Source organism: Diceros bicornis, chromosome 9, assembly GCF_020826845.1.
Source record: "Diceros bicornis minor isolate mBicDic1 chromosome 9, mDicBic1.mat.cur, whole genome shotgun sequence".
In the NCBI taxonomy this organism is placed as follows: Eukaryota; Metazoa; Chordata; class Mammalia; order Perissodactyla; family Rhinocerotidae; genus Diceros; species Diceros bicornis.
The window spans coordinates 29,277,503-29,349,591 of NC_080748.1; positions in this window are offsets into that span (position 1 = coordinate 29,277,503).

The window sequence follows — 72,089 nt, forward strand, 5'->3', positions numbered from 1 at the left end:
CATTTTTTTGCGTGTGGCTATCCAGTTTTCCCAACACCATTTGTTGAAGAGACTTTCTTTTCTCCATTGTATGTTCTTGGCTCCTTTGTCAAAGATTAGCTTCTGACACTATTCTGAAAACAAATTGGGCTCTTTTCCTTTTTCTAAAAAGTAGTCAATTTAGTCAATACAAGATCAATATTTCCTTCATGAAATAATCAGTTTGAATGCAAAGTAAGTTTAAAAGTGTTTGTCTTAAAATGCTAGCATAACACCGTTAAAAGGCAATAGCATAAATTTAAGTAGAAAGAGAATACCTAATTTCTTTTGAAATCTTTTTGATGATTATCATCAACATTTTCACAATTTAAACCTAGATTGAGTTGTCTTCCAATGTTCTCAGTAGGGGGGAGGTGGAAAGAAGCAATATTTCATTGGATAGCAGCTACATGACCCTGGCACTTTTCATTAAATCAGTGAAGAATCAGCCAACCAGTTTGGTGTCTTGAAGGCACAACGACTTCTTAATTAACTAAATTTCTCACTTTTTAAATTGGTGGCTTTCTTGTTGCACTGATACAGCATTAGATAAAACTAAAAATTAGCGATTTTCTGCAAACCATAGGAGGCATTTACAACATCTGTCAAGGCAGCTCTTGCATGGCCAAGTTGGAAGCAACTGAATATCATGGAGAAGGCAAAATTCACTTTGGGTCGTCTCAGCTTTACTTAAAGCTCCTCCTGCTCTACTCCTGGTGACCCAGCTCCAGGTCCAGGCCCAGGCCCAGCTGGTCTGGGGGCACCTATCAGTGTTGCATTCCCAGGGGGCTATCTGTCCTGTAATCCTAGCTGAGATGCTAACTCATAATGACTGCCAACTCTCAGCTTCCAGGGGATATTTGAGTTCTAATGAGAGCTTAGGAGGAATAGAAACTCTAATGATTATATTTCAAGTAGAGGGTGGGTGAAATTTTGGGCGTCAGGGAATTCTCAAATCCTATCCCATGGGTATCTATATGTCTGTGGAGGCTGGTCCCTACAAGGAACACAGCTGATACAAAAACAGAGCCAAGGTCAGACATTGAAGATTTTAGTCAATTTTTTCATGCAGATTCCCATTGTGATTCCTATCTGATTTGGGGGCATTGAGGATGAGTTTTGAGAATTTGCTACCTGTAAATGATGTGGTAGGGAAAGGTGAGGACATACAACCACAAATATTAATCGAGAACTAACATATACCAAACACTGAACTAAGTACACAGATGAGCAAAACAGGTAGTGACCTTGTCTTCGTGGCACTTGATAGCATAGTGGTGGAAAGTAGAAAGTAATCAAATATGTAAATATATACTATGAATTATAATAAATACTGTGAAGGTAAATACAAGAATACTAAGGGCGTTACTGAGGGAGTCTTTTAATTTTACCTTGGAGAAGATTAACTCAATGGTTAAGTTCACAGATTCTGGAGCCAAAATGTCTGGATTCAAATCCCAGCTCAGCTGTGTGATCTTGGGCACATTACTTAAGCTTCTGTGCCTGACTTTCTTCATCTGGAAAATGGGGATAATAACAATATCTACTTTATGGAGTTGGTGCGAGGCTTAAATGAATTAATATATGTAAAGTGATTAGAACAGAGACTGGTACAGAGTAAACTTTAGCTGTTATTATTATTATTGCTGGGGCTTGGGGAGAGAGCCTCACTGAGGAAATGCCAGCTGAGGGTGATTAGGAGGAAGCCTCATGAAGAGGGTTGGGATGTGGGCTCTAGGCGGAGGGAAAAGCTTCTGAGATAAGAAGGGGCTCAGCACATTTGAGAAACAGAAAGAAGAGAGAGCCCATCTGGATACGCCAAGTGGCCAGAGGGGTGAGGTGAGCCTCCAGAGGAGGATGGAGATCAGATTATGTTGAGATTTGAAGAGCATTTTAAGGATTTTGGATTTTATTCTAAGTGCAATGGGAAGCCACAGATGTGTTTTGATCTAGAAAATGACATGTTATAATATAACATATGCTTTAAAAAAGAATATTCTGCCTGCCCCATGGAGAATGGACAGGAAAGCTGAGGTGGAGAAACCACTTCGGGAGCTGTGTTAGTCTAGTTAGAGTTCTCTAGAGAAACAGAATCAATAGGATGTGAGTATGTATGTGTGTCTCTCTCTCTATAGGTATGTATATATATGTCTGTCTATCTATGTTTTTATCTATCTGGACACATATATACATACACACACACACATTTATTTTCAGGAATGGCTCATGTGGTTGTGTGGGCTAGCAAGTCTGAAACTTGCAGGGTAGGTCGGCAGGCTGGAAATTCCAACAAGTGATGACATTGCAGTCTTGAGTCTTAAGGCAGTCTGGAGGCCAGATTCTTTCCTCTTTGGGGGACCTCAGTCTTTTCTCTGAAGGCCTTCAATGTATTGGAGAGGCCCACTCACATTAAGAGGGTAATCTGCTTTATGAAAAGTCTACTGATCTAAATGTTAATTACATATAAAAAGCATCTTCACAGGAACATTGGGACTGGTGTCTGACCGAACAACTGGGCACCATAGCCTACCACGCTGACACATAATATTAACCATCACAGGGCCTATTTCCATGGTCCAGGTGAGAGATGATGGTGGACTAGGGTGATGTCTATGGAGATCAAGAGGAGTGGTTGAAGTCAAGATTTAGTATGAAAAAAGAATGAGCAGAACTTGGTGTTGATTGATTGTGGGATGGGATAAAAAACACGAGGAATCAACAACATTCCCTTGATTTCTGGCTTTAGCAAAAAGCATAGCACTATCTCATCTATCTAGTCAAATGCAAGGGGTAGGGGAGAGAGAAAGTATCAGGGATGAGAGGAGACAGGAGGGAAGAAGAAAGAGAGAGAAAGAACCAGGAGTGGGCATCTTTCGTGTGGAGAGGCCCTGCCTGGGGCAGAGGGTAGGGGGAACTTAGCACATGGACATTGGCAGTCAGAAGCACTGTTTCACTTGGGAACTCCCATAGCTAGCAGGGGACTGTAGCAGTGACCTTTCACAGCAGTGCCCCTACCTTCTACCAAGTGTGGCCCAATGGAAGTCAGGTACTTGCAGGAGGGACTGGCTCATTCCACTGTGACCCAAAGCAGGAATATGGAGAGAGGATAAAGCTTCCTTTCTACAAAGTTTGGAGAAAGTTGTTTCAAAAAGGAGACAGTATTGGGGCCGGCCTGGTGGTATAGTGGTTAAGTTTGTGTGCTCTGCTTCAGTGGCCTGTTGTTTGCGGGTTTGGATCCCAGGTGCGGACCTACACACTGCTTATCAAGCCATGCCGTGGCGGCATCCCATGTAAAGTAGAGGAAGATGGGCATGGATGTTAGCCCAGGGCCAGTCTTCCTCAGAAAAAGAGGAGGATTGGCAACAGATGTTAGCTCAGCGCTGACCTTCCTCACCAAAAAAAAAAAAAAAAAAGAAGGAGACAATATTAGCTGTGTCAAATGAAGCTGAGTGGTCTAGGACTGAAAAGTACCTATCCAACTTGGTAGCATGAACATCCCTGGTACCCTTAGAAGAGTAGTTTTACTGGCAGTCCCATTTTGCAGATGAACAAATTGAGGTTATAAGGGTAAATAAACTAGTCCTAGTTCAAGCTGGCAGCTCGGTTTGTCTCAAAAGACCATGCTCTTAATTTCTGTATGTTTTTGCCCCCTGAGAATGTGCACAGGGTAAAGTCTTGCTGCCTCTGCCCTGATTTTATGGCCTTTACTTTTTTGGTGAGGAAGATTAGCCCTGAGCTAACATCTGTTGCCAATCCTCCTCTTTTTGCTGAGGAAGATTGGCCCTGGGCTAACACCCGTGCCCATCTTCCTCTACTTGATATGGGACGCTGCCACAGCATGGCTTCACAAGTGGTGCGTTGGTCTGTGCCCGGGATCCGAACCCATGAACCCTGGGCCACCGATGTGGAAGTGCGCGAACTTAATGGCTATACCACTGGGCCGGCCCCTTTATGCCCTTTTCTTGATGTGGCTGGTGGAGAGTTGTGCTCTGATTCTGGACGTTAGCCCAGACCTAAACTGGGTCTTCTGAAAACATCTCGAAGTTCTAATACTTAGGACTCTTTCCCAAACCCACGACATTTGATAACATTTTTTTAAAGTCTTAGTGGAGGTAAATTATCAGTTTGTAGAACCAATTCTTTAAAATCCTTCTTTGTTAAGAGACCCATGCAATTAAAGCAAATTTACTGAAACAGATTTTATACCTACTCAGTCGTCGTCTAACAAAATTTCACCCTAACCAAGAACAACCACTTAACCATATTGAAGAGCTAATTTAGTTTCAGCCCAGTCATTTTGAAATAAACACTGTACAATAAAATTTAAATTATAGTAGTTCTTCTCTAGAAGTTACTGTGTATGTATTTATAACTTCATAGCACATGCCATTATGATGGATTTGATATTCTGTTATTTCCAACTCACATTAAATTCCTTGTTTATTTGACTTCTGGATTCACAAGTGTCAATGACTCTTTGCTCATGTTTCCTGTTCCTTCCTCTACACGTTGGGTGAAGGGGGTGGCCTTGAGTCTAATTTGTAGCTGTGGCTATGATTTCTTTTCAACCCGTCAGAAGATTTTTAGGAAGATGCACATGTAAATCATAGTCGTATCTAAGGAATAAAAACAACAAAAAGAACAAAGTAGTTGGTGGTTGAAATGCAAAAGGCAGACTAACCCTTCCCCACCACCCCCACAAAGCAGATCAGATGGACTTGGCCATGCTTAGGCAGATCCACAGTGAGATAGCTGGCCAGCCAGAGAGAGAGAGACCGGAAAGTTCTTTATTGGATCACAACCAGATGGTTTGGGTCATCTTTAGTTTAACCTTGAAACCAGTCTGTTTTATGTTACCCTCTGTGCCCTACTTTTTTGTGCTTTTCCCTACTGAGAGTGGCATTTTTTTTTTTCTGGATTCAGATAACTGTTTCCTTCTAAACCAGACTTCTGAACTTATTTTTTTCCTTTAATCCATACCTTTTCATTTGAGACAGTATTACCTTAGCTTGATGAAAATCTTTGCTGTTGCTTGAGGATGCAGTTAATATTTTTGCCATATGCAGCAAGGTGACACAGGGTTACTTTTCATCTGTCTGTCATACCTGGGGTGGCTGAGCACAAGGGTTTCACTTTTGATCGCTGGATGGAAAATTCCTAATTTGCACATTAGAGTAAAGCCTCAGCAGGGTTTGTATATGGCTAAAGTGTTGTGAGTACCAGGACAGCCTGTTCTGCAGTCTTTCCCCTCTACTATCTTTGTAAAGATGACCCCTCATCTCCCTTTTTCCCTCTCTGGGGAGTTCTGGCATTTCATGTTTCCCTGTATATCTGATTTGATTTTTAAAAACCCATAAAACCTTATCAGTAATAAGCTCATCTTTTCATGTTTAAAGCATTGGGCTTATAATATTTTCCTATTTCATGACTGATAATTTTGCCATATGACCTTAAATGATACCAAGGATTAGGGAGGGCATGCTAATATTCCCCTGTGACTTTACCTAATTTCCACCTTCCAAACAACAGTGTCTCTCCTGGTTCTTTTGGGCAATTACATGATAAGCATCTCAGTCAGGAGGCAGAAAACACAGGACTTGATTTCTTTTCACAGAGAAAATTTAAGATAAAGAGTAGTTAACTAGGTAAATGAAGGCAAAATAAATTAAGTTATCATGGAGATATCATAGGGCAAAGAGAAGAAGTTGGAATTATTAAAACTTAGAACCATGGAAGAGATGTCCCATCGAGCTAAAACTCAGAATTCTGAGGAGAAGCCACTACTCAGCTGGGACTGGTGTCTCTGAGCTCAGAGGAGGTGCCCTGACCTGTCTAAGGCAAGGACACTGGCCAGCAAGTGCTAGTGTCTCTGAGGGCGTGGGATGTGGCTGGATCTGCAGGTGCTGGAAAAAACACATACTGATTCAATTTTTGCACTGGGAGGGAGCTGCTGTGCTGGGGCGGAGAAGCAAAAAGGAGTGACACAGGAAGTAGGCAGAAAATGCAACAAGCAAACAGGAAGGAGCAAATCCCCTCTGCCTCCTCTAGCTTTGCAATCTCCCTGCCGTCCCCCTAAGCAGCACGTGACAAGGAGGAGCAGGGAAGGTAGGATGTGGTCGCAGAATCCCAGCCCAGCATCACACAGCCAGGTGTGGAACAGTACGTTTGGAGTTGAGAGGCACAGCCTGGTATCTGGCACATTGAGCTATCGTTGTGCAAATCCTTTCATTTGTACAGGACTTTTATTCAAGTTCTGTATTTTGAAAGTAATAAGCATGCCACACATAAAGAATGACTGTGACCAAGGTATTTTATCACTTTCAAGGCACGCCTGTAAAATGCTCAACAGATGTGCATTTTTTAATGCACGTTTTACTGAACACAAGAAGTTCCATTTGGGGGCTATTTATGTCAGGACTATACAACCCAATGTGGTGTTTTTTAAATATGTGCACAAATTCTTCAACATTCCTCCCTTCAAAAGATGCTGCCTAATTCCTCTCCCATCTTAATTCCCCCTTCTCTTGTATGTGGGTGAACTTAGTTACTGGCTTCTAACATATGGAATGTGCCAGAAACCATGGTGTGTGACTTCCAAGCTAGGTCATAACAGGCATTGCCACGTCTGTCTTGCGCCCTTGGATGGCTCTCCTCAGGGGGTAGCTTGTCACCGTGACATGAGGACAGTCATGGTGCCTGAGGAGAGGCTCATGTACAGAGAACCTGAGGCTTCCTGCCACCATCAGCACTGCTGCCAAGTGTGTGAATGAGCCAACTTGGCAGCAGATCCTATAGCTCCATTGAAGCCTTTAGAGGATGGCAGCTTTGGCCATGGTGTTGACTGCAACTCACAAGAGACCCTGAGCCAGAATCACCCAGCTAAGCTGCTTCTAAATTCCTGAAGCTGAGAAAATAAATTTTATTGTTTAAAGCCACTAAGTTATTGGGTAATTTGTTATGCAGCAATAGATCACTAATACACCGTGGCTTTTGGAAAACAATGGGAATGATCAATGTTTTAAAAAGATTCACTGTCCTCATTTGTGAAGTCACTATCATTCTTTTTCAGGGGGTCTACCTCTCATGACTATACCTTTTCCAGGGAATTTGTTATAAATACAGCACTATCATGTGTATTTAGAAGCAAGCTTGTAGATTCCACACCAGACTTGCAGTATGATGTATGGCACCTAGCAATGAGCATAAGAGAAGAAGTATTTTCCAAGTAAAACCATCACGTCATTGCTATAGTCATCATCATTACCATCACCATCATTGTCATTAAACATTCAGCTGCAGATAATATTATGATAATGTGTCCATTTAAATGGGAGAAGTCAACCACAGGCCCCAAAAGGCAATTGCACAGATTCTTAATTATTTATTTTTAAAATAATTATTTTCCTCTTGTCTTAAGGTCCTTAGTATTTATAAATGTGTTGATGTTTCCATTTGTTTGATGCAGCCAGCAGTCCATGGGAACAGACAGTGTGAATCAAGGCAATAGCGCTTTCTATGTCAGCATTCCTTTGAACATGCTGCTGTCAACTCAGCCATTAGCTTCATTTTGCAAATTGATTCTCTTTATTGGTACCCATATTGGATGACAGAGGAAAGGGAAGAAATCGAGGAAAGAAGTATGCCTGCTGAGATGATTGCACTCATCCCTCTCTGCAGGAAATAAAAAATCTTCTCTATCCTTTCATTCCTCTAAGCATGCCACTTCAAAATGCAGTACAGCAAAGATCTCCAATGTTAAAAAGCTCAGATGACATCTCCAGAGCAATGCAATATCCAACTTTTGAACGAGGGGCAGACAAGGTGACTAATGGCTGGGAGGCTGGTCATATGCCCCAGAGAAGTGCAGTAGGAGGGCTTGAAAGTGATTCCTCTTGGTGAGTCAGCATGGAGATTTTGAAACTATAATTTGTTTACTACAGAACAAGCCAATCATGGTTCCTTCACGCAACGCTTGTGTTCCATGCAACTAGAGGCGGAGCCATGATGCGTTTTCTTCTTTCCCATCTTCCAGTTTCCGTTTGTTACTTGAGCTAGGACTATTAGCTTCCCTTACATACGTGGGTGTCAGGAGATAAGACACTGTGCTTTCCCCAACTCTTCATGACAGAGGAATCTTGATGCTACTTGACGTGATGCAGCTCCTCCTTTTGATTATGGGGCTTTTGTTTGCAGGTCACATGGACAGTCATTTTCAGTTTAGTACAATATAAGGATAGGAACAAGGAGGGAGGGGACAGTGCTCATGGGAGAGGAAAAAGAGGCAAGGAGAGAAACATGGAAGTGAGAGATTTGGAATTGCAAATCTGGGGTTAAAAGAACAGCTACAGAGGGCCTGGCCCCATGATGTAGTGGTTGAATTTGGCACGCTCTGCTTTGGCAGCCCAGGTTCGCGGGTTCTGATCCTGGGTGCAGACCTACACCTCCTCAGCCATGCTGAGGTGGCAACCCACATACAAAATAGAGGAAGATTGGTACAGATGTTAGCTCAGGGCTAATCTTCCTCAAGCAAAAAAAGAGGAAGATTGGCAACAGATGTTAGCTCAGGATGAATCTTCCTCACACACACACACAAAAGGAACAGCTATGGAGGGACCAATTTCTGTGTAAGTGTTTTCAAGGCCTGAGCAGTGAGCAGAGGTGTGTGGAGCCCTCCCCCCACCACTCCGCACACCAACATCCCTGAATCTTCTCCTGAGTGTGACCCTGCACAGCCCCATCCCAACTCCAGGCTTCCTCCTTGTGCTCCATGCTGGAAATACCAGTGAGAAGGAGTCTGATCAGGCATCCAGGTTAGCATGAAAATAAGGCAAATTTTTTTTTAAAGAAAATAAATAAAAAAAAGAAAACAGCCTTTGATTGCTGGTCTGGAGTACCCCCTCAGGGCAGGGCCAAACTCTCTCTGTTTTGATAGTATCTCAGCAGCTTCTGTTTCAAGAGACCTCACAAACCTGACCTCATGGGAAGGGGCTAGGGATACCAGGGATGGCTAGAAAAATGAGGGGTATCAAGTAGTTTAAATCTCTGCTGTAAATATTATTAGTGTTGTGCTTAAAAACTCTTTGCTCCAAAAGAGACATTGGACTTTTGAGAGACAATTTCTGTGGAGTTTGGGTAGGCAGGAGAGATGTCCAAGCCAGAGTGCTGGGGGCTGCTAGGGAAGCATTTAATGAAATTTGTGATAGCAAATTGAACACAAGCTTCAATTTCAATAGGAAGAGAGGTAAGTTAGAAGGAAGAGGGCTTGTCGTTCCTTATCACTATGGGGTGTAAGGAGCTGAGTGTTTCATATGCCTAAAGGTATTTATCTAATTAAAAATTAAAAAAAATCATTTTCGAAATCAAGACTTTATATTTCAGAGAGTTGGTCCTATATCCAGGCCAATAAGATTTAGTCTCTAATGATGGGTCTTATATAAGTTCTGGCAATATTTTGAAATATGGACTTGTATTAATTTGCAAGGTATTGCTAGGTAATTGTTTCAGCTGGCATCCTGCTTCCCTGAGGTATTTCCAAGTTTAAGGTCATTCTTTCCTCTTTTCACTAACTAGACATGTTTGGTTCTGCAGGGGTATTATAATTGCTGAAACACTAGCTTTCTTTCCAACTCTTCAGGTGGGTGGTAACTTATAGAATCCCTTCTGTCTATTCTATTTTTATTGGGATTGAGGCATTATAATAAGTTCTGGAATTTCCTCATATGGACTATGGTTAATAATTTTAGAAATACTTTAATTTTTCGTTAAAATGGAACATACATTGTCATAGCCATTGAAAAACTTTCAATAAGCCCTAGTAAATAGATGTATATGTTGCTGAATTTATTCTCTGGGTTTTCAGTATCTTGTGGAAAATGTCTACTCTGAGAGAGACTTCTAACACTCTCCTCTCTTTCCAGGCACGTGGGAAGACGATACTTTCCTGCTGCCTTGCAACTGGATAACCAGTTATTGCCACTGAGTTGTGAGTAGAAGAAACATGTGTCACTTCTGGGCTAAAGCATTTAATTGCTGGTGTGTGACCTTCTAGCTCTGTCCTTTCCTTGCCATGGTGAGCCCTGAAGCATGGAGAAATGGTGGCATCTCAAGATGCAGTGACCACATGGAGTAACACCGACCTGTCAGTCTATCCTGGGCATGTAGTATGAGTGAAAAATAAGCTTTTGTGGTTTTAAGCCACTGAAATTTCTGGATTTTTTGCTACTGCAGCATAACCTAACCTGTTCTAACCATCATATGCTTCCTCTTCACAAATATACACAAACTATGGCCTGTGGACAAATCTGTCCTGTTGTCTGTTTTTTTTAATTTTTAAATTTTTTCTACTTCTTTTATTCTTTTTGCCTATTCATGAAGATGAAACAGAGAGATAAAAAAGTTGTGACAAAGACCTTTCGTGGTGAGGGTCTGGTTGTCCCAGTAGATAAAAATGATGTTGGGTACAGAGAGCTCTCTGAAACAGATCATTTCAGAGAAATTTCAAGAAAATTTGCAAGACAATTATTGAGGCACAAAGTGATGGGGAGAGACTGAAAGCTTTTGCTTTCATTCAGGAAATAATGACTTTTGTGCAGTTTGCTAATGATGAATGTGATTACTGCATGAGGCTTGAGTTGGGAATGGAACTCTTTTACTATAGCTCACACTATTTTTATAGAATTGCTGGCCATCTTTTAACTCTTGCTTATAATCTGTTGAAGAGGACTCTTCTTGAAGAAATTATTGAAGATCATCTAGGAAATAAGTAAAAGTAAAGACAACATAGACGAACTTATAGCATGAGTGAGAATTGGCTTTGTTTGGTGTGCAATATTTTAAAGCATTAGTATTAAACTTGTGGGTTTTTTGTTTCTTTTTTTGTGAGGAAGATTAGCCCTGAGCTAACATCTGATGCCAATCCTCCCTTTTTTGCTGAGGAAGATAGGCCCTGGGCTAACATCCGTGTCCCATCTTCCTCTATTTCATATGAGACACCGCCACAGCATGGCCTGACAAGCGGTGCATTGGTGCGTGCCTGGGATCCGAACCTGCAAACCCCGGGCCGCCAAAGCAGAGTATGTGCAGTTAACTGCTACACCACTGGGCTGGCCCCTTAAACTTGTGGTTTTTGTTTTGTTTTTAAGGAATACAGAAAATAAATTGATGGAAACATTTACTAAAAACTTAAAAGTAGACACATAATATAAAATTTACCATTTTAACCACTTTTAAGCGTACATTTCAGTGGCATTAGGTACATCCACGAAGTTGTGCAATCATTATCATTATCCATTTCCATAACTCTTTCTTCTTTCCCACCAGAACTTGGTTTCCAGTAAGAATAACTCCCCATTCCTCCTCCACCTGGCCCCTGGTAGCCACTATTCTGTTTTCTGTCTTTATAAATTTGCCTATTCTAGATACCCCATATAAGTGGATAATGCAATATTTGTCCTTTCGTATCTGACTTAATTCACTTAGCATAATGTTTTTAAGGTTCATCTATGTTGTAGCATATCAGAATTTCTTTACTTTTTAAGACTGAGTGGTATTCCATTGGATGTATATGCTACATTTTTTTATCCATTCATCTGTCATTGGACACTTGGGTTATTTCCACCTTTTGGCTATTGTGAATAGTACAGCTATGAACATTGACATACAAATACCTGTTCAAGTCACTGCTTTCATTTCTTTTGGGTATATGCCCAGAAGTGGAATTGCTCATATGGTAATTCTATGTTTAATATTTTAGGAATCATTAAACTGTTTTCCACAGTGGCTGCACCATTTTATGTTCCCACCAGCAATGTATGAAGGTTCCAGTTTCTGCATATCCTTGCCAACATTTGTTATTTTCTTCTTCTTTAAAATTAATTTTAATTAATTATTTTATAATAGCCTAATGGGTGTGAAGTGGTATTTCATTGTAGTTTTGATTTACGTTTCCCTAGTGATTAGTGATTTTGAGCATCTTGTCACGTGTTTACTGGCCATTTGTATATCCTGTTTGGAGAAATGTCTATCCAAGTCTTTGTTCATCTTTGAATAGGGTTGTTTATTTTGTTGTTGTTGAGTTGTTGCTGCCTGTTTTTATAAATAAAGTTTTATTGGAACACAGCCAGGCCTGTTCAGTTACATATTTTTACTGCTGCTGTCCTGCTCCTACAGCAGAGTTGAATAGTTGTGATAGATGCTGAGTGGCCCGCAAAGCCTAAAACATTTCCTATCTGGCCTTTTACAGACAAAGTTTGCCAACCTCTGCTCTAGAACATTAGAGCTTCTACTTTCGCTTTCACTAGGAAACCTGGTAAGTTTTTCTTTCCCTGTCACTCCTCCCAACCCTTGTCCTCAAGATGTGAGAGTTAGTCCATTAGTCCAGGCTGTGAAGAAAGGTAAAATTTGAGAGTTGAGAAGGAAGAGAATAGATATTATAGGAAGGACAATATTTCAAGACTGTGCAGTGGAAATATGAAAATGAGACCTCACAATGTTTATTTTTTTAAACTAATATTTATTCATTACTTTTAACATACTAGATACTGCTAGGTACTTTCCATGCATAATAACATTTAATTATCAGAATACATTTCTGAGATAGATGTTCTTATTAATCCCATTTTAAAAAATGAGGGCATTGAGGTTATTTACCCAAAGTTACATAGTAAATAACTGAATCAGGATTTGAACCCAGGTCAATCTAACTCCAAGGTCTACACTTAACCACTCAATCACTATGCTGAGCAGAAAAAAGTTATGCTTGGAAACAGGAAGTCAACTAACTAGGTTGGAGAAGAGTCTGTGTTTTGGGAGGTAGAAGTAGATAAGGTAAATGTTGTACATTGGAACAAAATTTCAAGTGGACTTGAATGCCATGCTGTGGATTTGGGCTTTATCCTGAGAACTGTGGGGAGCTTTGATGATAGAAATCAATCTGGAGCTGTGAAGAATTGGAGGGCGTGAGAAGAGGCAAGGCAGAGAGAGCATTTGGCAGGCTGTTGTATTCATCTAGCGCAATGATAAAGGCTTGAACTAGATGCTATAAATTTTAAAGTGGATAATAAAAAATGAATCTGTTTTCTCAGAGTAATGACCTCTTAAAGATATTTCTAGGTTAATTTTAGAGGAGAATGGAGGTCGCCCTTCTCCTTTCTAACTGTGTCTGAATTTTTCATCTCCTGTGGAGAATGCTGGGGGATGTGCCATAATAAAAGTGGGAAACGAGAGACATCATTCCCTGAAGCTCGTTGCCTATGGCAGTGGTTATTTGTGCCTTTCTTAGGGCTTGTTGGGACTTTCCTAATGTACACAGGGACTGAGAACTTTAATTCAATCTCCTGCCAGTTACTAATAAATTACAACCTTACTTCGTTGTGTACGACAGATAGGACTCTCTTTATAATACTTTTATTAGTTTTATTAGTTTTGCCAGATAAGCAGAAAAGAAGAGGTCTTAATTTATTTAGAAGGAGTCTAGAGCAGGAATAAAGTCAAATTATTGACAAGTGTTCAGAGGCCCTCCACGGTTGAGAGTTGGAGGCCTGTCTATGTCCAGAAAGGCTCCTGGTGTTACGAAAGGTCCAGGAGTGAGGTGGACATTAGGGTAAGTTTAATGAGGAATATAACCATTGTATCTCGCTGTTTGTATTTATCAGAATTTGATATAAAGTGTAACATATTCACATGCTCTCAATTGTCGTGATTCACAGTAGTTAACGTTCCATAAAGTCTCCGTGACACTGAATTAGCAAATACTGATCCGTTGCTCCTGGGGAGATACAGGGCAGGTTCCTGCGAGGCTCTAATCACAACGCTTCCGTTAACAGATCAATCCGTAACATTGTTTCGTATATGTTTCTGTTTAAAGACACCTTAATTAATATATGTAGTTGAGTCATTAACATTGAACTATGGCCAACAGCACTGTAACTCATGCCTGAAGGAACCTCATCTAACACACACGTTTTCTCCATAAGGCACATCACAGCCTTCTTGTGCTTAGGAACACTAAACAGCACTTCAGCACTGTGATTGGGGGCCATTTTAAACAGTGAAATTACCAAAGAAAAAAAAAACTGTGAAAGTGCAGCACTAAATAGACAATAGAAAGGACACCTGATTACAGTATGAGAGCTGGAATAAAAAGATGAAGTGCCAGCAACCTCAGCTAGGACAGTGTGCTCAAAGTTTTTACCACTCTGCACATTTCCACAAATGACCACAAAATCTCCATGCATATTGGTTTTGGGGTTGCAAATAAACGTTAGCAAGTAGGCACATTTGCAAATATGGAATCTGTGAATAATGAGGATTGACTGCACATGATTAATGGATGGCATTATTTTTGTAAAGGAAGTTTAATTTGGTTAACTGTGTGCTAACCTGTGCTTAGCTAACCCCTGTCTGAGGCAACCCTTGATCCCACCTAGTTCTGCTCTGCCTCGTAGGGAGAGAGCATAGGCAGATGGCAACAGCTGGGCCAGGTGCTTGCCTTGCAAATCTAAAACGCTGCACAACAGCAAAGGCCCTCTTACTAGTCCAGGTGTGAAAAACACCAGTCTGAGCGATGATTGTGCCATATGCCCACCACTGTGCTAGTGAGAACTCACGACGGACTTAATCTCCTTTTGCCTTCCCCACATCACTTACAACGGTTAGGGCATATGAAGTACGGAACGGTTTTCATTTTGAAACGGAACTTCCACCCTAGGAAAGTCAAGAACACAAGCAACTTGCCAAAGCTAACCTTTCATGTATCCCTGGAGAGGACGATCAAACAACCTGCAAAGGCGGATGCTGTTTAATGCAGCCCAGGAAATTAAACCCAAGCACAGAAAGGCCAGGAAGTCTAACCTGGGTCCTGCCTAAACTGTCTTGCTCATAAGCCTCAGCAAATTAAATTTGCATAGGTGAAAACCAGAGAGGTAGGAAGAATGATTCAGCTGGTTAATTGTAAAGTTTGATTCAACTCTGAAAGGTATCAAATCTGTACCATAATATATTACTGTGTTACTTCAATAGTGAGAACGTTTGGGAAGAAATTGCAAAACATGGAACTGAGCCCTGAAGCCCCTAGGTCCACGATGTCCCAGTGCTAGTTTATTGTCCTGTCCAGCACTGCAGAGATAGCTCAAGGTCCTACCTCGGGCACCACCTCTTGCACTCCTCCAGCACCCGAGGCCTCACAGAAGTGGTGACCCCCACCCCCAGACCTGCCCTCTGTTGCAGGGTCCCACACTTCTAGACCACCCATTCCTCCTCCTCCTATCAGAATGTCTGTTTTTCTGGTCAGGATATGGTCCATCTTAGCCCCACGTCAGCTTTCTGGAGTAATAAATCAGCTGTCTCCAAGGTGCTCCAACCCTCTCCAGAAGCAACGAAGGGCTGGCCGAGCGTGTCACCTGGGCTCCTTGATTCAGAGCTGCCTCTGTGTAAGCAGCTCCTTACCGCTGTGTCCCTGCGGGGAAGCCCCAGACTCCTCCGGCTTTCTCCTGATCTTTTTCTGCGCTGACCTGAGTTATGATTATAGTACAAACTGACATTAGAAGTTCTGGGCAGATAGAAGTGATGGCAGAAAACAAGGATGACCCCAAGGGAGGAGGTGCTTCCACAGGGAGCCGCAGATATTTTGAGGTACAGTGTAGACTACCTGGAGCAGGTTGAGGAGGACAGGGGCATTGGGTGCTGGAGCAAACAGAGCCCCCGAGGGCACTGAAGGGTTTATGTACAGCACAACAACGGATGCCTGTAACGGCAGCCCTGCTATTCAGTAAGTGTTAAATTACATTCAGACACACTACCCAGGAAGACACGGAAGTAAAGCATTTCAGTAAAGATTGTCATAAGAATGGCTAAAATAATGGTTAACAGTAAAACGGTTAAAACAGTAAGTTTTAGCACTTTTGGAGAAAACTTAACTGCAAAATTCAGTCCTGTGCAACATTTATTTCTGGATGATGCCAGGTAAACAAGAATTAATCGATTTTAGATGAATTGCTTGGCTCACAGCCTTCCTGGTTCATGCATATTTCTATTCTAGGTAGAAAGAATGACAGCAAAGTTTTTCAAGTGAGAGAACCTGCAGGAGGGGGTGTGACGGAGTCTCTTGGTTAGCCCTCTAACAGCCACTCCCCTCTGAGTTCTTCCATGATGCTCTGCCAGGGCCACCATCTCAGAAACTAGCAGATACTTTCCCTGCCTCCCTTGCAGCTAGGGGTGAGCATGTGGCTGACATGTCTAATGAGATGCAAAGGGAAGTCAGCTGGAGAGCTTCTGGGAAAAGCTTTCCTCCTGGATGAAAAAAAATTGAACAAAACAGAGACACATCAGGAAAGTTCTCTAACCACCCATATCTCCCCCCACCCCTCCTGCCTTTGCACTGAGTTGTGATTAAATCTGCTGTGGATTTGCCATCATGAAGGGACACATCACTCATGTACCAAGAATGGCAGGTGGGAAAGGTGGAGAAGTCCTGAGTCCTTGATGACACAGTTGAGCCCCTGAACCAGCCTTGGCACTGCCTTTGTTCAGACTTATTGTTACGTGAGAGAATTAAAACTTCTAAAGGGTTATTCTGGATATTCTGATATTTTTACCTGTAAACTTCTCAACTAATCAGGGAGGGAGGGACTTCTTTTTCAGGTTTGTATGCTGGCTTTGCTTCTTGGTAAACACCCTTTTGAAAAGCAGAGAAACTGAGGGGCAAGTTGCAGAGAAAATCATATATGTGGACTGTTCAGTTAGAGCAAGCTATTGATGAGGTCACAGCTGGGCCTGAAGTTCTGGGCAATTTGGCTGGTTTTCTGTTTCATGGCTACCAACTGAGCCCTTAATACTCTCAACAACAACAACAACAACAACAACACAGCAACACCACCACCACCACCACAACAATCATGATAGCTAATATTTTACTGAGTGCTTATGGTGTGCTGGATACTGTTCTAAGATTTTTACACATATTAATTTACTAATTCTGCCCGATAACCTTATCAGGTCTCCAAGGTGGTCCCCAATGGTCCCCATCTCCTGGTGTTCACATCCTTGTGTTGTCACTCCCTACATTGTACCACGTTGGTTTGTATGACCAACAGCATAAGGTGTGTCACTTCCAAGGTTAGACTATAAAAGACGGAGCTTCCTTCTTGGTAAGGAACTGAGGACTCTACTCAGATTGCCTCTCGATATTTTTCTAGATGTGTATTGTCTGATCACCTAGGGGCTTCCGAGTGTGGAAGAAGAGGTATAAATACATCCACTGTGTGAAGTACTAACATTAGAAGTTCTGGGGTGATACAAATTTGAAAAGAATATGAACTCTAAGTTAACCCACTGCTTGGAGCAGGAGCAAATCTGTGACAAAATACATCCCTCCCAAAAGTGTGGGTTGGCAGAATCACGTTTCTCCATCAAGGACACTGTGTACATGGGACTCGCAGCCGACTCAGGATCACTCTCTTATGAATCGGTGACTTCAAGGACTAGTGTGGATCCAAACCTGAGCTCAGAGGTCTCTCACTTCAATCTTTGGTGCCTGTCAAGTATTTGGACTTGTGCAGAGGGTAAAGAGAATTTGTTAAAAATAGGGGTTATACCTTTGGGAGGGATGTATTTTGTCACAGATTTGTTCCTGCTCCAAGCAGTGAGTTAACTTAGAGTTCATATTCTTTTCAAATTTGTATAAATTAATTCCTCCTCCCAATGACCTCTGGATGTGTCAGAATGAAAACTCTTGGCAGGTCGAGGTCCTGGAGGAGATGTCAGACATGTAGAGAAATCATAAAATATTCAGTTCTGAGACAACGTACACGGAAGCTCCTGTGTACCAAACCGAAGTGGGGCACAAAATAAAAATTCCCTTCGTAATAATAAAAATTGTATCATTTCACAATTAATCAAGCTCTTTTAACTTTTCAGAATACCTCCACATACATTGTTTCTTTTCGCTCCTAGAATGTACTTACTCTGTCACAGTTGAGGAAAAGAAACTCAGAGAGATCAATTGATTTGTTAAGGTCATGCAACAATAACAGCTTGTTTTTTGGGTGCTTACTGTGTCTACTTACTATTCTGAGCACTTTTCACGTATGAACTCATTTAATCTTAACAACAACCTATGAGGTAGATTCTATTATTAGCCTCATTTTTACCGATTAGAGAACTAAGGTCCAGAAAGGTTAATTAACTTTTTCAAGATCACACAGCTAGAAAGCAATTGAGCCAGGATTTGAACTCCTGTAGTCTGACTCATGAAGCCTGCCTGCCTCCGAAGCCTTGCACACTACCCAGCCAACGCTGTTAATCGTTAGGTTTTACTGTAATTAACTAGCAATATAGGCTGGAAGCTGAACCCAATTTCACATTTTCAACTCTAATATTGATTTCTTTGCTCAAGCTGGTAGCCATTTTGTTGCAGTACCAAACATATAATTTCGTATCAGATGTCCATTTATTTGTAGGTGGCACCTTTTGTTCTAGAAAACTGTTAACCAGTTTACCTGTGAATATGGCCTCTTTTCTGCTAGGTTGCCTGTCATGTTTGATGGAAAGACCTTCACTTGATAGCATTTGGAACCATCCCATAAACCTTGAGAAATCCATTCATCTGACTGTCACTGCTGCTTCCTGAGGGTCCCACACAGACCACAGGGCAACCCTGAAGGTGCCAAGTCAGATCTCATTGCTAGCTGTGGTGTTGGCTTCAGACTGCACGTGGGTGCCCATCCTCCTTCCTCTCTACCTAAGACCTAGAAGGAAATGAGGCAGAGGTGCTCCTGGGTTGCTTTCTCCAGGCCCCAACCTGAATTTTGCTCTCAAGGTCTTATCCTTCTGAGAGTGAGACCTGAGATCTGGGGCCACCTCCTCACTGCCTTCAGTATTTGTTACCATTGTGCATGAGCTGACTTTTTCAGTATGACTTACAAGAGGTTGCATAGTGCAGGGGTTAATGTGTGGGCTTAGGGTCAGCCAGCCTGGGTTTTTATCTCTGTTACCCTGGCCCCTGGCCCCAAAAGACATTAACCACAACCCTGTTCAGAACAAGCCTAATGTGTTATCTTTAGCTTGCAGGAAACCAGAAAGAAAGGAAGGAGAAGATGGCTGAACATAACCAGTCAAAACTGGTTGAAGGCAACACGGCAGTCTGACTTGACCTGACATAGACCCCGCAGCTCATTACACGCTCATTGTAATACATTACCATGCTACATAACACACCCACAGGCACCATGACTGTTTACAACTGCCATGGCAATGGCAGGATGTAACCAAACAAGGAAAGGAAAGAGGTGGCACCCTATTCCCCTGAAAAGCTTTCCCAGTTCCCTGAACAATTGTGAATATTCCTCCCTTTAATTACCCTGACTCCTCATAATAGCTGCTTAATCACCCCAGGAGCTGAGAAGTTGATTTGTGAACTTTGTTCCCACTTCTGCATTCTTTGGCCATTGAACACTCAGCTTCGGTCTTGTTTCAAAGTTGCGACACTGAACAGAGAAAGAACCCCACGAGGAAGGTCAAGAGACCCTTCCTCGGGTCTCTCCCCGGTTGGGGAGAGAGTTCAATTGGTAACATCTCTGCTCTACAATTTCCTCTCCTAAAGGCTCTCCTTCTTCTCTTCTGTGACCTTATGCAAACGGAGTAGAAGCAGCATTCAAAATGGCTTGAACACATTTCTCCCACCAGAGGGCAAAGGTTGGGCCTCATGACCCTTCATACCTCTGATATAAATGACACCAGCAGTTCTGACACTCTGGGGGGAGGTTGGTGAGGAGAGAGTGGCTGGAAAACGTTTACACCTATACAGAAAGAATCATACCACCTTCTACCTTGCACGCACTTTACTCAAGGGCTTACTTTGTAGAACTTTCCCGTGTATTGTTGCATTGGACTCTCACAGCAGTTCCATCAACTGGTTCTGTTATTATCCTAAAAGATCTTACAGAGGTTAGTTCCATTATTATCCTAAAAGATCTTACAGAGTTTTCAAGACTTGCCCAAAAGGTAACACCAGGATTCAAATCCAGATCTTTTTACCTTAACTCTAATGCTTTTTTCATTATGCCACACTGCACTGCCCATTACCATGCTCTTTCAAGAACTTTTCAGGACATTATAAAGAAGATCTTATAGAATATCCAACCGCTGACTTTGAGCCACACAATAAATTTAGAGTTGACAATATTAATAATAATAAGATCAACTAATAGTTATTGAATGCTTACTAAGTACCAGGTATTGTGCTGAGAACTTTATGTGTATTATCTCATTTTTAGTCTTAAAACAAAAACCCAGTAAAGCTTTGCTCCTCAAAACGCAGTCCACAGACCAGCAACATGGGCATCACTGGGAGCTTGTGAGGAGTGCAGCCTCTTAGTTCCTGCCCCAGGCCCCCTGACTCAGGCACTGCATTTTACTAAGATGCCAGGGGATTTGTCTGCACATGGAAGTTTGAGATGCTCACTGTGAGGAACTGTTGTAGCCCATTTTACACAGGAGAAGAATGAGGCTTAGACAGATTTAAGGAACTTACACGTCCATTTACCCAGGGCAGTCAAACCAGGCCACCTGCCTCCAAAGCCTTGCACATCACAACTGGCTGCTTTCCATATTTGAGCCTCAGCCTGCACGCCTGTCACATGGGAATAATGGTGCCTGAGGGTTTTAGTGTCATTGCATGAAATGCAAGATAGTCACACAAAGCAGCAGGCTCAGTGCCTCGCCCACAGCTAGAGGACAGCTCAGGTTGTTTCCTGTAACACGGTGCTAATCCCAGCTGGCAGCGTCCTGAGCCTCTCCACCATAATGGCTGCAGTGGGCTTGGCCAGGCTTCACCAAATGGTGGTTACATTTTATGAGTATAATGACGAAAACTTGTGGTTGAAGACTAGATTCTGAGCAAGCGTTTCTGCGTAAATTTCCAGGCAAAGTGTGATTTCTGATTATTTGGAAGGACAAGAGCCCTTTCTGGGCAAAACACACACACACACACACACACACACACACACACCCATACCCACATTCCCGTAGCAAGAAACCTGAAAGTGAGATAAGCAGGAACAGAAACGTTTTATCTACCCTTCTCATGAAATTATTTGCCTAATAGAGAGCAAGCTGGACCATGAGCAAATGTCAATTCCTCTATTTTCTAGCAATATCTCCCTGCTATGGATGTGATTCTAAAGCGTTTCAGCTCAAGTGAGTAAATGCCACTTTATCGTTTAGGAGCAAGAAATAACCAGCCTGAAATATGTAATACACATACCCTTAATTCCCCTTGTTTTCTTCCCTGTGTATTCCTATGTCACGGGGCCCTTTTTCTTTCTCACGAGAGAGGACATCCTGGGTCTCTCTGGGGTAGCTCATACTGGGAGGTCACACACAGGCTTAGCATCCAGGGATCCGGCCATTTGGAACCCTGCTGGTGTCACAGATGTGTGTCCGACCTCTAGCTGATGGGCTGCCGTCTCTCATCCTGCTGTGGGTGCCCTTCTGTACCCTGCTCTTGGGTTGCAGCGGGAGCACCTTTCTCTGGGAGGTACCAGCGCTCTTCTCCTTTTGTTGAATGCTTTGCATTGTGTAGCTTCTAGGTCAAGGGCTTGCATTTTCCTTTTCTCCCTTTGCATGAGACAATGGAGGACAGCGGCTGAAGCACGCCAGTCTCTGGGGACAGACTGCCTACAGATCCCGGCTCTGCAGGTCACATAATCTTTTTGTGCCTTGTTTCCTGTGTTAAAAAAGAATAGTAAAAGTACCTACCTGTTTCCTAGCGTTGTGAGAATTTAGACAAACTTAGAACAGTGCTTGATGTACAGGAAGTATTCAGGAATGGGTCTTGTTATCTTTTTTTTCTTCCCAGGAAGTCTGTGACTCAGTTTAGTTTCCTGTTTAACAGATGAACACATGGGGGTCACCCGATGACAGGTTCATGATCTCTTGTACTGAAAAGCATTGAAACAAAAGAGTTTGTTTTGTTTTTTTCAGTAATTCATTTGGTAGTAAAATCCGACCAGAAATGACATGATGGTATTTATGATCTTTATTTATCCCACTTAGTGTAAACATTCACGTTTCGCTGAAATAGTAATGTGTTTGATTGGGGGTGCAGCTGTGTGCCCCACTGGGGAGTCGATGAAGCTTTCTGAGCTTCAGATTGCTTGCCTGAAAAACAGAGTTAGTGATACCCGCCTCATGGGGTTGTTGGGGGATTAAATGAAGGAATGTATATGTAATGAGAAGACTGGGCCATCCTGTTCCTTTTCTTCCAGATTGAGACTAACTAGTGCCAAGACTTATGAGAAGAATTTAACAGGGCCCCCAGAATGGGCCATTTAATGAATCTTTTGAGAAAACTATTGAAATGTACTATTAAGGTGCACTAAGGCCTAGTTTTTGATTCTGTAGGCTCCAGGGCAAGCAGGAAAAATGCTGAATTCTGCCCTGCACATCAATACTTTACTGGGTCCAAGAGTCAGAGGGGCTGTATTGCTAATTATGAGGCAGTAAGAACAGATGTCCGCTCTGAGCCAGGTTGGGACAGTATAGCCCATCTACTCCACCCCTGACCCCACCTGCGCTGACTGCATGCGTCTGATCTCACACACCCCACAGGCTCTGGTGTCACCTCCTTCTCCTACCTCCCCTCCTGCCAGGCTCCAGGCACACAGGTTTTCCTTCCAGTTCATGAGCCCTCCGAGTTCACTCTTGGCTCTGAGATCAACATATGGTCCCCTCTGCCTGGAACATTCCTCTCCCAGATCTTCCCAAGTCTGACACCTTCTCATCATCTAAATCCTAGGTCTAGTGTCACCTCCTCAGAGAGAAGACCTGATCCCCTCACCTAGCCAAATCACCCCTTTTCTGTCTCACCATTCTCTATCCTACAATCCTGGTTTTCTCCCCCTTTTCTACCGAGCACGTACCCATTATCTGATGTTATCTGATCTATTTGCTTATATTTTTACTGTCTTTCTCCTCTCATTGGAATGCAAACTCTCAAGAGTGGAGCTTTGCCAGTCTCGTTCATTACTGTGTTCCCGGACTCTAGAACTGTGCCTGGCATTATGCTTATTGATAAAGAAATGAATTAGTAAATGGGTGACCATAAGGAAAACCCAACCTGGAAGATCCTGCGTCCGTTTTATACAATGGCGTCTGGAGAGCCGGGTTCTGCCCTCTCCTCCAGCCTGTTTTGAGGAGCATGGAAATCCTGCCGGTATCATGGAAAAGCAAGTCCCTGGCTACTCCAGCCTGAATGACTTAGGCTTAAGGAAAAACATGTGAGGAAAAACATAATATCCTGCAGAGCAGTTTCCCCTAGTGAGGGCTGGGGGTGGGATATGGGGAGGGGCTAGAGTTTGGGGTGGTGGGATTATGGGATTCAACCATATTTGTAAAATGGTGTTCCTTTTTTAGAAAAAGAATCTCAAGCAAATATAGCCAAGTGTTAAGATTTGATAACTCTGGATAGAGGGTGCATGGATGTTCAGTGTATGATTCTTCATAGTTTTCTCATTGTTTGAAATATTTTATAAGAAAACTTACTAAACAAATATATTTATTAGGTAAGATCCAGGAAGTTAGACTCCTCCCTGTGGATAGCGGTGGTTTTACTGAGAGGTGGATGGAATTCACAGATGGAAACTTACAAAAAAGAAGTGACTGGGAGAGAGAGAAGCAGGAACTTCAGGACAGGGCAGCTGGGTTAGGATCCAGGGGCATGCAGGAATGATCCTCTTGTGATGAACTGATTTCCTTGGGGACTTTCTCTCTAGACACTGGGAATAGTTAGTGAAAACTTAACTTTTCCCTCTCTCCATATTGCAATTCCCTTTAAAAATTTGTCCTAACCCTTTAGTGAAGAAATTCCTGTATACACAGCCTGTTGTCGTAGTCTGGGGAGATGGAAGGCAGGGTGGTAAAGAAGAAGGGGAATCTTGTCCCCCTTCTCCCTTGCATGTTGGAGAGGAAGCTTCATCCTACTGGGTAGACACAGTTGGGATTTCCATGTGGCCATTAGGACTGTGAGCAGTTGCCCAGGGGGGAGCTGGGGGGAGTGAGGGATGAATCCTTGATGCTGAAGACTGCTCCTGAGTGGCCACTCAGAGCTGTATAAAGCATTATGCTTGTCCCCATATGTTAGTGGGAGCTGGAATGTGAGCAAGAAAGGAAAGTGGACATCTTGGTTGTATATGTGTAATAGAATGTCAAATTCTTGGAATTTGGTTGAAACCTAGATGTTAGAATAGAGGATGAGTACACTTACATTCTAAAGACAAGTAAAAGGCACATCCAAGCCAGTCTTGACAAGAGATGAAAAATATGATCCAGTAAGTAACAATCCCCATTGTCCATCTTTAACTTATAAAAAAAGAAAAGAAAAGAAAAGAAATTTGAAAGGGTTTTATTGGAAGAAATCCATACAAATGCAGAACTCTGGCTTTTTTCCAGGATATTCCTAACACCTCTCCCCCTCCTCCAGCAAGTGAGGGCCCCCAAGAGGACACTGTAGGGACAGATTGTCCCTACAGATTGTTCCTGTCTACAAAAGGGGAGACTGGTGTGTTAGTCCTGGACCTATGGGTAGTAGTAACATTGGGAGGGGCATGGAGAGTGAGGTCTCTGGAAACCCCATGTCTCTCTGGGAGTGAACATTAAGCCCAATGCCTGCATCCTGCCTGGAGAGTTCTGAAGGTGAGAGACTGTCTGGAGCAGCACACAATGGCAGAGAAGGGGGAGAACTGCAGCTGGACCAATCTATAATGATACTTGGGTTCCCACAGGCCGTGTGGACCCAGTAGATGGCAACAGGGCTGCAGCCACCTTGAAGGGATCCTGAAGCCCACCTGCAAGGGAAGGGAGACACCGGCAATTAGAGGCCGAAGGTTAGAGCACTGAGGACAGGAGGTGGAGGAGATTGAAAAAGGCTATGCAGACAGCCTAGTGCCTATGTCAGAGAATTGAGCAGCATAGAGTTCAACAAAGCTGGGAGGCGTTTCTGATGGATGGGCACTGATATTAGCTGAGGGCTTGATGTGTAGCTTGGATCTCAGGGGGAATTTCTGTAGTTTTCTCCTCTTCCTCCCTGCCTTGCTGAGGCTGTGAGAGGGGGAAGATGGAGGGTGAAAGGAGGAAAAGTTGTGAAAGACCGGATCATAGGCTCTCACACCTATAGTAGGTGTTTGACTCATGGGCTAGACCTGAATTAGGGATAAGGAAGAAATTGTAAATCAGTTCTGATATTGATGCTTTCATACGAGTCTACTGGACTTTTTAATATCTGAGAGTGAGTCTTAAAGTGAATGAAAGAGGTAGGCAATGCCTGAGATGCTGTCCAGGGGTGGGACAGGAACCTTTGATGTAGCATGCCAGTAATGGAAGAAAAATAGAGCTGTTTCCTGGTTGTACCTTATTGGGATCAGCTCATATAATAAACCACAAAGAACTTGGCACAGTGCCTTGTAAGTGGTAAATTCTTGGTAAATGCTAAAAGGCAGTTATTATGACCGTCATTTTTAGCTTCCCCTACATAGCAAGTGAGTCAGGTCCAAATCAACACTCTGCAGATTCAGAGGACACAGGGTAACAGTGAAGCAATGCCTGACAACAAATGTAAAACTCAGTAATCAAATCACACTTTAAAGTTTACCCTTAGATCCACTTGCCTGGAAAATGTCAAAGAGAGAAATAGGAAAGATGAAATCTCTTACATTTGTGTTGAATAAATGTGCTGTCCTTCTGATGGCAGGGGGCATGTTGACGCACCTTGAGTGACATTTTCCAGGCACTGTCCCTGGAAATGTCTTTTGATGATGCCAGTCTTCAGAGCACTTTGGTAGATTGGGATGGGGTACATTTTGGGTGTGCTTTTCATAGAACCTGTGGGTCATGGGGCTTGGATGGCATGAATCCATTCTTGCTCCTCTTGCTTTGGTGTGGAATTAGCATAACTCTGTCTTTTTGCAAACCCAAGTCATTCCATTTTACCACAACTGCACCTTAGAAGTGGAGAAGAGCCTTCTGCACAAGCTCTCACTTTACGAAGAATCTGGAAGGCGTGACTAGGCTAGTGAACTCAGATGAACACAGGGAAGGCATGGATAGTTGAAATTCATGCATAATCCAAAAAATGTCCTCTCAATCAATTGCTGCAATCCTTACCAACCATCTTCTCTGAGAGGCTAAGTTCTTAGACTAGTTTGAGTTTTACTTTTTACTTGTTGCTAACCTAATATTTGGGAATGATACCAAGCACTGAAATGAAAAGAAAGTAGGTAACGTAATGGGACAGGATAGTCTAATTCATAAACTGAATTGAATACTTTGGCGTTAGCAATAAATACTGTTTTGTAATTGTGTGTCGGCATCTGGGAGATTTATACCGACAATCTGTGAAGTGTGACAGGAGAGATGTTCCCTGCACCTGTTTTGCTTCCTCTTTGGATTTGGCTCTGATAGTAATAAAGCTTATAAAACTCAAGAAAATTACCACTGACACAGACTCACAGAAGGCACAAATGCATTGGGTAGGTGTAAATTTCAGGCGCTTTAGATTGCATCTGAAACAAACCTTTGTTAGATCAGAGCGTTTCCTGGAATAGCACACTACTGAGGTTTGCCATGACTGATTCTGAGAATCTTGGGGTCACTTTCTCTACTATTGTTAGGAAAAAAAACACCACACTGGAAGTCATTATGGTCAAGCAGAACATCCATAGAACGGTTTAACATATCCATCTCTTCTTGAAAGATAGCTTATTTTTAAATCATAGGAATACTTTGCTCTTTTGAGTGCTGACCCTACCTTTATTGAAGCTGACCTGAGACGATAATTTAACAAAAAAATTTCTTCAAATACATGATGGAAGTTGACCCACTAATGTCAAGACAAACATTTAAGGAAACAGAACCCCTATTCTGCCACAGCCTATGTACCTGCCTCAGCCTGTGTACAGCTGTCTGCCCTCCCTGAGACCTCTAAACACTTTCCCCTCCCTGCTTATTTCTCTCTTTTGTTATACACCACCCTGCTCATTTCATTCATTCATTATATACCTTCCCGTTCACTTAATTCATTTGTTATACATCTCCTTGTTCATTTCGTTGGTTTGCTATACACTACCATACTCATTTCACTCATTCGTTACATACCTCCCTGTTCACTTAATTCATTTGTTATACATCTCCTTGTTCATTTCATTTTTTTGTTATATACCTCTCTGTTCATTTCATTCATTCATTTTACACATCTCTGTTCATTTTATTCGTTTGTATACACAACCCTGTTTATTCTATTCATTTGCTATATATCTCTTTGTTCATCTCATTCACTTACACACTTCCGTCCAGTCCCACTAGGCCGCTTGCTAGGAGAGGGCTGGATCAATGGGAATAGGGAAAGCCTCAGGATGGAAGAAGTGTCAGGCATCCCGCCCGTTACAACAAATTCTGAACAAATGTGGAAAACCTCAATCAAATCCAGGCTGGTGTCACCACCCAAGGAACTGGCCTAAACTACAAAAGGGCTAAGGCACCCCAATCTTGACTGACATATGGGTCTGGCTTCCACGTGAGAAAAACCAGTAGCTGGTTACAACTCCCAAGGGGACTGAGAACAACTAGGTAAGTATGTGAGGTTGGCTAGCACACTGGTAGGAATTGAGGACCACTGCTCGAGTCCCTCTCTCTGGATTGGTGGTATGTGGTTGTAGGGGAGGTGGAGTTAGCAGAAAGACTGGGTAGCAGGTTCTGGTCAAGGTTGGAAGATTCTATGGAATGGGAACAACGCATAAAAGCTGTGGCCCTATGCTTTATTAGGACCCTTTACTCCTAGATATTCAGATTTGAGGTAGGAGATAACAAGGAGGTTCCTAATCTGATGCTAGGCTGGACTCCTACTGCCCATGGCGAAGCCTCCAGACGACTGAGCTTAGTGTATTTCAGTTGCTTCTTGAGGACAAGATCGTACATTTCTTGCCCTCTTACATGTCTCAGGATCTCTCACTATGCATTGAACATAGTCAACATGTACAGATAATATTTGAATGAGTATTTCAGACAGTGAGCTTTAATCCATCAGCTTTATCATTGATTTTTCCTTTTTTCCCAAGCTCTCACATTTAGTTCTTTATTTGCATTAGACAACAACCAGTTTTAGATACTGATTTAGATTTTCAAGTACTTGCACTGCTTTAAACGCCCTTGTGCCTTTCCTTTCCCTTCTCCCCCGCCCAAATGAAAACTATATTCTACCCATAACCTGGGCATGCAACTCCCATTGACTGCACACAATAGCACATTTACAATTCTTTTTATCCCTCAGCTTCATTGAGATATAATTGACATATAACATTGTGTAAGTTTAAGGTGTGCAATGTAATGATTTGATATATTGTGAAATGATTGCCACAGTAAGGTTAGTTGGTACATCCTTATCATTTATTTTTCTCATTTCAATAGACCTTGTGGTGAGAAAGATCCGCATTTGGATTCAAGCTGTGTTAGTTAATAGCTGTGAGAGTTTGGGCAAGTTACGCACCTTCTCTGAGCCTCTTTTGCTCACCTATATATTATGGGTAACATAGTTATATATTAGCATTCTTATGAGGATGCAATAAAGTAGTAAGTATGGCATGCCTAAGAGTGCTAGTGAGGAGGTGCTGAATCTGTGAAATCCTCTTCCTCCTGTGGACCATCGTTAGGCTCTGCTTCAGTGGTTAGGTTGCCCTTCCATGCATCTCTCCAAACTATTGTTATAAACACAAGATTTATTACCTTTATTTAATAGTAAACAAAAATAAGCGACTGAAGTTAACTTACGCACGGTGACTTACTCCAGTCATGGGACTGGAGTTCAGTATAGCCAGGATTTAAACCCAGTTCTTTCTGACTCATAAGCCCACGTGCTCTTTCTGCCCTTCCTTTTCCCTCTGTTGCATTAGCAGGGTCCTGACATTAAGTGTACTTTATTCTATTCTAGCGTTTTGAAAAAAGGACCAAATTTTTACAGTTCTGTGTTCACAGAGAATCACACATGATGAGCACAAAGCAGACATCAACAAATGCTAAGTTGCTGTGGTTGTACTTTACTGACCCAATATCCTCTTCCTCAACCAGCACCAGAAACAGGTTTCCCATGTGTGTATGTCTGCACCTTTATCCATAGCTCCTGTGTGGGCAGCTGAAAAACGATCCCCCAAAATATATTCATGTCAAATTCTTGGAATCTGCGGGTATTATCTTAATTGGGAAAAGGGCCTTTGCAAATGTAATTAAGTTAAGGATCTTGAGATGAGGAGATCATCCAGGATTACTCAGATGGGCCCTAAATCCAATGACAACTGTCTTTATAAGAGAAAGGCAGAGGGAGTTTTGAGACACAGGGAAGAGGAGGAGTAAATATGACCACGGAGGCAGATATTGGAGTGATGTGGCCACCAGCCAAGGAATATTTGGAGCCACCAAAAGCAGAAACAGGCAAGGAAGAATGCTCCTGTACAACCTTCCAAGAGAGTGGAAAACCTTGATTTCAGACTTCTGAACTCCAGAACAGTGAAAGAATAAATTTCTGTTGTTTGAAGTCACCAAGTGTGTGGTGATTTGTTACCACTACCTCAGATAACTAATACACCATGCGTTTATATGCAAAAGCTAAATATAATGAAAAGAAATTACATTTCTTGAGTGCCTTCCCTCTCCTGTGATTTCTATCTCAGACATTGCTCCAAACAGCGAAGTAATGTTCTTAGCTTAGTTTCTTGTCTTAACGATTAATGCAGTGGCTGCCTCAGCTGGCAGTATAGCTGTAGGGCATCTACTAGCCAGCCTTGAACCCAGCAAGGTCAATGACATTGAGTGAAGCTTGGTGAGTTTAGAAAACTGGAGACCCAAGGTCAGTGTTGTGTCTTTAATCAGTTGCTTAGAGGAAGACAGAAAGGTGGGGTCAGAATTTCCATTAAATATGGAAAATACTAATTAGGGAAATGGGCAAAGAAGATTGCCTCATTACCTGGCAAATTGATTTTAGCTCACCAGCAACTCGGTGCCATGAGATCTGAAAATCCTGCCAATGGGTAGTTTAATACATTCTTTCCAGGAATGTGACAACTGCCAACGTGAAGAATGTGCATCATTTTAAAATAAGTAAATTCCTGTAGGATATTATTGAGGTAAAAATTAGAGTGATCTCTTGACATCTAAAAGTGAATACAGTGACCAAGGCTTATTTGCAAGTGATTTGTAGTGAATAATTGCAGACCTAAGATAGAAAATGAAAGAGATTAAATCTTAAAGACATGAGATAAGAACTCTAGTTCTGGAACTAATGTGGTACAAGATCTGTATCTTACTAAATAGGGGAGAAAGGAGAATAGCTTTCTGATAAAAGAAACTTGTCCACAGTGACGATTTCTCCAAGGGCCTATTTTCTTTGTTAGAAAATCAAAGAGGAAAATTATATTGCAAGATCACGGAATTAATCTTTCTCTGAACAACAACGACAAAAAGGGGATTAAAAAGACATAGATTTATACCTGGAAATACATCTATTGAAAGAGATTGTGGTTCCTGTTTGAGTGCCAGCTAACTGGGAACTGACACATGAATAAAGAAGTTTCCTGAATAAAAGAGCTGTGGAAGTTGAGTTTGATTTCAGGTCAGAGTCCATTGGTCACTCAGAGGTGGCCGAGATCTGTTCCGCAGGAAAGGCAAATCAATCAAGGTGAGCAAAAAATAGAAGCCGCGATGTTCCTGTTCATCCCCATTTTGTCACAATTTTACAAATTCTCAATTTCAGCTGTAATATCCATCATAAATTTCTTTCACAGCTACATCACCCAGCTGTTCCTCTGGCTCTGATCCTCCTTTCTCTCTTTTATTTCTGTAAGTTCCTATCATCATGATAGTGCTGTGAGTGACAGGTGAAAGGGACAAAGCATAGAGGGAAACTGTCCCTTTCCCCAAACTGTTAATGTCTAGAGGCAATTTTCTGGGGAAATAGATAAAAGAGAATATGTAAATTTTGGAAACCAGCTGCTTAACTATAAACATAAGGCATGGTTCTATTTGTCACATAATGTAAGAATAGAAAAAAAAAAGTACCAAGATAGAAAACTAACATAAAGAAAGCAGGGAGTGCATCTCCTGGAGATCCTACCATATCACATGTAGCTTATCTGGGACTCCCCTACCGGGTTTTTTCATACTGGGTTTGTGTTATCTATTATTGTGTGATAAATTACTCCAAGATTAGCAGCTTAAAATAATAAACACTTATTATATCAGAGTTTCTGTGAGTCAGAAACAAGGAAGTGGCTTAACTGGGTGGTTCTATCTCAGGATCTGTCATGAGGTTGCAGTGAAGCTCTTCGCTGGCGCCATAGACATCTCAAGGCTTGACTGTGGGAGGATCTGCTTCCAAGTTCATTCGTATAGTTGCTGGCTATTGGCACATTGGGCACTCAGCAGTGGCCGTAGCCAAGTTGGCCTTGGGGAGTGGAAGGCCATGTTGCTGAGCCCATGCATAACCTCCATCCCTGCCACCGTGGCCACTTTGTTCATGAGCCCGTTGGGCAATGACAGGGGTGGCTGGGGAAAGAGGCTGACTGGTGTCCATGGACTGGCCAGCCGAACCACCTGAATATTAAAATCCTCCTCTGAGATCATTCCCATGAGACATAAATATATTTACACTCTGTGCCTATTCAAAAATGTCTGCCACTTACCTCTTTCCTAGACTTCCTCATCACCAATTTTCTAATCTTATTCCTTTCAAGCCCCTGACTGTCCTGCCAAACCATTAGCCATAGCTAATGAATTGGTATAGACATGTGCCTTTGGGAATCTCATATTGTTTTTCTCACATCATTCCCTAATATTTGATCGTCTTCTCTCATAGAAATTCTCACACTGTCAAGTAATAGCCAGGGCATATCAGACAAGAGCACCTTTAGTGGCATAAAACAGACATAACGTCTTAATCAAAAAGGGCTTTATTGTTTTCATATAACAATTAGTCTGAAGGTGGGCAGTCCAGGCTAGGTCCTCAAGGGAAATTTCAAGGACCAAGGCTGCTTCTAGCCTCCAGCCACCACCTCTAGGACATGGTTTTCCTACTCTTGATTGTAAGATGATACCAAAGCTCTACTAACCTTTTACCCAAATACTTTGTATCTTTGTGTCTCCATTCTAGCAGAAAGGAGGAAAAGGCAGGAGTAGAAGGTTTATGCCCACTAATTTTTATCCTCTTTACCAGGAAAACAAGAGCTTCCTTACTCTGCTCTTATCTCATTGGCCAGAACTGGGTTCCATGGTCATTCCAAGCTGGAATAGTGTCCTGGGCAGTGAATATTTTTCACTGATAATATTGCCTCCCAAAACAAAATTGGGATTTTCTACGTAAAGAAGAAAGGATGAATGGATATTGGAAGTTCCTACTACTCATGATTTTTTTTTTTTTCTTTTCTAGAGTTAGTGTGTGTTGAAGTTGGGAGACAGAAATGGGATTAGGTTGAGGATCTAAGGGAAGAGATAGGAAAAGGAGGAGGGGGCTGTCAGGAAGAGGAATTGGTTGGTAGAGGAATGGATTCCCTTCATTTCTAGTAAATTTAGTTGATTTCCACTGCATATAAGGTCTCATTCTGTTTCCAAGAGAGGAGACTGAGGAGATAAGGATTCCTTAAGCTTCATGCCACTTCTGCCTTTACTCTCTGAAAGGAAGACCTCTTGTTCACCCATCATTGCTGGATGAGTCTTATGAGGACTTGCTTTGGTCCACCATGCCTGTTTGCTGGTACTCAGTCTTCTCTGTCAACAACCAAAGTGCCTTCTTTGAGTTTGGACTTACACTTTCTCATTCATCTGGAAACACTGGCTCTACGTTTGCTGTCTAGAGCAAAAGAATGACTCTCAGGTTATGGTTTTAGTCTGAGTAGTTAGAAAGGGCAGAGTTTATTGGAAAAGTGAGGCAGATGTTTTATTTATTTTATTTATTATTATTTTTTTTTGTGAGGAAGATCAGCCCTGAGCTAACATCCATGCCAATCCTCCTCTTTTTGCTGAGGAGGACTGGCCCTGGGCTAACAATCCGTGCCCATCTTCTTCCACTTTATGTGAGACGCCGCCACAGCATGGCCTGACAAGCGGTGCATCAGTGTACTCCCGGGATCCAAATGCTGGGCCGCCAGCAGTGGAGCATGCACACTTAACCGCTACGCCACAGGGCCGGCCCCCGTGGCAGATATTTTAGGTAGGTGAGACCTGCAAGATACCAGGTCACACCATATAGGAAGTTTTCTATTTGGCCTAAGCAAGGATTTTTGGCTGTAGACATTGTTCTTTTAACTCATTTTAGTGACACTGACCACCCAGACCCCATGCAAATGCTCTCTAGATTCCTCAGGAATAGCCTTTGAACAGGGTGGCTTCCCGTGCAAAAGCTTTCTGTCCTGTGTTCATGCCCATATTTAAAGAAGCCACCAGCAGCACTGAATATTAGTAAAATGGCAGATTTTCCTGTCAACCAATTATTCTTATGCCATCTTTTGATGTTGCACTGGAATAGAACATAGATTATTTGAGGGGCAGGGAGGTTAAAATATTTGTTATGTGTATGTCTATTATATGTTGTAAATCATACATATATACATTGATAAACTGACAGCATGAACTTACAGAAGTTACTGTGCAATAAAAAGTTCTGAATCTAAACTAATAATGAATATAGTGAGATAAACTTGGTGTCATAGTTCATAAACAACATAGGAAGAGATTTTAATTCCTCTTTTGCCCTGAGATAATTATCGCCAGCCTCAGTGGAAAACTATTCAAATTATTAGAGTTTCTTCTTCTTGAATTAGTAGGTTTTAATAATTTAAGTCATGTCTTTGATTTCTAGGCTGTCTCCATGGTAACCTAGTTGGAAGTCTTTGTGGCAACTAAGTGGTTGAGAACATGTCCCACAGCCACTCTGACTTATGGAAAACTGTCAGCAGCTGTTTATTTTTCATTTCTAACAAGTCACAGAGCATCTTATTAGAGTTGAATTATCCCCCAAATCTTTGTCCTGAGGAAGATTTAGACCCTTACATTTCAGGGCTGGGGACTCTGTTGCTCTCCACCTGACGTGACACCACCAGCCCCCTCCAGACCATGCTCTCTATTCTGGCATGGCGTGGGTCCCAAGTCCTTCATTCTGTAGGAAAACCAGACATCTCAGAGGCAGAAGGGTTTGTGGCTGCCAATCTGGACATTGTTTGTGGCCCTGATGTGCCCTCTATGATCCATGCCTTGTCGTGACCTTGTGATTTTCTGTCTTCTCCACGCCAGGGACATGCTTTGTCAGCTGATCTATCACTACACTTGAATAAAGTTCTCTTCTGTCCATGACCCACTTCTGCACAATAAGAACATAAAGTCGAAGAGGAGGAAGGGAGGTTTAGAGGACTCCATTCTTCATCTCCTGCCATCCATTCTCTGGCAGCTCATTATACAGGGATGCCAAATTCCCTGGTAGGATGTCAGGCTACCTTGAAAACTACATTTACTAAAAACTTCATTTGTATCAGACACCCAAGGGGGCATAAGAGAGTGGCAGAGAGCAATTAGCCAATAATATCTTTTTCTGGATCTACTTCATTATTTATCCTTTTCTTGCAACTGTCAGAACATATTTGTATGTGCATCCATTTAAAAATGCTGGCAAGAGTTAGTAGAAATCCACTTTTCAGGTGTTTTTCCATGGTGATCTCATAGAGGGAGTGTCCTTCTTCACTCCCTAAAAAGATACAGCCTAGGAGTCCAGGAGCTTCAGGTAAGCAGACTAGGGAAGGTATGAGATAAGAAATCCCTATGTAAAAATATTGTAGTACTTAAACATCTCATTTCTCTTCTCTTTCCTCTTATAATCTTCTCTTTCTTTTCTTGCTTTCCATGAAAAATTCTTTTTCTTTAAGTTTGTAATTTCTTCTCAGATCTTTAATTTTCCTCAGATAAGCCCCAATCCTGGGTTCTTTGGTTTAGTTGGCTGTGGCAGAGACAACTAGCTGTTCACTACACATTTGCGCTCTCCTTTACATAGTGGGCAATTGCCCAACCAGAGACTACTTGCCAGATCCCCTTGAATCAAAGTAGGATTTTGTGACTAGTTTTCCCCAATAGAACATGAGCAAAAATTATATGCTTCTCTTCTGAGCTGGAGTTCTAAGAAATGATTGCGCATTCTCTGCTCAAGAGAGCATTCTTCTCAAGACCTCTGGCTAGATTCAAAGAACTCTGAGGCCCAAAGGGATAGTGCAGCCACAGGACAGAACGTGCCCATATCCTGAATTTCCATGTGAAGACAGCTCACAAACACCCATTTGGACAGTGTCGTGAGTATGAAAAAAACTTCTCTTATGTTAAGCCACTAGAATTTTAGCATTTACTTGTTATAGCAGCTAGTGAGAGCCTATCTCTAATTCCAGATTTCATCTTTTCCATCATTGGTCCTCTATACACTGGTTGTTCCCTTTCTTCCTTTATTTCTTCTTACTCTGCCATAATTTTTCTGGGTGAATAGTTAATGGGATGGGTAAGACTGGAGGTAGAGGACAGGATTGGAGACATGATGAATTCTGCTTTGGGGATATTAATCTGAGTTGTCTATGAGATATCCATGTGAAGACGTCAAGTAGGAATTTAGACATTCGCCTCCGGATTTCAGGGGAGAAGTGTGGGCTAGAGTTAGAAGTTTCAGAGTCAATAGCAAAATATACTTACATTTAACTCCAAAAGAATTGTTGAGATTATCTAGGGAGAGAGAATAGAGAATGGAGAAGTAAGCCTAAGATTAAGCTTTAAAGTTCCTCAACGTTTAAAGGATGGATAGGGAAGATGGATGGATAGGGATGTTTGAGAAAGAGTGGAAGGGAAATTGAAGAAAAATCAGGAGAGCCTGAGGTCAAAGGAGCCAAGAGAGGAGTTGTTCAAGCAGGAAGGAGTGGCCATCATTATGAATGCTACTGACCGGTGGGGTCACCATGGCAGCATTGGTGACATTGACAAGAGAACATAACGTTGATGGTGGGAAGCTAGACTAGAGTGGTTGAAGATAGAACAAGAAGTGAGGAAGTGGCGACAGTCTTGTGTAAGAGACCCTTTCAAGAAATTACATAGGAAGAGGAGTAAGGCCATAAGGTAGAGGGTGGGATTGTGGGATGTCGGGTCAAGGAAAGTTTTCTAAAGATGGAAAGCACTTGAGCCTATTACATGCTATTGGAAATGATCCAGCGGGAAAAGGGAGAGAAATGATACAGGACCACTCACGCCATGACACTGTCCAACAGTTCAATATGAACCAGATACAGTGCAGTTTCTCCTTACTCCTTAGAGCCTTTCCTGACTGATCCAACCTAAAGTGACCTCTGCCTCTCTCTGTAAGAGACCTCCAGTCTCTTACAGATTGTACATATGTATCGTTTTTCATATACTTCCATGCATAGTTCAGTATGGTGGAAACACCAGTGTTTGGAGTTGGAAAGACTGGGATTGAGTCTTCCTCCAACTACTTTCCAGTGCTTCTCCAGGCACATCTCTTTTCATTTCTACCTTCTCACTTTCTATTCCCAACCATACTGATGTACCTGAAGTTCATGTGCATTGCACCCATGAATTCTTGATCTTTGCAGGTGCTATTTCCCTGGTCAGGTATGCCCGTTTCCTCTTTTTCCCCACTAGGAATGGCTAACTCCTACTCATCAAGCTCAAGTATCTTCTGTATAATACTTCCTTGACCTCTATAGTTAGATGCTCCTCCATTGTGCTCCTGCAGAACCATAACGTTCTTCTAAGGTGGCACTTATCATGCTGAAAGACAATTGTCCTTACTAGTCTTACTCCCAAATAGACCTTGAGCATCTTGACAATAGAGACTATACTCTACTTATCTTTGGATCCTGTGACTTTTCCAGTGTCAATCACATGATAGGCATTCAAAAGATATTTAATGCATGAATGGGTGACTGAAATAGTCAACAGATTGGTTATTGTTTCATGGAGTCACTTGTTATTGATAACTTTTATTCACCCAGTGTCTAAAAAATGTCTTTTTGCTCATGTAGGTGCTCAGATATACCTTGTGTTTAATCACATATTATACCACTATGCTAAAGGATAAAGAAATGACCATTCCATTGCTAGAAAGTTATTAAAATACGTTCCAATAATAGATGACATGACTTAAGAAACTTTAAGAAATAGAAAAAGAGCTGAAATGGGGTAGAACAAATACAATCTACTGATTAAATTGTTTGGAAAAAAGCTTTTGACTTTAAAGAAACCAAGGGGCATTATACAGTGTATTTCTTGTGGTGAGAAAGTTAATTCTCATTGGGTAAAGAAAATTAATGTATGATACAATGCCAGGAGTAATTATCTTAAATTGATGATGAAAAAATATCTTTCTGGTTTAACTTTTATTGAAATGAAACTGTTGTTTCAATCCCCCCTTGAGATGGAATGGGAATGGGGAGGGTATTATGTCTTATTTTCAGGATAATTTACCTTAACAAATATGTCACTTTTCAGTGAGACCATTTGTGAAATATCTACAGCAGATTTGAAAAACCAGACTTATAATTTAAAGTCAAAAGCATCCTATTTGTTTTAGGAAATCAGTCACCTTGCAGGCTCTGTGATTAGAAGGTGCTTCCTGAGAACTGTTGGGATCTCTCAGCTGCCTCATAATGGACACTGGGAAATGTTGCCGCACTTTAGGGGATTGAAGCGACAACCACACATTGAATGGAAGGTGAGGAACTTTGCTATCAGTTGTCTGGAGCAACTGGAGAAAATCAAGTTCTTATGGCAAATTATCAGCATGAATAAAAGTGGCTTAAAAACTCAAAACTACAATATAGAGTATTAATCCCAAAAGGGAATTTTCGTCTGTTTTTTCCCCTTCATATTTAAAAATAAACTTTCACTGATATGAGTAAGAGTTTCCTAAGGAAAATAATGACAAAATAAAGTTAACTTCAGGTTATCAAAATATATGTTAGACCTAGAAGTAAATCTATTTATAAAACTCACTTAATGGCTGAGGAAAGCAGGGGTGAATGGAAAGCTCTGGATCAGAATGTAAATACTAGATTCCTAACTCTAGAATCATTTCACATGTCACCTCATATTTGTAAAGCACATTTTATCGTAGAATTGAAATACAGAATTCCACGAATCCATTCAACAGACTAAGAAGCAGGTATGATGAGGGGTGATACACGGAGTCACTGAGTTGTAGGGACCAGGGCAGCAAACCCTGGGAGCTGGTTAGAAATGCAGAGTCTGAAATGCCAGCTAATTCATATGTACATTCGAGTTTGAGAAGCACTGCTCTAGGCTGTCCACTCTGAGATTTTAGTTCAGCCATTCTGCCACTCCGGGCCTCTGTTTTTCCATCTGTAGGCTGGAGGGAGTGATGTTAGTCACTAAGTTCTTATTCCTGACCTTGAAGAGACCTGAAGTGGAGATGAGTCCTGGAAGGAAGAGGGCTATGTTTATGCCAGACACCTGGCCAGTGCTGCACTGAACACCACCGACTTTGTGTCATGTCAAACATGATATACATGCAAAACTGCTCTGTTATTGGATGAATTGCCATGTCATGAAAGATATTTTTCCTTCGGAGTGTCATGCAGTGATGGAGGGTCATTTGCAGCCAGTTCTAGGCACCAGGAAGCTGAAGTCCAGGGAGAGAGAGCGAGAGAAAAGGAGCATGAGCTCGGGGCAGAGCAGCTGCCATGATCCAGGAGTGGCAGGACCCAGTTAGGAGCAAACGTGAAGGAACCAGAGACGCAGAGCTTGGCTAAGCAGTGGTTTAGTAGAGGCAGATCAGTGATGTCTGATGGTTTGAGGGATGTAAAAGTCCAAGAGGGGAGAGAGAGTGTCTGATGTGATCCAATGGAGATTTAAGCACAAGATGAAAATGAAAACTTCAATGCAATTTTCCAGGATGACTGATGAGAAGGGGACGGAACAGACTCTCAAGGGATGTTTGACTGCTTGGATCGTGAGACGGACAAGGTACGGAAGGCTACATCAAATCAATCCTCTCTGGTTCCTGTGTATGGTGAGGGGGAAAGGAAATGGGGTGTTATGACAAACAGTTTCTTTTTACCCCTCTATTTTTGGGTCACATTAATGGTGACACACTCATCTTGCTTTTCCCTTCATAAAGTTCTCATTGGACCCATCCCAGTGCATTCTACTCAGTCCTCACTGGCCTCCACATGTTAACCACCATTAAATATTTGCATGGTCTTAGTGTACCTCAAGTCTTTTTTCGTTTAATGCTAGCCTGAGGGCTCCAAGTCTTCTCTGTTTCACTTCAGCTTCCATATCTCCCTCTCCAAAATGTCACAGTACAGCTCTCAGGTGCCACCTGTCTCTGACTAACAGCTGTTCAGTTAAGCTGTTCCTTTTCAGTTCCATCTACTGCCAAATTTTTACAAGAGCTTCAGATGTGCAGAGAAACCAGAAATGAGTGAAAAGCTGGCACTCCAAATAGTGTAAAAAAGAAAAGGATCTGGATAAGTTAGTGATGGTGTAATTAACCCTTGTATGATTTGGAGGCGACTGTGTCACTTGTCATCGCTGCTGGGACCTCTGAGAGAAACTGATCCTCAGAGGTTGTTGGTGTCCATTTAGAATGGACATGTTTCCCATGCTGCCCATCTCTCCTTAATCTAGAAACAATTGGCTTTAGTCTCTTTAAATTTAGTTTTTTGAGTTGCTCTGTAGGAATGCTATTTAAGGGGTCTCTGACCTTTCATTATGTAGAAAAATCAACCCTGGGTCTGGAGTTGGAAGACCGGGTTTGAGTTCTGACTCATTAGCTAAGTGCCCTTGGGAAAGTCACTTAGCTTTGCTGAGCATCTGTTTTTCTCCAAAATTTGTTCCTTTATTCCTCCTGGTCACGTGGCTGCCCAGCTAGAGTCCACATTTCTCAGCCTCTGTCACAGCTCGGTGTGGTCTCATGACTAAGTTCTCTTGATGGAAGGTAAGAAGGGGTGATGTGTGAGGAAATTGTCTACCCTGGACTCTTTCTCCTTCTCCTTCTCTTGGGCTGGATCCTGGACCCGGGGGGTGACCCATCTTCTATGGTGCAGATCAGGACAATAACCCTAGGGGATGGCAGACCAATAAGTTGGAGGCACCTGGATCCCAAGATGACTTCACGACATATAGCTGCCCTGCCAGCTTGGATCTCTACTCTATGCTATAAAGTGTGAGAGGAACAAATGTTTATCTTATTTATTCCACTGTATTTTTTGTCTCTTTATTATAGCTCCTTGATCTTAACCTTAATTAATACAACGTCTATATCTTTATTTGTATTATTGGGGAAATCATATCTTCTTGACAGAGTTGTTGTGAGGGTTGAGTTACATGATGTATATATGTTTTTTTTTTTGCTGAGGAAGATTTGCCCCGAGCTAACATCTGTGCCAATCTTCCTCAATTTTATATGTGGGTCACTGCGGCAGCATGGCTACTGATAAGTGGTGAAGGTCTGCACCTGGGAACTGAACCTGGGCCACTGAAGTGGAGTGCACTGAACTTAATCACTAGGCCATGGGGCCGGCCCTTGTATAAGTGTTTTATAAATTGCAAAGTACTATTACAGTGTTAGCTTTTATTGTTTTTGTTAATCCTTGTATTTGTGAGACCACTAGGTAGGGCAAGATAGAGGAAGGGATAGAAAATTTATGCCAATAATAAAGTCTCTGGAAGGGCATGAGGCACTTCTACTAGCAGATCTCCTGATCCTACTGGGAAAAATGGGAAGGTATGAATAGAACGGCATAATGGCCAGATTATGGATTTGGATTCAGACTGCCTGGATTTAAATCCAGATTCTGCTGCTTATTACCTTAGGCAAATTATTTAACCTCTCTGTTCCTCAGTTCTTTTCAGAAAAATGAGAATAATAATGGTGCTGACCTCTTCGAGTGGTTGTGAAGATTAAACAAGTGCTGTGAGAATTCATCCATATATGACACTTTGAACAATGCCTGAAACATAGGAATCACTCAATAAGTGGTGCTAGAATAAGTATTTGTATTACCTATACGTTTAGAGGAAAGGACATGTGGAAATGAAGATAGAGGGTACATAAATGGGTAAGCAGCCTTTCCATCTCAAGATTCATCATTATCCAAGATTACTTCAATATCTTTGTGGAGACTTATTAACACCCTGAGTCCAAAATCCCTTTTCTTCTCAACTTCTATTACTATACTTCATTGGCTCTCAGATGTACATTTTTACATTTCAAAAATTGGGATGCATCTTAAAATTGATGGTGTTTTACAGTTGTCACAGGTCAGGCGGGAATTGTGGTGTAGTTGTCATTGCCCGTCATTGCATGAACAAACTGGGCCATTGCTATTCATATTCTTGTTATCGCGATTGAGTTATGTACATTGTTGGTTTAACTGCCATTTAAAATATCTTAATAAAGATTACACTGATATTTGGCATTTAAATGATAAATTATGCACTCAAACAGACATGGAAACAGCGCAGCAGCAGGCGCCTTTGATATTAGTGAAGTAGATATTTATAGTTGGAGGAGTAAACACAATTCCATATTCTCTTGAAAAGCAAGAACCAAGACTATCATGGGACCTAAGGAAGGGAGATCCCACAAATAGATGAAGCTGTGTTATGTTTTGTTGCTGAGATATGTGCATAAGGATTGTCGACCCCATCCTAGATATGCAATTGAAGATGGAAAAATTGCCAAAGTTCTCAGAAGACATGAAATGAAATTTTAAAGTCACAAGAGGCTGTGTGTTGAGGAGAACTATAGTTAAGACATTGAATCACTAAACATCAATTTGTCAGAAACTTCTTGCTAAATTGAACAGAAGCGGATTAATTTTCAGCAACATGTGATTCAATTGAAGGAAAACATATAAATAAATCAAATGCGAAATGCTGATGAAACATTAGTTTTGGCATGTTTAGAAATTTATGTTAAAAGTGTGAAAGAGATACATAACTTGATCATGGGTAGGGAAAAGTGTCATATCACTGTAACAATATGCATAATTTCAGGGTCCACAAGTTGTTATCATATTTAATTTAGTCTGCAAAACAATAAGAATGAGATATTCCTCAAAGAAGATAAAAAAAAGGATGAATGGGTGATGGTTGTATTGACAGAAGATTGGCTTAAAGCAATTTGAAATAGACATGTTGGAGCTGTACACAAATCACCAACAATGTTGATTCTTAATGTAATTTGAGGATATGTATTCAAGTAATTAAAGAACATGCTTCCATAAAGTTTAGGGACTAGGTTATTATTTTTGAGAGGCATGACTAGACATCTGCAACCCTTCAAACAGGGTTGTAGTCACAAATCATTTAAAGACAATTTGGGGGAGGAATATGAATCCTGGCTGTTGTCTGGGAACTTTCTGATGATACCTCTGGTAGGATGAAGAAAGCGCTAGTATCAAAATTGGCAGATTGGGTGGTAAGAGGCTTGGAAGAAAGCCCTAGAGACAATTGCTGCTCTTAATGGTACAAAGGAAAATCATGTGCAGAAAAACATGGATGTCAATGACTTTGAGTCAAAAAGTGATTTGGAAGAGCTGGACTCAATGTGAAAAAGTTTGGGGAATGCCTTAATTTATTTTATAAATATTTCCCTTTTTAATGAATGTACAAGAGTGATATATGAAAGAAGTCCTCATATGAATAAGTCTAAAAGGAGTTTTTGATAAAAATAAAACAAAAGTTGTGATGAGAATGCATTGTGTTATATAGTTTAATTATCTTCACTTTTATTTCTTAGTGCCTCATAAAATAATGGTGCATAGTCCTATTGATGATACGTTAGATTCAACCCACTTCCAAGGCTAGAAAATTGGTAACACTGGAACTTCCCAATCTCTGACATCTTAAATGTCAATATTCATACTTCAACCATACTTTCATGTCCTTCCAGATTTCTTACTTTCATACTCACACAAAATATGTTCTTAGCTTCAAGAAAACCTTCAATTCCCTCAGTTCCTCTTCTTCATTTTCCTTCCCAGGTCATTGCTCCCTTCCTATGGCCATTTGGCCATCCGGTCTAGACCCTAGGGTACATCACTTCAGCCACTCTCCCCGCAGCACCTTCCACTTTCCCTTACATTCCCTTCCCTTCAGCTATTCCTCTGTCACAGGTACTTGGCTAATTGTCAATTTTGGGTCAATATGCTTTAATTTCATTAAAAAGTTAATTACAGTATGTTTTACATATACACAAAATTATAGGCATTCACATACCCATCACCCAAATTTAACAGATGCCCTATTTGCTTCAGATTTATCTTTTAACAAGTTACAACTAAAGCCCCACTCCCCCAAACTGTACCCCTTTGTGTAGTTATTAAAGTATGGTCTCCCAGCTCCAAGCCCACACCTCTACACTCTGCTCTGTCATGCCAGGGCTGGGACTTTGTTGACCACCTTCTCCCTTGCCAACTGACTCCCTCTTACCTTCTGCCAATGGGCGGTAGAGGAGGGAGGTGAGAAGACTGGAGGAGGGAAGAGGAGCGTGCTTTTTCTGCCAGTGTCATCTCTGTAATGCTACTCCAAACTGACAGCTGCAAGTAGTTCTAGCAGCAGTTGGTTTCAATGTGCTGTTTCCTCTTCATTCCTGGAACCTTTGTACCACCTCAGAGATATCACATAACGCCCCTTTCCCAAAGTCTGAGTCCCAGCTTATAGGGTGCCTCATCTGAGTCCCTGAGGTATCAGCACCAGCTGGATGGTTAATCTCCTCAGAAATCTGGGTCCCAAGCCTGCAGGACCTTACCTCCAAGCCTCTCTGTTATAATTAGCAATCTCTTCCTTTATCCCCCCAACTCCAGGAGCAGTGCGGGGGCTTTCTGGAGTTACAATTTCCATGTCACCTCAGGCTTCACTTTTTGCTTTCTCAGTCTATTTTCCAAAACCTATTTAACCAATTTCCCATATTAAATTCTCTTTGTTAAAACAACCATTATGACTTCTTTTTTCTGACTGAGCCTTGACTGATACATTCTCCCTTTCTCCCCAAAAGAAATGACTATTTTGAAATTGGTATATATCATTTATATGCATTTTAGCCACATAAAATTGACATACATAAATTCATTCTGTACAAGTAATTTTGAAACTTGCTCTTTTTCATGATTCTTTTTTCATATGGATTCAGGATGAAACATAAAGATCTAATTGATTCATTTAAACTTTATTGTATAAATAAATTGCAGTTTGTTTATCCATTGCTCTACTGAGGAATAGGTAGTTTATGTCCACTTTGTTATTACTACAAACATTGCTGCAAGGAAGATTTTTATTCATGTCTTTTTGGACTCATATGCAAAAATCTGTCTAGGGTATAAATCTGGAAGTGGAATTGCTGGGTAGTAGGAGATGCACCTATTTAAATTTACTAGATTAAATTTGATCTCCAAATATACTGGTACTGTACTTTCCCCCATATCCTTGCCAGCTGTTACTATTAACAGTTTTTCCCCCACAATCTGATGGTATAATATGGTATCTAGTTTTGGTTCAATTAATTCACATTTTCCTGGTTATTAATCAGGATGAGCTTTTAAAAAAATGTATATTGGCTACTTGAGTTTCCTCTTCCACATTTTATTTTCTATTGGGTTTTTGTCTTTTCTTATGGTAAGAGGTAGGTGGTTTTTATACATATATTCTGGATACTACCCCATTGTCATTATATGTATTTTAAATATCTTTTTCTACGCTGTGGCTTGTCTTTTAACTCTCTCATTTTTTTTTGGTCATAGGGAAGTTTTAAATATTAAGGAAGCCAAATTTATCAACCTTTTCCTTTATTAGTTGTTAGTCTTTTATATCTAGTGTAGGAAACTTTCTCCTACCACAAGGTCATGAAAATATTGTACTATATTTTCCTCCAAAACCTTAATTTTGTTTTTTCAAAAAAATTATTCTTTAATCTACTTGCATTGACTTTTGTGTATGATATAAAATCAGAACATAATTTTATCACTCTCCACATTGAGGGCCTTTTGTCAGAGCACACTTTATTCCATTCATTGGTCTATGTGATTCTCCCTGTTCCCACACCACACTTCAACTTTTCTAGCTTTATAGTTAGTCTTAATATTTGGCAGGGTATCAAGGGTGAGTGACTCGTTATTTATTTTCTTTGAATTTTCTTGGCTATTTTTGGCTTCTTACTCTTTCAAGTGAATTTTAGGATCAAGTTTTGTGAAAAACCCTGTTGGGATTTTGAGTATAATTGCTCTGAATTTACAGGGTAGCTTGGGGAGAATTTTTATCTTTATGATATTGAAGGAGCCCTCTTACTGACTAACGCCTTGCTCTTTGATGGGTGACATTTGGACCAATAACGTTGACATCACCTGGATCTTGTTAGAAATGCAGAATTTTAGCCTCCATCTCATACTTACTGAATCAGAACTGTGTTTTAATAAAAGCCCCAGATTTGTATGCACATTACTAAAGTTCGAGAAGTATAGTTCTAAAGTCATCCTTCTCCTCTTTGTAAATAGAGCTAGGGATTTAGGGTTTTGACTTCAATTTTAAAACCTTCCTTTCTCCTAGATTCTCTTTAAAAAGAGACATGCTAAAATATCTATCATTCTAACAAATTCACCCCAACGCTAGGTGCATATCCTGCTATGACCAACTGTCATTCTCTCCCTTCGCAATCAAACCTCTTGACAGAGATGTCTGTGCTCATTGCCCCCACTTCCTCACCCTCCAGTCATTCCTCAGGCTTCTGTTCCCCATAATTTCATCAAAACTGCTTGAGCTCAGGATACTAAGTACCTCCTAATTTCCAAATCCACTGGGCATCTCCCAGTGCTCACCTTACTTGACCTTGCAGCATCTCTGCACCCTGTCAATTCATTATTTCCTTTTCCCTGCCTTTTTTCACAGCCATTGACTCAGCTCAGGCCCCTATCACCTCTTGCCTGTACCCATGCAATTCTCTCCTAACCAGTCTTTCTCTCTCCAGACTATGTACTTGATCCTCTACAAAGCTTCTAGGGTTCTTCTAAATGTAAATCAGATCATGTTATTACTTCAGTTAAAACCACTCTCCAGGGCTCTGTGGCTCACAGATAAAATCCAAAACTTCTTGGATCACATAAGAGGATCTTGTCGACTGTGCCCATGACTGACCCTCTCATCTCATTTCCTGGCCATTCCCTTTTATGAACCTTGTGTTCTAGCCAGACTAGACGACTTGCAATTTCCTGATATCCCATGTCATTACCTGTGTCCATGCCTTTGCATTTGTATTTCCTTCTGCCAGAAATGCCCTTTCCCCCTTTGCCTATTTATCAAACATTTACTCATCCTTCAAGACCCGGTCCAAATGTCTTTTCCTCTGTGAAGCCTTCCTTCCTCCCCCAGATAGAAGAGATCTCTCTCGGCCACCGTGGGCTCTATATTTATGATTGTGCTTATCACACAGTATAGCAATTACTGTTTATCTTCCTCCCCTACCAGCCTGTGAACTGGTAGTGGCAGGACTTACTTTTACTTGACTTTATATCTCCAGGACAGGCATATAGCAGGCGTGTGATGAATGCTTGCTGCACGAACAAATGGATGACTGAATCGAGTTAGTAGAGGAGACATTTATTCACGATGCTAACGCCGTCTCTTTGCTTGCAGCTATTTCTATTCCTGGAATTTGAGTGCACCTTTCTGGGACCATAGGATATTCTCCCTCCTCTGGGAAGCCCTTCCTGAGATGCTCCAGCTGGAAGGAAAGTCTCCTCCTCTTGTGCTGAAATACCACTTCTTTTTGGCCCCTCTTGTAGGCACTTACCTCTTGCTCTGTATCTGTGCCTCTCTTGCTCAACCCAAGTCATTTGTAAATTCTCTGAAGCAAGGGATTGTGTCTTATTATTCTTCGTCTTTCTCCCAAATGCCCAGTGAATGCCTTGTACATGGAAGGCACTTAACTGATGTTTACTGAGTTGAATCAACATTGTTTTAATGCTGTTGAGGAGTTTTTCATCTAGAACATAAAGGAGTCTTAGATTCCTAAGCTGGCAAGAATGTTGTGTGAGAGGGGAACAGACTGAGTGGTTATCAGCATCAGGCAGGTGGGCCATTCCAGACATCAGAACAATGGCCAGAGAGAGAGCCTCAAGTCTGCAAAACCCATCTCCACAAGGAGGCTGCCTTTCAAAAATGCTCTTAACCCACATGGGAGAGCTTGGTAAACCTGTTACACTCCTAGCCTGGGGCGCGAGCAAAAACTGCCTTTTCACTAAACCTATCTAAACTTTGGATTGGACTTTGGGGCTAAGCTCTGGGAAGCTTCTGAAAGGCGGTTTTTGGAAGATGTCAAAGGAGAGAATGTGATTACATTTTCTTGAGCTATGGGAGACCCTGGGAGAAAATATGTTCCCTTTGCCTCAGTTCCCTTGGCTGAAACGCGTCACGGTTGAGGAGAGTTCCTTTTTCGCTCCCAGAGGCCTTAGTATTCTAATCTCTGGTTAAATTAAGCAGCACTGGAGAGGAAAAAGAGCCTGACTTGGTAAAAACAATGAGCTTAAATGGAACAAGCCAGGCTTGTGGTACTGCATATGCCTCCAGCAATTAGATGAGTTCAGATCTCATTCTGACTCTCATCCACACTTCTGGCCAGAAGAAGGGGCCCAGCAGGTATCAAATACGCCACCAATTAACATTTCCTTTGATTTCCTCAAGAGCCATCAGAGAGTTCAATATTTTGTTGTAATATTCATTATGAGCTGTTTCAAAAATTGCCTTCAGTTTGAGAAAACAGGCCTGCAGCCCCCATCTCCTTTCTTGTCTGCTAAGGGAAGGGAAGCTGTGCCTGGCCTCGGGTGGCTGACACTGGAGCCCTGAACACATTGGGGCAGGTAGGGTGAGCACTGAGCTCCCCATAATTCCTCTGACAGCAGGACAGAAGTCCCAGCTAGGTGACCTCTGGGCTTCTAGGACTTGGGAATGCTCATCGGAGTATGCAATATGAGTACACGGTTACTCTTTGGCCCAGAAAGGGTCATATCTAATTTAAAAAAAAAATCTCTCAGTACATTCAACCCCCTCGAAGCACAGATGGAAAGTTTTCCCGTGAAGGCTAGAGGAGAGCAGCATTTCAATGGCTTCTATTTTTTTTTTCTTGTTGGAGTAGAAATGAAAGGAAGAGAATTAAAGGAGGTAGAAGAAAACTTTAACTTTATGTTATTCATGTGGTCAGTGAACTTACTGAGCTCATGATGAGCATGTTCCAAGATCACAGAGGCATGGGTCTTTCTTCCATGGAGGCTGCAGTTCAGTTGAGAGAGACATCATACTGTGTAAGTGCAGTGATGGAAACTGTGTTGGGTGTTTTGTTTGCCCTTCCAGCTCCACCCAGTCTCTTCTCTTTTCCATTGTGCTCTGAGCCCTGGGAGGTCAACCATTATAGACTAAATCAGAGGGTCTCTTGCCCTCTGGCCCCAGGTTGGGTTTGATCAAAGAAAGCACTAGCAAGAGATCAGAGGGAGGGAGGACCATCAGGTTGGGGTATTTTTCTTTGGCCCTTCCCTACTGGTCACTACAGGTTAGACAGGTTCCTTTACTTAAGGCACAGCTTCTGTCAAGTGGTCCTCCCTTACAATTTTACTGGTTTCTCAAGTTTTTGAAAATTGCCTCTCCCCCTCCTGCTCCTGAGCTAGGATGAGGTAACAGCTCCCTGGTGTTGCTAGCCTCAGGGTGCTTCACCGTCCCTTGTTGGTGTCTCTTGATTGTGGACACCTTTTGTTAGCACTTCCTTTGTTAAAGCCTCCCCAAGTGCCCTCACTGAGTGTGCCGCTTGTTTCTGCCAGGACTCTGCCTGACAGAGAAAGCATCTTGGAAATATAGGAAGGGAACACTTAATACATGTGGGAATTCTGGAAGGTATCCTGGAGGAGAGAAAGCATGAAACAAGTAGGGATTAGCCAGGTGGGGAGGGAATTTCAGGCAGCTGGCACATAAGGAGAGAAGTTTGGGGGCAGTTTGTAGTGGATGAAACATATTCCTCGCTCCTAAAGGCAAAAACATTAACTATCTTGCTTATTGTTACAGACTCAACTCCCTCCTGAGCTCAGGGCACATCATTTGTGATCAACCATGTTTGCTGAATAAATGGAAGAATGAACAAAGGCCAGGAAGAGAAGAGGCTGGAGTGTTCTGAAGGGTCCAGATCACAGGGATAGTATGAAGCCATGGTAAGGGGCTGGGGTAAATGGGGAGGGATACATTTAAAAATGTTTAGGAGGTGGGGCCAGCCCAGTGGCATAGTGGTTAAGTTCTCATGGTCCACTTCTGTGGCCTGGGTTTGAGAGTTTGCGGGTTCAGATCTTGGGCATGGACCTACACCACTCATCAGCCATGCTGTGGCAGCGACCCACATATAAAATAGAGGAAGATTGGCACAGATGTTAGCTCAGGGCTAATCTTCCTCAGCACACACACAAAAAAAATTAGGAGGAAAAAAATCAGAAGAACTCAATGAATGATTGGGTGAATGGCATAAGGGAAGATTCAAAGACGACAACTAATATGGAACCTAGATTATCTTTTGTTAATAAGCTATTTTCTCCTGTATTCATTCAGGGTCCTTTTGTGACCTTCAATCTTATTGACCCCTTGGGAATTCCTGCTAATTTAAGACTTCTAATCTGAGGCAGATTATACCTACATGTTTAGATCTTCATTCAGTCAAACGTCCTGAGGCCACCTGAGTTAAAAAGAACACAAACCTTCTTTAGCCTCACCCTTTAGTCTCTCTCTCCTAAACCCAGGCTCTAAGAATCAGCACTAGGCTCATGCAAAGGAGGCGACATGTTTCACCAGAGAGGCAGTGCTTTCTGAGGTACTAGCACATTTCTTTTGTAAGATGGGTTATTCTTCTTTAAAATGCAAATACATTAAGCAATTTTTCAGATTCTTTTCAACATGAACTTTCAGCCTTCCTTTTACTAGTATTCATTGAGAGCCTACTGTGTGCCCAGTATGGATAGATTTGGTGATTACAGAGAAAACCAGACACAATCCTTGCTTTAAAGGGCTCATAGGCAATTTCAACTGTAATTACAAGACAGCATTCCCTCCCTCACAAGATGTTCCTCAAAATACTTGTGGAAGAGTGTCTGAAGTTAGAGACCCAAACCTTAATTCCATCAAGAGAAAGCTGCGTATGTGGAGATTCACATGGCTACAGAAAAGTGAGACAGTCACAACTTCTAGTGAGATGAGTGGTGTGGCAGGTCAGCCAGGGGTGGATGGAAGGTGCACAGAGGAAGGCACTCCAGCTCAGCTTTCTGAGGTTGGGAACAACTGCTAAAATGAGGCTGCATCTTGTGCATAGCCTGAAAAGGATGATTGGGGATCATCTCTACTGGGGATCATCTCTACGAGGGGTCAGGGTGGAGAGCTGACATTTCTGTCAGAGTGAATGGTGTGTGCACAGAGAACATTTAGGATTTGCTCTCTTAGCAACTTTGAAGTATACAGTAGAGCATTGTTGACTACAGTCACCACGCTGTACGTTAGATCCCCAGAACTTATTCATCTTATAACTGGAAGTTGGTACCCTTTGACCAATATCTTCCCATTTCCCCCACCCCTCAGTCTCTGGCAACCATCATTCTACACTCTGTTTCACTGAGTTTGGCTTTTTTAGATTCCACATTTAAGTGAGATAGTACAGTATTTGCCTTTCTTTTCCTGATTTATTTCACTTAGCATAATGCCATAGAAGTCCATCCTTGTTGTCACAAAAGGCAGGATTTTCTTTTTTTTATGGCTGAAAAATATTCCATTGTGTATATATATATATATCACATCTTTTTTTTTTCCACTTTCTCTTTTATTTTATTTATTCTTTAAATTTTTTGTTTATTGCAGTAACATTGGTTTATAACATTGTAAAAGTTTCAGGTGTACATCATTGTACTTCTATTTCTGCATAGATTACATCATGTTCACCACCAAAATACTAATTACAACCCATCACCACACACATGTACTGAATTATCCCTTTCACCCTCCTCCCACCACCAATCCAATCTCTGTCCCTATGTGTTTGTTTATTGTTGTTATTATCTACTACTCAATGAAGGAAATCATATGGTATTTGACCTTCTCCCTCTGACTTATTTCACTTTGCATAATACCCTCAATGTCCATCCATGTTGTCACAAATGGCTGGGTTTCATCGTTTCTTATGGCTGAGTAGTATTCCATTGTATACCACATCTTCTTTATTCGTTCATCAGTTGGTGAACACCTGGGTTGTTTCCATGCCTTGAATATTGTGAATAATACTATAATAGAGGTGGGAGTGCAGATTTCTCTTCAACTTCTTCAAGATAGTGATTTCATTTCCTTTGGATATGTACCCAGTAGTGGAATGGCAAAAAAACAAAAAAAAGGTAATTATGTGAGGTGATGGATGTACTTACACCACTATACTTATTGTGGTAATCATTTTGCTATATATACGTGTGTCAAATCATCATGTTATACATCTTAAACTTACACAATGTTTTATGTCAATTATATTTTAATACAGCTGGAAAAAAAAGAGTGAATTGTGTGTGAAGAGGTGAGAGTGTGTGAGGTAGGTGAATGGTAAGACATGAGCTAAGCAGGGGTCAGATCACAACACACAATTGCCTGCTATTTTCTTTTCTTGATCAACTAGCATTCTATTATAAAATAATACTTCGTAAACAATTTCAATTGATGCAGAAATATATAAAGTGAAAGTTCTTCACACTCTAGTCCCACTGCCTAGAGAGATCAAAAACCATTGAGACATTCTGCGTTTTCTTTCAGATATTTCCTGTATGCCTACTTACCTGCATGTTCATATAGTCTTCATTTTACAAGTTACACTCTACATCCTTCTGCAACTTGCATTTTTTCTTTTAACAATCTATTTTGTTTTTATTTTTTTTGTGAGGATGATTAACCCTGAGCAACATCCATTGCCAACCCTCTTCTTTTTTTTTGCTGAGGAAGACTGGCCCTGGGCTAGCATCCGTGCCTATCTTCCTATACTTTATATGTGGGATGCCGCCACAGCCTGGCTTGATGAGCAGTGCATAGGTTGGTGCCTGGGATCCGAACCTGTGAACCCTGGGCTACCAAAGCAGAGTGTGCGAACTAAACCACTACGCCACCAGGCCGGCCCCTAACAATCTACTTTTGATACAACTCCATTCCATTTCTATCTGACGTCTTCTTCTAGTTATTGCATGTATCCTACATTAGGAATCACCACAACTTATTAATCAAGCCAAATGATGGGTGTTTATGTTGTTTCCCATTGTTTGCTGTTTCAATCAATCCTGTGAGAAACTTCCTCACATCTTTGTGCACATGTGTGTGTGTATTTTGTGAGATAAATTCTTAAAAGTGGAATTGATAGATGTCTATTGCCACATTATCCTTCAAAAGTTGCATCATTTTATACTCACACCAATAAATGTATGTTGGAGGAGGTCATTGAGAGGACGTGATTGCCAGTTGTCCCTCGAGCTGGACTGGACAATTGGAGGCTCCTCACCCATTCCCCTGTCCTTGGAATGTACATTCTGCCTACCATTCCCACAGTGGGAGTCATTTTCAAGGACTCAGCTCACAAGGAGCAATGTGTTGTTGAGACCATCTGTACTGAATATATGACTGAACCCAGGTAAGGCCTCTATATAAATTTTTAAGATTCTGGCGGGTGGGTGTAGAGATCTACTCGTCTTGTGGCCACCCAAGATAAGCCTCGTATGTAAGTTCTCTTTCTTATTAAGCCTGCCTTCTACTAATCTGGAGTGGTCTGCCTCTTTCTTTGGTCTCTCCTTGCCCTCTATTCGTGGTGGCCAGTTTCAGATTTCACCCAGGGAAATTCCCAAGCTTGTGAACCAACAATGTATGAGAGTGCTGGTGTTACCAAACCGAGTGGTCTCTCCTCCTGGTGAGTTAAATAAGACTCTACACCAGTGGAAGTTTTCTCACAAAATAAAGTATATTTGTAGCAAATATGAGGCCATGAGGAATAATTTCCAAAGTCGTGGAGTCCCCAAACAAAAGGAAGCAGGAACTTCTATTTCAGTTGGGGAATGAGTATTCAAAAGGGAGAGGCGGGTATTTGCTTGCACAGCGTCAGTTGGAGAACATGCTTCCGCATAATGAGGCCTAAGCTCCTCCTGGAGAGATCTTTGCTTTAAAAATAAGGCAAAGGTCATGGGCATAGCTCTTGTGGTGAGACTTGGTCAGTTTCAGGATGGTTAGTGGTTACATCTCCTTAACATACAAAAGGAAAAGAAACAACTTGGAAAAACAGTTAATTGCTTCCAAACCCACCTTTGAGTTTCTCAAGGAACCTAGTCGGTGACACTGGTTACTAGATTTTATTCAACTTGACAAATCTGGAAATTATTATACTTAACGTTTCACAATATTGGATATCATTAACCCCTTTAGTTGTCTATCTGATAGGTGGACTCCTGCTTATTTTTACTTCTCTCCTCTCTCTCAACTAAATAATTTATTTAGGCATGGATAACTTCCACCTCGTATGTATAAATTGCAAGTTTCAGAATGAAAAGAAAGAAAATCTTATAGGTACTAATTAACAACTTTTCCTTGTTTGACCATTTGATTTTATTCTCTATATATGCTTCCTCCAGGACATTTCTATAGCTTCTGAAATGTGTTTTCTTTTTTTTTATCTTAAATAAATGACTACTTTAAATTAATTTACGTATTAGTTTTTTCCTTAGCCCATTCTTGCTGCTTTCTCTGGGTACTTAATAGTCCTTATTGTTTCCTAGTTTTTCAAGGGTAATCTGGCCTTTGATTTCTGCTTATGTTGTAGTTAGGGAGGTAGAAAATAAGCAAACAAAAAAGAAACCATATAATTTCAGATAGAGAAAAGTGCTACAAAAATAAAACAGGACAGGTTATAGAGTGTGTGTATTGGGGGAGGGAGTGGAAGCTGGTGTTCAGATATGGAGGTAAAGCAAGATCTCCTAGAAAACATGATGTTTGGGCAGACCCCAAATGATAAGGAGTGAGATACATGAAGAAGGGACGAGGGAGGGGTGAACCAGGCAGCGAGAAGAACGTGCAAAGGCCCTGAGGTGGGAAGGAGTTTAGCATGTTTGAGGTTAGCAAGAAGCCAGCGTGGCAGGGCTGTAGTGAGCAAGGAGGGTAGGGAAAAGAGATGGTTGTGCAGGGCCTTGTAGGCCATTGTAAGGAGTTTGGATTTGACTGGATAGAAGGGAGGTCATTAGAAGGTGTTCAGCTAGGGAGTGAGGTGATCTGATTTATGTTTTTAAAAGGCCATTCTGGACATATATGCTACACTGGCTATTCCCCCAATTCTCCCGCCTACCCAGCCTCAAGGATCTTCTGCCTGTATGAAAATAGCCCTCTTTTTTTACCGGTTGGCATTGTGAAGTTACCAAACAAAGCAAGACAAGGATTAAACTGTAAAGGTGGCTTTGTATGTGGTCCCTTTCTCTCTCCTCTGAGTCCTTAATTCATGTCATCAGAGAGAGTTTAGTTATACCAAGTCCTTGAGTACTAGCTGAAGAATTTTTGATAGATCTGTTAAGAGATTAGATGTCATTTAAAAACAACCATGTTTGTCTTAGAACATGTCCAAGTACAGAACTGAGTTGCTTAACATTAGCTGCGTCCTTCAACTCTTTAGAGATGCCTGAAATGTTCCATCCCCATGAAAATGTAAAAGGAAAGAAATTTCAAATAAACCCTCGCTTTTTCCCTCTGTCTCCAATTTTTACTAAATTTCTCCTGGTTTAAAAACATTGCCAATTAAAGTCAACTTGAATGCGAGTTATAATTAGAGATACAGTCTCTGAGGTTGCCAAATTATGTTCTTCACAGATCCATCAACATTTCCCCAGTTCTCTGCTGGCTGATGTAGATCCAGTTCCAGGAGGACTTTTGGCTGCCTCTCTATTGAGTCTGCACAGTGGCTGATGTGTATCAAGCTAATTGCTGACTAATTCTAGAATAGATGCAGCCCAGGTGTTTTCCTCCGGCTCTTGAAGTTTGTACTCTGTTCTCTTCTGCGCTTGGACCTCTACTTATGTCTTATCGACTTGCATAATGCATAAACATTTCATCTCTCAGAAAGCTATGCCTTTCTCCTTGCTGTAAGCCCTGGATTAAAAAAAATCCTTGCTGACTAGAGTGAGTTCAGTTTAGGAATTTTGATTAACAGCAAAATCAAGTCTAGAAGACGATTATTTTTGAACTAAAATCTAGGAGTGCACAACAAAATAGCCCAATCACACGGTGCAAACAGAAAGGGAGTTTGTGGTGGGGGTGGGGGGAGAGTGAAAGGAAGCTGGCAAAGAAGATCAACAGGCAGTGCCCACACTGCTCTGCTGTCCTCTGCTCCGTTTCACGTACTGCTTCTTGGTTCACCAGAAATAAGCAGACCTACTATTTTGAGGTGATGCCAGAAGTAGTTCCAGATTGCTTTTACTCCAGAAGCCTAGAAGTTTGGAATCTGATATTTTCTAGAACCTCAGATGATAAACTCTACGGCATCATGGATGGATTTTTTTTAGCAGTCTTTTGAGGCCACAGCATTTACCAATGATCTGTTCCTGAAATCTTGTTCAAATATTGTCTTCCTAAGGACACCCATCCTGAACTACCCCATTGAAAATTGCAACACTCCAGACCCCCACACCTTGCTCTTCTTTCCTTTTTCTCAGCACTTGTCACCCTCTAACGTACTACGTATTTATTACGTTCACTGTCTTTATCTTTCTTCCTCTGCTACAATGTGAGCCTCAAGCCTAGAGGGATATTTGTTTTGTTGGTTCACATATCCCAAGCACTTACGTAGAACAGTAAGTGCTGACACATAGTAGAAGCTTAGTAAGTATTTGTTGAATGAATGAATGATGTTTCACAATAAGAATGGGTCGTAAATACAGCTCCAAAGATTCTTTATAATTAATTCAGCTCTTCAACCAGTTTTCACTTGTGAATATTTTCATAACGCAATATGTAATGTATCTACATTTATCATAACTTTCAGTATAATTTCCTTACTGACCATGTACATTTTAGTCTTACTCTCCGACTACCAAAAGCCACAAAACTACCCATTACATTCTTGATAGATAAACTGATCTAGTATAATCTGATTCCCATAATTAAGTATATGATATCTTAATATCTTTTTATTGTGTACCAGTTTCTATTTTATTTTCATGTGAGCATCCCCTCTCTCCTTGGATTTATCATAGCAGTGGCACCTAGTAGATACCAACTAAGTACTTGATGACTAACTGTAAATTGCCATAGGAATTTCTATCTTCTCTCTGTTACGATTTTAAAATGTAAGCTGCTAATAGTTAGGTTATTGATGGTGATAGCACCTCAGGATTTACTCTCATGAAATGTAAGTTGCACACTGGCCTGCTGCAAATTTTATCTCCTGACTGTATTCTCTGCCTCCAGCTCTTCCCCCTCTAGCCTCTACAACTCTATCAAGCTTTCCTCCCTAAATTCCAACTCTGACCACCCACGCTAATCTCAAAAATTTTCAATAGGCCCCGGTGTCTATGTAACTAAGCACAAATTCCTAGCATCTTATTGAAAGCCCTCTTTAATGGCCTCAAATTACATTCACAGCCTTGTGTCTTATTATTTTCATATTCTCAGAAAATCAGGAGAGTCATTGCTTCCCTCCTATGCTCTGGGCATTTCTGATTCTGTAACTTGGCTCATGCTGATTCATCTGACCAGGCCTGCCCCATAACCTGGATTCTATCTGTCAAATTCTCTTCATCTTTCAGATCCAGCTGAAAGGCTGCCTTCTTTATGAAACTTTTTCTAATTCCTGCAATTGGATTTGCTTCTCCTTTCTCTAAAGTACTGTATTTTTTTTTTAATTTTGCAATATGTGCATCATTGTTGTTCTTTCTTTCTAAAATATTTTCTTTTATTGTGGTAAGAACATTTAATGTAAGATCTACCTTCTTTTTGCAGCTTTATTGAGGAATAAATGGCAAATAAAATTATAATATATTTACTTATTTATTTATGCTTTTTATTTATTTATTTTTTACTGCAGTAACATTGGTTTATATTATAAAAATTTCAGGTGTACATCATTAAAGTGTACCATGTGATGATTTGATATACGTATTGTGAAAAGATTCCCACATATAAGGGATACCATGCAGTGTTTGTTTTTTTCTGTCTGGCTTGTTTTGCTTTGCATAATAACCTCCAGATTCATCCATTTGTCACAAATGGCAGGATTTCTTTCTGTTTTAAGCCTGAATAATATTCCATTGTGTGTGTATATATATATAAATATAATTTTCATTATCCATTAATCCTTTGATGGACACTGAGGTTGTTTCCACACCTTAGCTATTGTGAATAATGCTACAATGGATATGAACATGGGACTGCAGGTATCTCTATGAGCTCCTGATTTCAATACCTTGAATATATATCCAGAAGTGGGATTGCTGGATCATATGGTAGTTCTATTTTTAATTTCTTGAGGAACTTCCATGCAGTTTCCCTCGGTGGCTGAACCAGTTTACACTCCTACCAACTCTATACAAGGATTCCCTTTTCTCCACATCTTCGCCAGCATTTATTATCACTTGTCTTTTTGATAACAGACATCTTAACAGGTGTGAGGTTCCATTGATCTATATGTCTGTTTTTATGCCAAATCCATACTGTTTTGATTACTATAGCTTTGTAATATAGTTTGGAATCAGGAAATGTGATGCCTCCAGCCTTGTTTTCTTTCTCAAGATCTTGGCTATTTGGGGTCTTTAGCAGTTCCATACAAATTTTAGGACTGTTTTTTCTATTTTGTGAAAAATGCCATTGGCATTTTGATAGGGATTACATTGAATCTGTAGATTGCTTTGGGTAGTATGGACAATTTTACAATATTAATTCTTCCAATCTGTGGACATGGAATGTCTTTTCATTTATTTATCTCTTCTTCAATTTCTTTTATCAATGTTTTATAGTTTTCAGTGTACAGAACTTTCACTTCCTGAGTTAAATTTAGTCCTAAGTATTTTATTCTTTTCAATGCTATTGTAAATGGGATTGTTTTCTTAATTTCTCTTTCTGATAGTTCATTGTTACTGTGTAGAAACACACCTGATTTTTGTATATTGATTTTGTATCCTGCAACTGTAATGAGTTAATTTATTAGTTTTAACATTTTTTTGGTGGAGTCTTTACATTTTCTAGCATAAGATCATGTCATCTGCAAATAGAGACAATTTTACTTATTTGTTTCTGATTTGGATGCCATTTATTTCTTTTTCTTGCTTAATTGCTCTGGCTAGGATTTCCAGTACAATCTTGAGTAGAAGTGATGAGGGTGGGCATACTTGTCTTGTTCCTGATTTTAGAGGAGAAGCTTTCAGATGTTCACTGTTGAGTATGATGCTAGCAGTGGGCTTGTCATATATGGCTTTTATTATTTTGAAGTACGTTCCTTCTACACCCAATTTGTTGAGAGTTTTTATCACAAAAAGATGTTGAATTTTTCACATGCTTTTCTTGCATCTATTGAAATGATCATATGATTTTTGTTCTTCATTCTGTTAATGTGGTGTATCATGTTAATTAATTTGTATGTGATGAACCATCCTTACATCTCAGGAATAAATCCCATTTGATCATGGTGTATGATCCTTTTAAGGTACTGTTGAATTCAGTTTGCTATTATTTTGTGAGGATTTTTGCACCAGGGATATTGGTCTCTAATATTCTTTTCTTGTTGTGACCCTGTCTGGTTTTGAAATCAGGGTAATATTGGCCTCATTAAATAGTTTGGAAGTGTTCCCTCTTCTTCAGTTTTTTGGAAGCATTTGAGAAGAATTGGTGCTAATTCTTCTTTAAATGTTTGGTTGAATTAACTAGTGAAGCCTCTAGTCTTGGACTTTTGTTTGTAGGGATATATATATTTTTTTACTGTGTTGGCATTTATTATTTATTTATTTATTTATTTTTTGTTTATTGCAGTAACATTGGTTTATAACATTGTATAAATTTCAGGTGTACATCATTATACTTCTATTTCTGCATAGATTACATCATGTTCACCACCCAAATACTAATTACAACCCATCACCACACACATGTGCCCAATTATCCCTTTTGCCCTCCTCCCTCCCCCCTTCCCCTCTGGTAACCACGAATCCAATCTCTGTCTCTATGTGTTTGTTTATTGTTGTTGTTATCTACTACTTAATGAAGGAAATCATACGGTATTTGACCTTCTCCCTCTGACATTTCACTTTGCCTTATACCCTCAATGTCCATCCATGTTGTCACAAATGGCTGGATTTTATTGTTTCTTATGGCTGAGTAGTATTCCATTGTTTATATATACCACATCTTCTTTATCCATTCATCCCTTGATGGGCGCTTAGGTTGCTTCCAAGTCTTGGCTATTGTGAATAACGCTGCAGTGAACACAGGGGTGCATGTATCTTTACGCATTGGTGTTTTCAAGTTTTTTGGATAAATACCCAGCAGTGGAATAGCTGGATCATATGGTAGAGAAAGTCAAGTTCCATACAAAGGAAACCCCATAAGGCTATCAGCTGACTTCTCAGCAGAAACCTTACAGGCTAGAAGAGAATAGCATGATATATTTAAAGTGCTAAAAGGAAAAAACTTACAGCCAAGAATACTCTTCCCAGCAAGGTTATCATTCTAAATGGAAGGAGAGATCAAAAATTTCCCAGACAAGCAAAAATTAAAGGAGTTTGTCACCAAGAAACCAGTGCTACAAGAAATGTTAAAGGGACTGATTTAAGGGGAAAAGAGAAGACCACAAAGAGGAAAAATTATCTATTTCCATGATAAGAGGGTAATGGATACAAATGCACAAAAAAGAGATTAGAAATGATATCAAAAACATAAAAGGAGGGAGGAGGGGAGTTAAAGAGTAGATGTAGGGATATTTTTGATTACTGATTCAATCTTCTTAGCTGTATTTGTTCAAATTTTCTATTTTTTTGTGATTCAATCTTGGTAAGTTGTATGTTTCTAGGAATTTATCAATTTCTCCTAGGTTATCTAATTTGTTGGCATATAATTGTTCATAGTAGTTTCTGATGATCCTAGTATTTCTGTGTTATCGGTTGTAATGTCACCTCTCTCGTTTCTGATTTTATTTTAGTCTTCTCTCTTTTCTTTTGTTTGCCTAGCTAAAAGTTTATCAATTTTGGCTAGCTTTAAAAAATATTAGCTCCTAGTTTCATTGATCTTTTCTATTTTCTTTCTAGTCTCTATTTTATTTATTTCCACTCTGATCATTATTATTGCCTTCCTTTACCAAATTTATTCTTCTTTTTCTGGTTCCTTGAGGTGTAAAGTCAAGTTGTTTATTTGAGATCTTTGTTTTTTCATAATGTAGGTGTTTATTGCTATAAACTTCTCTCTTAGAACTGCTTTTGCTGCATCCCATGAGTTTTGATTTATTTTGTTTCCATTTTCATTTATCTCAAAGTATTTTTTGATTTCCCTTTTGATTTCTTATTTGACTCATTGGTTTTTCAGAAAAATGTTTCATCTCCACATACTTGTAAATTTTTCCATTTTCCTCCTGTTATTGATTTCTAGTTTCATACCATGTGTTCAAAAGATGCTTGGTATGATTTCAGTCTTCTTAAATATGTTAAAACTTGTTTTGTGACCTCACATATGATGTATTCTGGAGAATGTTCCATGAGTACTTGAGAAAAATGTGTATCTTGCTGCTGATGGATAGAATGTTCTGTATATGTGTTAGGTCCATCTGGTCTAATGTGTAGTTTATGTCCTATGTTTCCTTATTGACTTTCTATCTGTATGATCTATTCACTGTTGAAAGTAGAGTATTGAAATCCCCTACTATTATTGCATTGCTGTCTATTTCTTCCTTCAGATCTGTTAATATTTTCTTTATATATTCAGCCACTTAAATGTTAGGTTCATAAAAATTTACCATTGTTATATCCTTTTGATGAATTGACCCCTTTATCATCGTATAATGACCTTCTTTGTCTCTTGTTATGGTTTTTGGCTTAAAGTCTATTTTGTCTGATATAAGTATAGCTACCCCTGCTTTTTTGGTTTCCATTTGCAGAAAATATCTTTTTCTATGCTTTTACTTTCAGTCTATGTGTGTTCTTAAAGCTGAAGTGTGTTTCCTGTAGGTAAAATATAGTTGGGTGTTTGTTTTTTTTTTAAATCATTCAGCCATTCTATGTCTTTTGTTTGAAGAATTTAGTCCATTTACTTTTAAAGTAATTATTGATGGGTGTGGATTTACTATTGTCATTCTGTTATTTGTTACTGGCTGGTTTGTTGTTCTTTTGTTCCTTTCCTTCTGTCTTTCTCTCTTCCTTTGTGATATGATGATTTTCTGTAGTGGTATACTTTGATTCCCTTCTCTTCATCTTTTGTGTAGCTACTATAGGTTTTTGCTTTGTGGTTACCATAAAGCTCATGTAAAGCATCTTATAGTTATAACTTTTTATTTAAAGCTGATACCAACTTAGAACACGTAAAAGAGCTCTGGATTTTTATACCCCCTTCCACATTTTATATTTTTGATGTCACAATTTATGTCTTTTTATATTGTGTATCTATTGACAAATTATTTTAGTTACATATTTTTAATACATTTGTCTTTTAATCTTTATGCTAGAGTTGTAAGTGATTTACCCACCACCATTACAATATTAGAGTATTCTGAATTTAACTATATATTTATCTTTACCACTTAGTTTTATACTTTGCCATGTTTTCATGTTACTAATTAGCATCTTTCAGCTTGAAGAACGCCCTTTAACATTTCTTGTAAGGGCAGTCTAGTGGTGATGAATTCCTTAAGCTTTTAGTTGTCTAGGAGTCTCTTTCTCTCTCCTTCAATTCTGAAGGACAACTTTGCCGGTAGAGTATTCTTGGTTGTCAAGTTTTTTCTTTCAGCATTTTGAGTATATCTTCTCACTCTCTTCTGGTCTACAATATTTCTGATGAAAAATCTGCTGATAGTCTTATGGGGGTTCTCTTGTACATAACAAGTTGCTTTTATCTTACTGTTTTTAAGTTTCTCTCTTTGTCTTTAACTGTTGACAATTTAATTATAATATGTCTTGGTGTGGGTCCCTTTGGAGTCTTTTAATTTAGTACTCTTTTGGCTTCCTGTATCTATACGTCTCTTTCTTTCCCCAGGTTAGGAAAGGTTTCAGTCATTATTTCTTTGAATAAGCTTTCTGCCTCTTTCTCTCTCTCTTCTCCCTCTGGATCCTCTATAAAGCATATATCGGTCCACTTGAATGTGTCTCATAAGTCCCTTAACCTATCTTTACTCTTTTTTATTCTTTTTCCTTTTTGCTCCTCTGGATGAATTCTACTGCCCTGTCTTTGAGTATGCTGATCCTTTCTTTTACTTGATTTAGTCTGCTTTTGAACCCCTCTGTTGAATTTTTCAGTTCAATATTCTTAGCCTCTATAATTTCTGTTCAGTACTTTAAAAAAATATTTTCTACTTCTTGTTAAAATTCTTGCTTATTTTGTGCATTGCTTTCATGAGCATGGTGAGCATCTTTATGACCTTTATTTTGAACTCTGTGTCAGGTAAATCACTTATCTCTGTTTCGTTAGGATCAGTTCTGGAGATTTGTCTTGTTTTTTTGTTTGGAACATATTCCCCATTACTTCATTTTGTTTGATTCTCTGTTTTGGTTTCTGCACATTAGATAAAACAGCCACCTCTCTTGGTCTTGATAAGCTGGTCTTGAATAGGAGATGAACCTTATCAATCAGCCTGGCCCAAGCTCCTGGTTGCCTCCCAAACTTTTGTGACTGTCCAGGCCACTGTCTCTGTTGTTAGTGGCTTCTAGTAGTTGAGAGTGTGACAAGACCTGTCAGTCTCCCAATGGAGAGGATCCCAGTCAGCACCTAATTGCATACTGATGGGAAGCTGGGCCCTCAGGCCATAGCTTGTACAGTATGAAGGCAAACCCTTTCTAGAGAAAGACTAGGGGATGAGACTTTTTCCCTGCTCTCTCTGCACTGAGCCCTAGTGGGACAGCTTTAGCAAGTGCTCATGTGCCTGTGAACACCTGCTTCTTTGTTTGCTATAGTCTTGTGGGACCCATGAATGCAAGCCTTGTTGGCTTTCAGAGCTAGGTCATCTGGTGGCATAACCCTCGTGTGGCAGCCTTAAAAATTAGGGTGCTAGATATATGTCCAAACTCTTCATTCCTGAAGGAGAAGCTTGGAATTGGGGATTCCCTCCTGATGGTATGGTGCTGTGCTGGGGTGGTGGCTTATGGTGACAGTGTGTATCAGCGTTTCCTACCTATTTTGTTGTGAGTATTTTCTCAGTTGTCTGATAAGTAAGAGTCACTCAATTAGTTTTTGGATTTCTCCCAGAGGGAATTGCTCCATGTATGGCTGTATATTTGATATGTCCACGGGAAAAGGAAAATTCGGGATCCTCTTATGTCACATGTAGGTCCCTCAGATCTACCTTCTTGAAAAATTTTTAAGTATATAATGCTTTATCGTTGGTTATAGGTACAATGTTGTACAGCAAATCTCTATAGCTTCTTCATCCTGCTTAAGTGAAGTGTTACACCTGTTGATTAGCAACTCCCCATTTCTCCCCCCAGAACTCTTTGATTTTCCCCAACTAAAACTCTCTACTCATTGAATGCTAACTCCTCATTCTCCCTCCCCCAACCCCTGGCAACTACCACTCTACTCTTTGATTCTACGAATTTGACTTTTTTAGATACTTCATTTAAATGGAATCATGCTGTATTTGTCCTTCTGTGACTGACTTATTTAACTTTGCATAATGTCCTCAAAGTTCAACCATGTTGATACGTATTGCAGAATTTCCTTCTCATTTTAAGGCTCAATAGTATTCTATTGTATGTATATACCATAGTTTCTTCATCCATTCATCTGTTGATGAGCATTTATGTTATTTCCATATCTTAGCTAATTTGAATAATGCTGCAATAAACATAAGAGTGCTAATTTCTCGTTGAGATCTTGATTTAAAATCTTTTGGATGAATATCCAAAAGTGGGATTGCTGGATCATATAGTAGTTCTATTTTTAATTTTTTAAGGAACCTCCATACTGTTCTCCATAATGGCTGCACCATTTTGCATTCCCACCAACAGTATGCAAGGTTTCCAATTTCTCCATATCCTCACCAACACTTGTTGTCTTTTATATTTTTGATAATGGCCATCCTGATAGGTGTGAGGTGATATTTCATTGCTGTTTTGATTCGCATTTCTCTGATGATTAATGATGTTGACCATTTTTTTGTATACTTGTTGGCCATTGCCATGACATTTTGTACCTCTTGTATATGCTTGGTTCCTTTTATTTACATTTCAGTCTATGAACTTGTGTAGTTCCCCTCCCTTACTAGAAGCCACCTATGGGCAGGGATCATATGCATAGTATCTGACATACAATATTTCATTCATGCATTGAGTTGAATGAATGAGGAGTCTTATCCTGAGTAATCAAATATTTTCCACCCTTTTATTCAGCCTCATCTCAAGTAAGTTTAACTTTGAGTAAGGTGGAAGGAACATGGGGGATTGATAAGATGAGTGATGAGAGTTTGGAAGTCCCTCTATGGGGAATGAGAAAGAGGGTTAACTAGGGACAAATGAACACTCCACCTAGCAGTGTTGGGAACCCCGTTGAACCAGTGAAGTTGGTCATCATACATTTGTTATGTTGTTAAAGGAAAAATAATAATAATGATAATATATTATATTACTTGCTAAGCAAGGCACTAAGCATTTTACAATAATAATCTTATAATAACATTTTACATAGTACTCACAGCTACTTATGAAGCAAGTGTTATTATTTCCATTTTACATATGAGGTAACTGAGGCTAAAATGTTATTCAAGTTCACACAGCTAACGAGTGGCAGGTCAGAATTACCCACCAGCTCTTTCTGGCTCCATATTTGGAACATTTAATAACCATACTAGCCTTTCCCCAGAGGAACTGAGCTTACAGTTTTGGGGCATACTTTATCTAAAACGCAAAATTCCTCAGCTGGAGGGCAAGTCCCATCTCTCTTTGGACTTCAGCTCCCTTGTGTGTAAAATGTGAGTGATCGTGTTGGGGGGTGGGAGGGGTGGGAAGTGTCCTGGGTCCTCCTCAGCTCTGTCATTCTGTGATTCTAATCCTATAGCAAATATGCTCAACCGGAACTTCTTGGAATTACAGAGAAAAACACAACAACAGCCTGTGCCGAGTGCTTCTGATTCCTTGCATTTGTATAGGGTAATCTTATTTGCAATTGCTTCCAGTTCAATCTGAGAGTCTAGGCCTGAGAGCTAATATTTTGCCCTCAGCCACATTTTGCCTTTTACCATGCTGAGGGGGAGATAGGGCTATCAAGTTTTCTTATTCTCTACAAACTTCCTATTCTTTGTCTCTGCTTTTTTGATATTTTTGTAATCATGGTAGCTAGAGTCTAAATTTTCATGACCTCTTGCTGGCTGCAATCTCATCTCAATCAGAATTGTCATGTGGATTGCTGAAAGCCACTATTTAGCCTGATTGGAGAATAGGGCTCTACCTGCCTGTAGACAACTCCTTGCTGAGTATTTCCCAGTTCTAGCACATTTCCTGCTTGGATCCATGTTTTGAATCTCATATTCCACTGACTCTGACCTCAGCACCTTTCCCTTCTATGAAGTTGGAAGCAATTCGCAGACAGAAACACTCTCCATTGAGTTTAGAAATTTTCAATTACTGCAGTTGTTTCCTTTTAGAACAGAAGTGCACTTTTTATTGTGAGGGACTACACGATTTTTCATCTATGAAAGAATGCATGGTTAGTTTTGTTTAAAGTCTGACTCTTGGAAAGCAGTCTTGTGCTAATATTTATGTAAAAGTGACAGGCTTGGGTCAGAAAATCTAGGAGGTAATTTAAAAATGCACTTTGCGTATGTTACATTCAAATCTTCCAGGAGACTAATCTGTTTTATTAAGCTAGATACACAAACTTTTACATCTTCCTTAATATATGAGCTATGATTTTTATCAGCAATATTTACAGTCTTGTGGAGCTAATTCCTCAAAGATAAATCTCAACAGGTGCTGCCAGAAATTAGAGCTCATTTGGGCATAAATCTGGTACTTATGGGTCTAAAGTCTCAAGTGTGCAGGTGTGGGACCTTTGGCCTTCTATCACCAAGATAATCTGAGAATTTCCTAAGTTTTGCCTAAAATGAAACTCTACCAATTTTCCTTCCATTTAGCACTTAAGTTACCTGCCTCTAGTTATATCTCATTGATCAGTAAGGAACAAATTTTATCAAAGAACGAAGAAATTCAATTCACACACATTTCCTGAATGCCTGTTTTCTGTAGGTACTGCATATCATGGGAAATTTAAAAATGAATAAGCTGTGGCCTCTGCTCTTTAGGGAGTCACAGTTAAGTGGTAGAGACAGGTACAGACATAAATAGCTTGAAAACGAGGTAGCTCTAATAAGTGGTGTAATTAGGATATTACGAAAATACTGGAGGGGAGTGCAAGAGAGTAATGGTTTTATAATACAAAAGACTCCCTTCTCCTCATGTTTTCTTTCATAAACTTACTTAGAGTAATACTCGTGGCCTTTCTCCCCACCATGTGAGGAGGAGTGATGTTGCTCAGGTCTACTCTCTGCAGTGTATCAAGTTTAGCGGTAGAGGCCCCTGCTCTCCTAAGCAAAGACTGTCTTTGTCCATGTGTGCCTGGGCATGGGTGGGAAGCTTAATTCTGGGATTTGTATTAAATAGACCTCTTTGCCTTTTACACTTAGGCCTTGCTCTACAACGGTAGTAAGTTAATGATAATATTGGGAGAGATCAGAATGTGGGGCATAAAAATACATAGAAACATTTTCATTTTGAAACAAACACAGTTTAATTGTAGAGAATATGCTAAGTCACTTCTCATTTTATTGATCTGTTACTTGGCAAATTCTATATTGTATTAGTCAACTTTTTGCTGGTGCAATGTTGCATAACGATCAACTCCAAACTTCAGTGGCTTATAACAAGAAATATTTATTTATTGCTTATATGTCTGAGGGTTGATCATGGCTCCACTGGGCTTTGCTAGGCTTGGCATGTCTTCTTATTCTGGGATCTTCTCTGGGATGAGCCATTTTCATGGTGGAGGAGCAAAATGAAGCTTATAATACCTCTTATAGTCTCTGCACAGAGCTGGCACGTTACCATCTCTGCCCACATTTGATTGGTTAAAGCAATCACATGGCCAAGTCCAAACCAATGGGGCAAGGAAGTATACTCTACTCATGGTGACTGACGAAAAAGATGAAGACAGAAGGGGGGATTAGGATACAATCTCCCACATATACCTCTGGATTTCATTTAGTTTCTTGAATATTTAGCTGCCTTTTACGCTATTTGCATCATCTAACTTATTTATGCCATTTTGTCTTAGATAAAGCTCTAAAGATACTCACATTTCTTTGATTTACTCTTCTTCCATAAGTCACCATTAAAAACACTTCTAGGTGAATATTACCACCTAAACTACTCATGTGAGTTATTTTAATATCTTATTCATGAAACTCTGGAGAAGCCAGTGAGGTTGGACAAATTCTTTACTACCAGAAAATATTTTATTTATTAATATTCTTGACTGAACCAGGCTTACAATTACTCCTCTATCTGTGGTGGACAGACTCTAGGATGCCTGCAGGATCCTTGCCTCCTGAGCCTGCCTGCGGTCCCCTCCCCTTGAGTGTGGGTGGGAGCTGTGAATTGCTTGCAATGAATAGCATATGACAAATGTGATGGGATGTATGTAATTAGGTTACATAAGATTGTAAACGCTGTCTTGCAAGGAAATTCTCCCCTTCTGGCTTTAAGGAAAGTAGTAGCTATATTGGGAAGGCTCACATGGCAAGGAACTGAGAGTGGTTTCCAGCCAACAGTCGGCAAGAAACTGAGGTCCTCGGTCCAACAGATCACAAGGAACTGAATGCTGCCAGCAACCATGTGGGCTTGGAAGTGGATCCTTCCCCAGTCGGGCCTCAGATGAGACTGCAACTCTGGCTGACACTTTGATTGGAACATTATAGAATCATGAAGTGGAGAACCCAGCTAAGCCTTTCTCATACTCCTGATCTATAGAAACTATGAAATAATAAATGTATATTGTTTTATGTATTGTTAAACAGCAATAGAAAACTTTTGATCCATTGTCCACTTCGGAGTACTGAGAATAAAGTGTCTTCATTAGTTTCCATTACCTGCCAATTCTGTTACTTTATTTCATTTTTATATCCTATTTTGTTACAGATGGCTTAGTTTATGTATTAACATAAAAAAGTTTTGGTGGTAAGCACTCTGTAAGCAGGTTTTCTTAAATTCCTTTTGTCGTATTACTTATGTGTTTACAGAAAAATAAAATACATACTTATTTGTTTATTAGTTAGTTAATATTTATTAAACCTGTACAGTGTGTTTGGCACAGTTCTATGTGATGGAGATATAAAACAGAAAAGATAGAAATGGTCCCTGCCTTCATGAAGCTTACGTATTCTTGAAAGAGTCAGAGAATAACAATTAAATACAGTTTTTAAATTACACATTTGAATAACTGCATGGAGTAAATAAATAAGTCCCTGTAATCTAGAAATAGAGTATTCTACCAAAGTCTTTTAAGGAGTTAGTGTTTAAGGTGAGATTTAAAAAATGAGAAAGGGCAGGGGCTGGCCCGGTGGCATAGCGGTTAAGTTCATATGCTCCACTTCGGTGGCTGGGGGTTTGCAGTTTCAGAACCCGGGTGCAGACCGATGTACCACTTGGCCATGCTGTGGCGGTGTCCCATATAAAGGAGAGGAAGATGGGCATGAATGTTAGCCCAGGGCCAATCTTCCTCAGCAAAAAAAGAAGGATAGGCAACGGATGTTAGCTCAGGGCTACTCTTCCTCACCAAAAAAAAAAAAAAAAAAAAGTGAAAGGGCAAATATATTGCTTAATTTCCACCAGTTTAGAACTGGATGAGTTCTCTTGGTGCAAAATTGTTTGCTCATATGTGTGTATATGTGTATGTATGTGTGTGTAGAGATAATATGGATGGGATTTATAATAGGAATTGGGTTCAAAATGAATTCAAACAAAAAAACACTTGGAGTTCAGGAGATTGAAAGAAAATATAATAAGGTGTAACAAAAAGTGTATATATTTGGAATATAGTCTTGTAATACTTTGGGTAGGAATGGTATAGCATAATACTATATTAACAATTCTTAGGATAAGGAAGAAGATATTTTAAAATGATAAAGAGTTAGATATTGAGTTCTATCTGGTACGTATTGACTATACACACAACTAGATTCTTATTTAGGAGAGCAGAGTCCAGCCATATCTGAAACTGCTTTGTATATCTTCTCTCTCTGGCATCTCTTTATTACTTCTTTTCTCTGCAGCTGTTCTGCTGGCTTTTATTAAGCTATAGATATTTCATCCCACTGTGAATCTAAGTCTTCTGCTTCTGTCACTTCTGTACACACATTACATTTAGAACAGGCCAGTATGCATCCTGGGAATGCCAAGAAGGAAATAAAGTTTTCTCTTACTTTGGCTTGAACTTGTTTCTTTCCAATTAGTTTCCAGAGTGTTGTCTCTTAGGCATTTCTCTTGATGGCAAAAATCTGTCTCCCAAAAGTATGTTCGGAACAGAAAGTGCATCTGTCTTGGCGCCTGATCTGGCATCTGGCGCCATCTTAAATATAAATGTGTGCTGTGTGAACATTAGTAACCATTGAGAAAGACAAATAACGGATATTTGTGTCTATGAAATCTGTGTGTGTGTGTGTGTGTGTGTGTGTGTGTGAGAGAGAGAGAGAGAGAGAGATATTAGGAAGGAGTAGGGAGGGAGGGGCAGAAGAGAAGTAAAGAGAGAAAATGAAAATTCTTTGAGCCAGTTAAACAAAAATCAAGCTGTGAGAAAGTTGATAAACAGAAGTCAGTTTGACTTGAAGCAGGTGCCAGGGTTGCAATGACAATCAGACCAGGGTTATGTTTACTGATTAGACAGCTAGGCAATGACAGGAAAAGGGGAGCAGCCACTTAGGAAAATATTTTCAGACAGACAGGAAGGCCCCAGAAAAACAGGAATGAGGCCAGAATCTAGCTAGTCCTCCTTTTCTGGGCTGTGTTCTAGAAAGAGAGGCTAATTCAAGGTCCTTGTGACAATGGATTTAATGAGTTAGGAGCCATCCTTTTCAAGACTAGAATCTAGGTAATTGGCTAGACACCTGGAGTATTGTTTAAAGTGCAATAGGAAAGAAAGATTACTTGGAAATTGATGCCCAAAGGGACTTGTTTTCCCAGAACCAGAGAAGTTAAGCACTTGGATTGGGGCTGTCAGCAAGTGGTGACAAGAGTGGAATTGGAATGAGTTACAATAGAAGCCTGATTATCATGTTAAAGGGCGTTAACACAGTCTAAAAGTGACTCTGTGTTTATAAATTCCCAGTGATTCCAGAGGAAGTGAAAAGACAAGGCAATAGTCCCAATATCCTACTTTGGTTTTGGCAAAAGAAGAAAATTTATCACTGCTAGAACTCTTGGGAGGCATCTATTTATCATGTCATTCTTCTCTTTTCACCTCTAATCCTTACTTCAGACACATCGTTTTCAGCCCTCTTTCTTGAACATTTGCCATTATATTTCTTTAAACTCTTTTCTTTTACTTGCTTTTTAAGGTACCCCACCTCTAATCTTTCAAACATGTCTTCTTTAACTCACTATGACACTGGAGCTTTAAAAACAAATATATATTAGATATTACCATTCAATTCAATTCAATTCAACCACAGTTTATTGAGCACTCATGTACTAGATGTTGTGTTAAGTGTGGAGATGAAGAGATAAGAAAGCTGACCCTGCATCTTTAATTCTTATCCCACCTGCAGGTTAGTGGGGATAGGTGCACATTAAGCAAGCAGATACTCCCCAGTGCTATATGCACTCTAATGGAGGTGGAGTACAATGGATAGGTCTACCTGGGGATGACCAGAGTGCTTAACAAGGGAGGCTACACTCGAGTTGGATTTTGAAAGATGACTAGGAGCTCACCAAGTGACAGGAGATGGGGGAAGGGTGGAGGAAGGCTTTTCAGGGTGAAGGGAATACCTGTGTGAAGGGATGGAATGAATAAATGGCATGGTGGATTTCAGAAGTAGATGGAAGCGTACGGTCGAAACATGCAGTGTTGGTTTAGGGGATTGGTGAGGGATACGGAGGAAAAGGTGGGGAGGAGCCAGTTCCTGGAGGCAGGGTATGCTGGGCAAAGTAGTAGTATGGACTTTATCCTATAGGTAACAGAGAGCTAGCCAGCCCTGCTGGTTTAGTGGTTAAGATTTGGTCACCACAGATGGGTTTTGCTTCCCAGTCAGGGAGCCACACCACCTGTCTGTCAGTTGTCATGTTGTGCTGGCTGTGTGTTGCTGTGATGCTGAAGTTATGCCACTGGTATTTCAAATTCCAGCAGGGTCACCTATGGTGGACAGGTTTCAGTGGAGCTTCCAGACTAAGATAGACTAGGAAGAAGGACCTGGCCACCCACTTCCGAAAAAATTGGTCATGAAACCCTATGAATAGCAGGGGAGCATTGTCTGATACAGCACCAGAAGGTGAGAGGATGGAAAAAAAGACTGGACAGGGTTCAGCTCTGCTGTACACAGGGTCGCTAGGAGTCAGAATTGATTTGACAGCACTAACAACAAAACAGGGATCTATTCAAGGATGAGGCTAGAAGTATTATGACCAGGTTTTTATTTTAAAGATAGCATTCTATTAGCTGTGCCAAGGACGGATTTGAGAACAGGTTAGATAGAGGAAGGAGACATGTTAGTAAACTCTTGCAATTGTTGGTGTGAGACGTGAAATGGCTCTGAACTA